Source organism: Ornithodoros turicata, chromosome 2, assembly GCF_037126465.1.
Source record: "Ornithodoros turicata isolate Travis chromosome 2, ASM3712646v1, whole genome shotgun sequence".
In the NCBI taxonomy this organism is placed as follows: Eukaryota; Metazoa; Arthropoda; class Arachnida; order Ixodida; family Argasidae; genus Ornithodoros; species Ornithodoros turicata.
The window spans coordinates 67,800,742-67,872,830 of record NC_088202.1 but is presented as its reverse complement, the minus strand read 5'-3'; the positions used below and the strand labels follow the sequence as shown (position 1 = coordinate 67,872,830).

The window sequence follows — 72,089 nt, the reverse complement described above, 5'->3', positions numbered from 1 at the left end:
TGGGAGCCTCATCCGATGGCAGGGAGCACCCGTGTAAGTACCAACTGGTCCAACTGGCAACTTCCTCATAAAGCTGTAGCGTGTATTACGCTTCGCAATGCATAATTTAGCTCAGAAAGAGCCTCTCCATTCGTTTTATGTTCATTGCAAACCATGTACTTTATCTTAGCTAACCCTGTATAGGGAGACAACAGCTAGCGTAAGCGCAGAAACTTGCCTGAGACAGAAGACATTAATCTAACTGCTTACTCAAGAGAGTACATATTGTATCTCTTTCCCCTGACATGTGCCAGGGCAAAGTTGGAAAAGAGAATGCAGTGCCTTCCTTCTCTGCGCCAGAGCCACGGCTCGTGTTTTCTATCTTTCATTGTCTTGCGTGCCTGTTACAGGAATGCGGAAGCTCTGAATGCCTTACAATCCGCCACCCATGCACACTTACGTCATTACCTCACATGCACGATTCTATCATATCGATCGACGTGTTACGTGTAAGGTGTCATAGCTCAAGATAGGTGGTTGCAATGTTGTACCCTACGGAAACCTTTTAGTATCAAAAACATTAATATGAAAACTAACAGCATACCCAACTCCACTCAAAGTATAGCGAACACCGAAAGTGTCGCGATGCCGCTACCAAATATAAGCCCACCCCCGTCCCGTCCCAATCCTGTCGCTCTTTTTGCGTTTGAGAAGTGCGTGGTCCTACTTTAAGTAAAAAAATATGTGAGGAATGAAAAAAACGGCCTGAAAAATAAAACTATACGTTGCGTCGAATAAGTTGCACTTGTGCAGCAAGGTGTTTTTGTAACAACTGTTGACCGGCCAGAAAGAAACCAAGCAGAGAATACCCTAGCAGCGGGGCACGAGAGATTCTTTCGCAACTCTTTAGCCGAAAACAAACGCCACCGATGGGGTAGCATTTCGATGTTATTTCAGGCTCCTGTACAATGGCTAGACCTGTTAAGAGAAACTTAGGCGGACGGGGGATGGGCCTGTTGTGGGTAAAGCCAATAGATATGGGAAAGTATAGTGCCATCCTCTCATCTCTGCCGCCTCGACTTTGGAGCAACAATGGCGGCCGTATCATCCCAACCAATGCTGTGTCTGCCATTGTTGTTCTAAGGCAACGCCTACTAGGGACAGAAGGCCTGCTGATTTCCTCCTCTTCCTCTTTTGCCTCGTGGACGTATAAAGCCGTTCAGGGAATTCAAGAACTCGCAAATAATCGCAGCTAACCTGGATCATGTAAACCAGGACCCGTTTGCATAAAATTTGAGTTCGAGTCTCAAACTCGAAGCGCCTAATTCCGGCTCGAACACGTCTAATTACGTCTAAAGACGTAATTACGTGTTACTGTACTTATTACAGTACAGTATGTATGAAGCTTGTACATACAGGCATAATTAACTTTTTAATTATAATACCTACGAAGTTGTCCCAATGAGAGCATCTGGTCCCTTCGGTCACCTGACACCATAACCGTTTTCAGAACAAAAATCCGTTCAGTAGATCGTGCGCAACAAATTCGTGAAGGAACAGCATTTGTTCCTTTATTTTGTTCATTGCGCATCTCCAGAGGCGCTCGTCTTCCCTTCACTCAAAATCTAATACCCTCCTAAGGAGTGCCCTTCAGCATATGCTATATTACAATTGATTTGATCTCGGAAAAAGTCATATATATATATATATATTTAAAAAATACGTTCACGCTTTGCTTGGACACCCTGTATATATGTACAGGGTGCATCACGTAAGACTGACCAGAATTTTTATAAAAAAACTATGAGAGCAGCATAGGTGTTGTTTTTGCAGTTGAGTTCTACGGCCAGGCGGACATCCTCTGGAAGAGAGTATGTAACTACCAGATGACTAACTACCAGATCCTTAATCGCATTTTCAAATTCGCGCGCATTTTCTACCTCGGGCCGGAAACTTATGGAACCACCCTGGTGGTTCCACCCTGGTGGTTCCATAAGTTTCTGATATATATATTAAGTATAAGTTCCATATAAATATTTGAATGTTTCAGTCTCTTTAAATACTGATCTTATTCACTTGCGAGTGCTAGACTTTTTCAAGTTTTACCTGTTAGTTTCCACTCTATGCTCTGCAACACGGCCGTGAGTTCTGATTATCCTACCTGTGTCGCGAGAAGGAGTCTGCAACGTTTCTGGTAGGTGTTGTCGGTGAGATCACTTTAATATTAATCGGCTCGAGTAACCAGAGAACCTGGTCAACAGCAAGTACTACAAGGTGTCGTTTGAATCTGTGCAAACATAAGAGGCTATGAATTCACACTTTGGCTCCACTCAAAAAGGATTGTGCCAGACAGCAAGATGTTCCCTGCAGCTATCTTATTCACCTCTGGCTGACGTTTCCAAGATAAATTGTGTTCACTTGGGCACTCAGCTTTTCCGGTGAGAAGCGTGACGCGAACATCTGTGCCCACTTTGTGCGACGCACAGTAAGTCCTGCATTACTCAAACGGTTCTAACAATGGAGTTCTCAATTTGATGTACTTCTTCTAGTCTGGTGAAGCAGAGCACACACTGCAAAGTAGGAGAGCTTTTAGTATCTGGAAACTTGTATCAGCAGGCTATGTACCATTCAAAACTGTTGTCTTCAGATTCCCAGAATGACTCAACAGCTGGCTCCACCAGTGGTGAAGATATTATCATATCATGCACCTGGCAAGGAATGCAGAAGTGAAAATGTTAAATAAAACAAAAGCTTGACCCACCTGTGAGCATGAGGGTGTATGGACAATAGGTGTTGAAATGATCACTGGATAAAGGGTGAGAGGTGTTGACGGTAAATCATCCGTTTACACGCTTTTACTTCCGAGTTTCACTTTCTTGTCAGTCACGATGGAAGCCTGTGTCGCTGATATAAATGAAGAATACGGTCAGTATCTATAGCGCACAATTTATCTGATACTTATATTCTCCTGCGAGAGCTCAGGGCTCCCCAGGGGAAGGGGGATGTTCCGTTTGGTGCATTGCGCATTACATGGGTTGAGCAAATACGGCGTGGATCACGAATGTCTTGACCAAGCGCTTGCAACCACTTTCGTTTCCGCGCATTATTCGTTGGAATCTTGTGGTACACAACGTTCCTTGTCGAGAGAGCACACTTGATGTATCCCCGAACATTACAGCAGATACCTGGCATTCTAGGTACCCCTTCTCCGCAGGGCGGTCGTGCATGCTCGCAAAAAAATTGTCAGATTTGTCATTGCACTATGGGTGGTAGGGTGTAGTGAGCATATGCTGAACGTCGTGCTGTTGTGTGGAATCCTCAAAAAGGGCTGGCTATCTGGGGCCCATTGTCACCTGCCAGCTGTTCGGGAAGCCCCTATCAACCGTATATACATATTGAAATAATTGAAAGCATGTCATGTAGCTGGTGAACGTTCATAGTTCTTAGTAGTTCATAATGAGAGAAACCTTGAGCTTGAGGAACACCGAGGAATGAGGGCTCAAAAGAGGCCTTCGTGTAGTCTCGTGAAGTAATACTGAAATAGTACATGAAGTACTTATGAAGTAAACTTGCGTCCCGACGGATATTCATGAAACGTCATGACGCCTTAAATTATGGTCAACGCATCCCGCTCAATCTGGGCATAGTTTTTTGGCGGTGGGCGTGAGGATTTTTTAGGCATATGTAACTGGCTCTCTTTCCCGTCGTTATTGTGAAAGATAACAGCTTCAAGTCCCTTTGAGGATGCGTCACCCGCGAGACAAAGTGGCTTCGTGAGATCTTAGCTGCAGGTGATTGTCACACACACAGGTGTGAGGTCTAGACCTCGATGAGGCGGAATGATCACGGAATGACGATGGGTTGGAACGCTAGCCACTCGATCAAAGAATAGGCCAGTCACACTCGTTCAGCTAACATCATTTATATATGGCACTGTGACACGTGATACTACTGATACAAAATTATGAGAACTCAATTAGCAACGCGGCGTTGAGAGACATAAACATAAATAGACATTGAACTTGCGGCTGACGGGGTGTCCAATCTTGAGGTGGTGGTGGTGGTGGTGGTGGTAGCTGGTAGGGAATCCCTTGTCGTGGTGAAGTGATGAACAGATGAACAAACAGATGACCGTGTAGGAGATTGTCTACACAACACAAACGATGGATCCGGAGTTGAAGATCAAATTGGACGCAGTCGCGCACAGGCTAGAAGAGACACTTCGTCAGCCCAATACTGATGCACAGTCCCGAGGCGCCCGATACGCCACTGAGGTGTGCGACTTGTCCTGGAGATGGTCCGATACCAACTGACTTGGTGTCGGCGTTCATGTTCCTAACCCTCGCACAGGTAATGTCATGTTGGCGACACCAAAAGGTCTTCACGTATTAACATGATTGCATGAGGAGGGGGTGGCTTTGTTAGGCGCACGGGACTGGCGACGACCAGAAGCAAGAGCGGCAAACCATCGTTTCGTGTTTCCGCCTGCAACCCTGTGCCGCTGCCCTCTCAAGGTTTTGCCTAATGGTACTGCCAATATTCTCGAATGACAAATGTCATCAACTGGAGACGGGCCGCGAAAGCAACAGCGCGGACAATGAATGGAATGTGACGCGATGGCTGCGCACGGCCCGTGACAGTGATGACGAATTATGTTTGAAGGTCGCAAAGGCCTCCGCACGTTTTGACATCCAGTCCCAACGACTGTCCTTTCGAAGTACACATTCGAAGTACATTTCGTTGCACAGATATCTGGGGGGGGGGGGGGATTTATTGGCAGAAAAAAGGAGAAAAGAAAGGGGATAAGGTCAGCCATGCAGCACGCCGGCTTGCTATTCCCTAAACAAAACAAAGAAAAAGAGAAAACAAACAAATATAAGCAAGAAAGAAAAAGAAATAACAAAAAGCGAATAAATAAATACAAGAAAAAAAAATGAAAGAGACACTCGGCTCACAGGGAGCATAGGAGGCCCGTATCACGCAGAAAGCGGAGCACCGCTTTTGTGACACTCCACTGGCTAGCTCGCTGCACGGGGCCAAGGAGTGTTGCTAATCCGGGTTGGTACCGACTGCCATGGTGATCCGTACCCAACAGTGCTCGTAGTTAGTTAACATTCTTCGGTTGAGGCATAATCAATGTATGCGAAATCCGTTCCTGCGACGATCGAAAACCCTGTTTGTGAAACAATCTGGTTCAAATACTCGACTTCCGAAACCAAAACTGAAGAGGCGGTGGAAAACTTTCTCGAGATTGGAAGATTGTGTGCGAACGCGGTGCCGGTGATGTCACCGAAGTAGCAAGCAGCGTAATCCAATCATGTGAAGACTTGCGCTATCACTGACATCAGGTAGTAACAGAGCACTGAAAGGCATCCCCCCCCCCCATCGTGTTCATCACCACCCAAGCAGCACAATGTACTGAAAGTCAAGTGCAATAGGGGTGGCGGTATGTGTCTTATCAATGTTCTTTACTTTCAGAATTCTGCTCAAGGCCTTCCACCTACCCGTCCACCCCTATTGCACTCGACTTTCAGTACATTGTGCTGCTTGGGCAGCACCTTCTTCGTATCTTATCGAGTTTCATCTAAAGGTATGCTTCACAGAGGTCCAGCTTAGAGAAGATAACGCCTTCATTGAATTTGGCGAGTGGACGATGAAGATGGTACTGAGTAATGTCTAGCTTCGGATTGACTGTCATGCTGAAACCACCATACTTTGGAAACTTCTGTAATGTCTCTTGGTTGTAGTATATGGTACAACTGCTTAAGCACAGTATCTTACAATGAAGCAATGAGTAATAGATAATTTGTCGCCTTCGAACGGGGTCCGTGAAACTTGCAAGGTAGCTCAGAGTCGAACGTGCAATAAAATTTCCGCTCATCCTTCTCTAGAACGAAGAATCCAGGCCTCTCAAGACGATGGACGGTAGGCCGGTAGAATCCTGCCGGTCGCAAGCAGCTGCGAAGATGCACGTTCCTCGACAGGTCCTCGACAGAAGATGATCGCTCGTCGTCAGTTCCAATTGTGAACCAAGACTGAATCAACAAAACATGTTTATTCGATTGGCGCCAATCGGGAACTAGTGGAATGACACAGCAGCTGATGCGCAGGCCTGGTCTTCATCCATCTCGGTACACCACAGTTGGGACTTGTAGAGTCAACGAACATGACATCTCCGTTACTCTTTAGCCACGTTATTTGGCTGAGTTGTCCTGTACACCTCCGATCACATAATATTTCGAACTGTTTGTATTGCATTCATGCGTCGCATATTTGATGTTTATATACAGGGTGTTCCACGAGAGGTAGTCACGAAATTCCTCAAAATAGGTTTTAGTACAAAAAGTTATAAAAGTACTCGGAATACATTCATACAGATTCTTGCCACAGATTAGATTAGATTACAAGTAGAAAAAAAGAAGGAAACGCAGGCCGCACTGGTGCGACCAGCTGTTCCATGGCACTACATGTGAGAAAGCATTCAGCGATTTAAAAGGTTAGTTCAGCGCGTATGTCCCTGGGTAGTTCGCCAAGGCACACAGCGCAGGTTAGTGGTGCTGCTTTGGTACCTACCCTACGAAGGAATGCTGCAGCGAACGGGACATTCAGTCGCAGATGATGGATGACGTGCTCTAACAGCCTTTGCATCTTCGAATGGAGGCAGTAGGTACAGTTGGGGTCGATTTGCGGAAGGAACAAGTGATTCATGATGTCGCCTGTCCACGTGGTCTTATAGAGAGGCGATTACATAGGGAGGCGAGCAAGTACTTTGCGTCACACTGCGTGAAATAGATTTTATGAGTAGATCTGTTATGGTGAGTAATTCGAATAGCCTGGTCCGCCTTCTCATTTCCACAGTTTGCAAGCGACTGATAGGAAATACCGCCAGCTCCAGGCAAGGACTTGGTTCTACAGCAGAGAAGTGCAGTACGTAATTCCGCCATAGTGAAGGCACAGGTCAGCGCGTCATCGGCGGCCGAATCATCCGTATCAATTGAAAACTCAAGAGAGCGCGCCGACATATTGTGCGGTCGAAGTTGCTACTGATGGCAGAGATAGAACCTTGCAGAAGTCATTCCCAATTGTGGTTTCGTCGACTCCTCGATGCGGCGCAAGCGCCCGGAAAGGATATTGCTGTGTAACGGACGAACCTAAACCCCATACCATGCCATATACGCCCTGTAGGAGTGTACGGTGACAGAGTGCCACAGAAGGACCGCCAGCGTCGTCTTGAAAGGCGCTGTTAATGTCGGTGCTGTTATGACTCAAGGTCAAGTTCCGAGAATTGGCAACGTCGGACGACCTAATTGAGAAGTCTTTTGGGAGCAGCTACGCCAGGGCAGAAAATGAACCACCCCGAAAACGGACCAGCGGTCTCCTTCGACAATAAAGCTTGGACGCAGTTAAGAGGTCGAACAAAGCAAGGGATGTATTCCTGAAATAGAGAAAGCGGGGGGGGGGGGGGGCATGTTTAATGCAAAGTAAGAAAAATGAAAAGGGAAAGGTTAGCCACGGTGTGGGCTTGCTATTCCCTAATGCTTTCAAGCAAACAAAGGAAGACACAAACAGCTGGGATACAGAAAATACGGGACACTCTCGCCTTCGATGGTTTTAAGAGCATCCGACTTCGGGTGCTCATCGCCTTTCTGTACTTTGGACGTATGTTCGTCACTAGTCTGTACAAATGATGTAATATATACTGTGTCGTCTTCCCCTGTATTCTGCCTACCACGTCTGTCTCCATTTCCCTGCATAGTTTGTTGGAGTTCGTCTTCACGCTACCCACACGGCGGAGTTACAACAGTGCACGATGCTGCGAATACGACAAGGCTCCACGTAGTCATCATGGTGACTTGGTCTTCGAAGCAGCAGCAGCATGCCGGGTGAAATTTGCGTTTGTGGAATTCTTTGCTCCGCCTTTATCGAGGAGAAGTGGAAAGGACCGACCCAAGCGGCAAAATGTACTGAAAGTCGGGTGCAATAGTGGTGGACGGGTAGGTGGAAGGCCTTGAACAGACTCGTGAAACTAAGGGTACATTTATGCTGCAGCATCGCTGCTGGCACATGGCACATCGCTGTTTGGCGATGACGAAACAAACACATGTATCTCTGTGGGCGCGTTCATGCTGCAGCATCGCTGCTTGCCAAAGATGCACGCCATGATCATCGCCACAACAATGCTGCCAAACATGTTTGAACATGCCCGGGGACTACCTGACTTCTGGCGATGACAGGTCAAACACAGAGCTTTCTGTTGGTGCATTTACCCTGCAGCCTGGCTGCTCGCTTATCCTCGCCGCTGCACCTAGGAATGTAAACATGTTTGTCTTCCTGGTATCATTGATGACTGGCGTCTTGAAATCCGACCTGCGATTGGTTGTGATGAAGTCGGTTTCCTCCTTCCCACTTTTCCTCGTTTCCATCCTTCCACAGTGAACGCTGCTAGGCGACTGATATAGCGAAAGCGAGCAGCATCTTGAGCAATCTGCAGGGTAAACGCACCCTAGCGGTTATGCGAGCAGCGATGTGCTTGAAGCTGCAGCGAGCAGCGATGCTGCAGCATAAATGTACCCTAAGGAACATCGATAAGACACATACCGTCCACCCCTATTGCACTCGACTTTCAGTACATTGTGCTGCTTGGGGACACAGTTTTATTCTGATCGAGTGCCTTATCGCGCACCCCGTCATTATCTGTAGCTTGCGGTTGATGACAGACAAGGCGCGATTGTGGCGTGGTTTCTCTTCTTGCACAGGAGGGAGGGTATTTGGACGGAGCCAATAGTTCCGACTTCTTCCGACAACTTAAATATTATCGAGTGGGCTTCGCGCAACAACTGATTTTCGGCTGTCACATTTTTGTCGAAACCTTGTGGAAAACCCCATGACTGGAATAGTGTATTATGGGCATACCCTTCCGAATTCAGGAAGAAAAATACTGCTTTTGCTTGGCAGTTTTCCGAGTACAATTTTGCAAATTAGCTTAAGTAATCGGTGACACGAATGGAAAGGGCCTCAATCTCTGGCAAAAGTCTGTATGAGCATATCACAAGTTCTTTTTTAATTTTTTCAAGTAAAACCTTTTTGCGGGGAATTTAGTGACATCCTCTTATGAAGTACCCTGTACATGGTGTTCTCCTACTGCACAGCTGCTAACTCAACTTTCTGTGTTTCTACACGGTTTTCATTTATATCCGTTACACATTTTTAATAAAAAAGCTATGAGAGATATACAGAAACCGTTTTGCAGGAAACCGATAGCGAGCTATGCTATCTGCGGCCTCACACGGTATCACCGTCAATAATCTAGCTGGCAAAGTACCTTTAGCATACCCTTCCCTTTCACATACCCGTTCGAAATTGACGAGGAAAAGTCCGATATCCTCGCCAATCTTGAATGGTTGCAAGAACTTTGACATGTGTAGGTTTTCCGCTCTCGGCACACTTTGGTGGTTCTGCGACTGACTCATAGCTTCCCTTTGGAGCTCTGATTCTAGCTTCAGCTTTTCCAATTCTAGGCTTCGAAACGCCCCCCCCCCCCTTATCTGTTCGAGTTTCAGTCTCTCTAACTCAAGAGCTTGTCTTTCTCGCTCTTTTTCTTCCTGTTGCCTCTGTTCTATTGCCTTGAGGGTTTCAGTTATGTCATCGTCCTCAAGTTCAGCCTCAACAATAGTGTCAATGATATGCGCGTTCCTTGCCGTACTGCCTATGGAAACCCCGAATTCTTTGCACACCTGAATCAGGTCAACCCTCAGGAAGCGTGTCAGGTCCATGATGCAACCCTTCGTTTGACGGACTTGTCCTAACCCATCTCTGATGTACTCAGTAAGACCCAACTAGCACTGTCAGAGGGACCCCCGGATAGTTATGATTGCCCATACATCTACTCCGGGCCAAATAAGAACAAAAGTCAAACCGCTCACCAGTTGCACACCGAAATCGTGGATCCCATTCCGTCGCTGATCACCTGTTGTTGCGAACCGCCGTATGGTAGTGAGGCCGATCCCAACATCCTGGGGCAGGAACGTAGGCAGAGGCAAGGAGAGAGTGGAACCGAACCCGAACCGAAAACCGTTATTAACCTTTATTTTTTGCCGAACCGGAACTGAACCGAACCGATACAGTCGACGTCATCTTGAAGCTGAACCGCAACTGAACTGTTAAAAAAATACCGGTAACCGCTTCAAATAACGGTTCATACTGAACTAAGGGCGGACCTTAGTTTTTCGTCGTTTTTCCTTCTTTTATTAGCTTTGTTGCCTTGCTGTTGCTTGCCGAAAAAGCCGTGCCCTGCAGGAATACTCTCCATGTATTTTTTGGAGTCGCGAAATAACAACATAGATGGTAACTGAAAACTGTTATGAGTACATATGATACACAGTCTAAGACATACACATGAATATATCTAAGAATTGGGGATCAACGACAGCTTTTGGTAGCATTCATGAAGTGACATATATTATAATAATATACTAATCACCCACAGTTATACAGGGTGTCCACCCTAACTGCAGAAATGATCGCTGACAGCTGAAAACTGACAGCTCTCCCATGACATTTGTCTTACAAATAGGTGCTGCATTGTAAGATCAGCCCGACTGTAACACAAACGTGATAGGAGAGCTGTCAGTTTTTCTTTGACAGCGCTATGTGTTAGAGATCATTCCTACACTTACCGCTGGCATCCTGTATACAAATGCGAGTACGCGGACCAACCGAATGGATATGTCGTCGGCTAGCTATGCGACTTTCGGTCTTTCAAATTTCCTCTTCTTTTGTTTATTGTTTTCCTTCTTGTGTTCTTCTTCGTGCGGTGCATTGCGAAAGCAAATTATCTGAGCTCAACTACAGCATGCGTCCGTGTGTTCGACGTTGCAGGTTAAACTCCCAACGTGCGTGTGTGAACTAACATAAGCCCCTTAGAAACTAAAGAACATACCAAGCTGGTTTTCTTTGTGCATTTGGAATAACAGCGGTGATGACGGCCATACTGACATCGTATTTAAAAATCGCGTATGGGTCGAAAATGACTCGAACCCTCTCATTGCATTTGCTCTCGCCCGTGCTCTATCTTTATTCCACAAACACTTCACTCTAACGGCATGGTAGCACTGCGGCGGTCAGTGATGACAACGATAACGCGCCTATTACATAGAGACCCCGGGATCCGAATCGCACCATTCCAATCCAACTACCATGAAGCGTCGTTTACTGATTAACATGTATTCGCGTCTCCTGACTGCTAATCAATAATTTTAATGACTTAAATGACTTAGGCCACGGTAGCAGGCTTGGTTGACTGTTATATTCCTGCCGAGATTCTGCGAACAACCCGGTGGGTTAGTTAAGCACCGCGACATGTGCAACGTGCGGGGTCAACCTAATCGGTAATTCATGGTTATGCTCCTGTCGTAACCACTACTATCTTGTCTTTCATACCACGCAAAATCTTTCAAAATATTGAACGACTGTTGACGTCTTCCTGCCCACTTCAAGCACTGTACCACACAAACGGAAGTGTGCTTTAATTTGCCAGTTGTGCTTCATTCGCACCCCTGGCCCCCGAACCGGTTCGTGAACCGAACCGTTTGTAAAAACCGGTTCGAACTATTATAGTTGCCTTCCGGGGTGAACCGGAACTGAACCCTTCTCGTCGAACATAAACCCGAACCGAACCGATAAATGTTTCGGTTCGACTCTCTGAAGGCAAGGAGCACGACGAAACAGAAAGTGTATTTACAGAAGTATACAAGAGTTCTGATTTCAGCGGGTCACAGCGTTCGCTTAAGTAGGCGACGTCCCTGGGAATCAGGTCGGAGTCGGCAGTGGTTCCAGGAAAGCCGATCTCGTTGTCTTCCCTTTGGTCCCTCATGAATGGGCTCACGGGCTGCGAGGAAGATGGCTTCCCGAGTTGTGCGAGGAAGGCGAAAATGGCGAATCTTAGCACATATATATATAACCGTACGTACATATAACCGTATAACACAACTGCAAAAACGACATCTAAGCTGCTCTCATAGCTTTTTTTTGTGTAAAAGATCCAAAAAGAAGAAAAAAGCTCGTACATAACATCTACTATATGTCTTATACAAGGTGTGTGTGTGTGTTTTTAGACTTTATAGAATTTTTAGAAAAAAGCTACGTGGGCAGCATAGATGTCGTTTTTGCAGTTGAGGTTTACGGCCGGCCGGACATCCTCTCGAAGAAAGTCTGCAACTACAAGATGACTAATTACCTAAATTCATTGATTAACTCTTTAATTAGGAACTTGGCTCAAAAGCGAGATAACAGATTGATCCTATTTGCAAGCCATTTCACTCTTTAAAAATCCTGAAACGCGCACGTGTGTTAAAATATCCGTCCCCGAATTTTGACATAAAAGTGAGCCCAAACCGAAACCGCGGTCACCGGGGACACAGGGAGTACAGCGGTCATTTCACGTCAAAGGGCCACGAGATTGGCAGCGATGGAGATCATTGAACTAGTGCGGCTCAGATAGCCAGATAAACAGCTTTCCGGCCAAGATAAGCCTCTGGCGGCGAGGGTGATGCCTCATGTTCGATTTCGGCTCACTTGCGTATCGAAATTCAGCCCAGGATGTTTCACCGCACGCGCTCTCGTCTTCTTTCTTTTTCTTTTTGTAGGACAGAGTGGATTTCAACGAGGATTGCCTCCCGTTCTGTTATCTCGCCTTTGCCCGAAAAAAGAGTTCATGAATGAATTTGCAGTAATTAGTCATCTTGTAGTTACGTGCTCTCTTCCAGATGGTGTCCGCCTAGCCGTAGAACTCAACTGCAAAAAACGACATCTATGCTGCTCTCATAGCTCTTTTATAAAAATAATGTAAAGGCTAAAAAAACGCCCTGTATATTTGCATTGAAAATATATACGGTATCCAATGTATACCGATATCCTCCACGACTGCACAACTACTCGCTTTGTTGCGTGGAGCGAGCGACTGTGATGCAGCTTAGAGGAATCAACAAGGCAGTTATTCTCCCTGGCTCCAGCAGCGCAATAAAAAAAAAAAAAATACAAATCGCACGAGTGATAGCACATGTTCACGCTGTATATCCATGCATGGCATACGTATACATGACATGACATATAGATATTTCTCATATGCATACATATATTTTATGTGTTCACATACCTTCATGTTATTTAAAATCGTGTACAAGAACGGTGACTCACGAAAACGGGTATTTAGCGCTAGCCTCAACGTCTCAAGCTTCCGACGGGTGACGGTGCCGCTTGAAGGATTCTACATATCCGCTCCTTGCAGTAGAGTTTCTCCAGCGGCTGGAGCGCCCTCTACGAGCAACGTGTTAACATTTGAGTAGCAACTTCGGGGCGGGTCTCCTGCTTTCCTTCGGTTAGATTTGTCTCGCTAAATGGTATCCACTAAAGCGAAGCTTATTAGCATCGCTCAGTACAGCGCACCTTTATTTAGTGGGTCTAGGTTAGACAAAGTTACACTGCGCGTTCGTAATTTTTTGTAATGAAACATGTATGAGACGCGACGAGCTTGCTAGGCATGACTCTAGCCAGGCAAACCTCGCAGAAATTAAAAAGAAGCCGAATACTCAAAATTTCTTCCGTGGGTTTGATATTTTTACGGTTGCTGTTTTTTTACGGTTTCCTTTCTCTCCTCCTTTTCTAATTTTTTGCGGTGGATTTTAGTTTTCCTGGTTTGTGACGGATGGGTTGGGGTTCTCTTTTGATACATTCCTTGTAGAATACGAGGGAGAGGTAAAATTGCGGTACTACATGATCATCCTTATAGGAAAGACCCGTAATAGATAATAGTGAGTTTTAGCATACCGTACGCTGTCGCTTTTGCGTATACGTAAGGGATAGCGTCTTGGTTTGGCGCAATACGCAAAGCCCTGCTTATGTCTTGCGCGTGCGAACCACCAACGCTGTCCCTTACGTGCGCAAAGGCGACAGGGTACGTTATACTGAAACTCACTATTAAGTGTGCAGCAAAATACGCAGAAATCCACACCTCTCATTACAGGGCTTTCTAAACGGCAACCTAAAGGGACCTCACGTTATTATTAAGCTAAAGGTGCATTCATGTCTACTGTTCAATGAAATAATGTCTAAAAATTGCTGTGTAGTTCTGCATTTTCGAAATTTAATTTTCGTTTCAAACGTTTCTGCAGGGTATACTATTAAAGTTGTGCAATGAACTCTCACAGGCATAATTTCGTTGATGCCAGAGAGCCACAAGGCAAAGGAAACGCCAGCTCAGTATCCATGGCAATTGTAATCTAAATTTATTAACACCTGTACCGTTTGTGAATACTTTATGCAAACTCAGTGACCAACGTAGCTGTAACCTACCTCTCCACGTGTTTAACTCTACATATCTACCCCCCCCCCCCCCTCCTAACCATAAAAATACCATAACCGTTCGACCACAACATAACAATTGGGGATACGACGACAACATAACAATTACGTGCGTGCTGAAATAGAATTTCGCAAAAGTCAGGGATTTTGGCATGATTCCAAGTCAGCACACGTTGCGACAATGCCCCGCGAAATCTTCAGCACTTGCCGAATTATGTTTATTTACAGATCCTTGACCCTTTGACAGCGCTACTTTGTCCAAAAATTTGTCCAGGAGGTTCATGGGCCAGAAACCGTGTCATAACAACAATCAGCAACTTTAGCTATTTCTAAGGTCAAGTAGAGCAGAAACAGCCGCAACGCAGTCAAATCGTGTAGTCAAAGCAAGCGAGGATATGCACCCTTCACTACCCAACATTTTGCACAGCGCCGGTAGGGTACATGCGACGCTGGCTCCACCTGCGTGGTGCAAGGAGCGGATAGGGCTGTCGCGCTAAAGTTTGAGGAGGGCGACTGGAGCGCGACTCTGACCCCTACCGTCGGAATGCTACGACACGCGGCCGCTCTCGTCCCGTATGCATAACTAAGCAACGGGTAGGACGCGTCAAAGAGTGCGCCGTTATTTTTTTATTTTCTTCGAAATCGAACTCTACTCGAATGGAATCGAACTCTACTAAAAATCGCAAACTGCTGTTGTGTCGTACACATAGCAGCAAGAAGATGGCTACGGCAAAAACTTGCCCGCCCAAGAAAAGTCCCCTTGAAAAGATGTCCCCGAAAGAAATGTCCCCGACTGGCATCGCTATTCCGGCTGCCGGCGATATGCAGGCGGCTGTATTATCTTTTGTACTCCAGAACTAGCTAACTCTTAAAATATGAAGCCCTGAAATAAGTATTCCTGACTGCTGCCGCCGTTTGCCGTTTTCAGTCATAGACTTACATTGCGGCTAAGTAATATCCAGGTATAATTATTGCAGTAGACAAATATCGGCATCCGTTCTAATGAAATAGGCTCATGATCTCAGTTGTCTCGCGACGTAAACACCCAATTATTATTATTATTATTATCTAATGAAATAGAACACAAAAACTTTGACCAGATATACTTTTCGTTGTCTTGTATTTTCTTTGCCAGTTTTCTGCTTTTTATATTAAAAGTCGACTATGCAGCCGATGCTTCGGATAATTGTCGCTGTGTGACAGTAAGATGAGTCTAGGGACGACGAAAACAGACACACACAGACAGACAGAGTTTGGAGACATTTGTATGTGTCTGTTTTCGTCGTCCCTAGTCTCCGGGTGTTACTGTCATGAATTACACTCACCAGCTCACTTGTTTTTATCAATTCTTTCACTGGGTCGTCGTCACCAGAAACTCCATATATACATATACAAGGAAAAAACATAGCCGGAGCTCTTACAAACATATACATATACAATATATAGCCTCGTGTATATGTGCACAACCTTTGTTTCCGTACGCATTAAGAAAAAGTTGGACGTCTGTTTGAACGAGGCGGACATATGATAGCTGATTCCAAATCTAAATAGTCAAGAAGTTCGCTCAGAGGTCCCAGGAAAGAGCAACTATTTGGGTGTTGAACCACAAAACAGTTTGTATTTCTTTTAGATGTCCCGTTAATATTGTTCAACTATCTTCAATTATAACGGCGAGCGTTTTGTTAGGTCCCCATTGTATTCGATGAGCACCCTGAGAATTAATCTTTGCCATGTTCTTGTTAAGTCTGATTTTTCTCAGAATGAAATTTACACTTTTACTGGTGCACCCCCAGTGCTCCAAAGAAGCACACTAAACACCCTAACACAGCGTTTCCCAAACTTTTGGCGGTGACGGACCCCCGGAAGCGATGAGAACCAGTTCACGCCCCCCCCCCCCCCACACACACACAAATATACCGGGATACGCGCTGTGTACACTGCATTGCAGACCGCGTTTAATACGCGTGACAGGGTATAACAAGGAACGAAATTACATTTGTGCAAGCATAAACATGGTCAAGTGACCGTACTTTCCATTCGGTACTTTTGCTTCGATGGTGCACTGCTTGTCAACTCTCAAGATAGATAATACCAGAGGTATCATCTGTAGTGCCACCATCGCTGCAACAGGTCCGCAGGCTGCCAAATATAAAATGCGCTAAACACAGGAACATTCTCAGTCAGTTCGAACTCTAAGCAAAACGATATGACGCACTGTATTTCCTATGCTAGCCAGTGCATAACCAGCAACCTCGTCAGCTGCTGCGTGCTTTTGATACAGCTTCAGAAACGATTCCGGACTGGTTTCTTCTTCTTGTTTGTATGTGTATGACGCGGACAAACGTGCACTGCAGGACTTTTCTATCAGAAATTAGAAGCTAGCCGTTGAAGCATGCTTGTAGCAATTTTGGAAGTTCTGGGTGTTTGGAAATCGGGCAGCATGTACGAGCGCGTGTTTGTGGGGACGAAAATCCTCACTGAAATGTGAGAGACGGTCGCGGACCCCCACAGATACTCTCGCGGACCCCCAGGGGTCCGCGGACCACACTTTGGGAAACACTGCCCTAACAAACAGCGTCATTCGCGACATACACGCGTTCTGCATATGTACATCGTGCCGCGCATTGTATACATGTTTCAGCGACTTTTTTAGAAATAATTTGTCGATCCTTTTGACTTTTTGTCTATACGGAAAACAGAGGATAAACGACAACGCCACACCAAGTTAGCCAGCGTAGACTCAGTGTCGTCTGCTAAGGAGCGGCCGTGTGTTGAAAAGGTCGCCACTAGCGGCGCTGACACACAAGGTTTGCTGCGCCACCTGGCCCAGCGCAACAGGCCTATACGGCGAAACGATGCAGGTCGAGTCATTCCAATCACCTTACACCACGCTTTCGCCCTCCCTCTAATACATTTAGTGGGAGTCCTTCTCTCCTTTTCGCCATGAGAGAGAGTGAGTGTGTGGTCCGTCTGCTCCACTGAGACGTAGCTGATGAACCGTCGCGAGCTGCAGCTGGCGTGATGTAATGGTTAACACATTTGACCGGTGATCAACCTTTTGCGTACAATCAACTCCTGCAGCTCTCGGGCTGTTTCGACAATTACCTCATGCCACATTCTCGAGCTGAGTTTTCGAAAATGATCAAAGCTAACCTGAAAGGATTTTTGAGATTTTCATATATTTGCCGGAAAGAGGAGAATCCAGCAATCCGGTGAAGATAGATAGAACATGAAATCTCGGGTCATAAGCCGCCGATATTTCGAACACAGACAGCCCAATTAGGAGAATAATCTCCGTTCGAAATATCGGCGCCTCCTGACTTGAGGCTTTTGCTTCGATTTTTGCGGTTCTTTACGTCGCGAAACCAGAATATCGAGAGAAAAAAAAAAAAAGAAATTGTACGTGTTGTGCTTGGCGAAATGTAAACCCTTGAACACCACGTACGCGTCAAGCTCTCATATCAGAGGAGTGAGTGGTACGGCCACTCCAAGGGGTAGTTGCGAGAATGTGACCTCCATCCATTTCCAGCGATGTCAGAGCAGCAGGTGAGCTCCGGTATTAGCGGAGACAATTTTCTACGCTTGCATTACACCTTTTATGTGAAAACTGGTTCACATCGATGCAAATAATTTTGCTTCACATTTATTTGGCATAGCTTGGGACGAAGTGTCGAAACCATTTTGAGGTGCACAAAAACAGTGCCATGGCAGAGCTACGCTTTTGTACCGGGACGGTTTGAAGAAACTTTCCTTTCTCACCCCTTCACAGCATATAAACAACATAGGGGACAATAACTGATTTTTTCTCTCTTTTTTGCGCAGTGTTTCCCGATTTCCATAGAAAGTTGCTCTTTGGGTAACTAAGACTGATTTTAAGACTCAGTTACTAAAACAGAAAACCAATGAAAATTGGTGAAAATTGAGTAGTGTCATTGGTATTCGAGTAGAAATTTCGGATTTGCGCATACACGTATATGTCTTCCACCGTGTCCTTACAGTTATTTCCGAGATTTTGTCTATTGTCCATCATTTCAGTTGAATCAACCACTGCTTTTTCCTCAAACAACGTCTTTGAGTGCCACCAGTGGTGTTGCTGTGGCTTCCTGAACTCTTTAAACTATTGGAACGAACACGCTGTGTTGCATAACAGACTTATCTGTTTCTGTTACAGTCGTGAAAATGACCATGCACGTTACGGAGGCATTTTTCTGTAGCTTTTGCTATGCTTATAGAAAAAAAGAAAAACGTGCTACATTCTCAGTATCATACGATATGGAAAGTCTTTCCGAACACCAGTGCGTTGTTCAGCGGATGTGGCACATAACGTGCTGTTCATTTGTTACCTCGTGCAGAAACATCTGACTCCATACTGATGCACAAATAAAGTTATACCATTTACATTATAGCTAAAATAAGTATAATACATCAAGTTAAAACAAATGTAAGTACCAAATACAGTTAAGAAAGTTTATAATCGTTTGCTTCCCATCTTCCAGGTAGTACGTGGAGCAGTAATCATGCAGGGCAGCAACAAATAGCTCGTCAACTACCTCAAACAATTCCGCCGTATGATGGTGGTCGAGCAACCTCGAATTCAACCAGTTTCAATGTGTATGGTTACTCTGCTGCCAGCTCCCGTCAGCGCACGTGTGAGGCACTTCGGGTTCCATCAATGAACCCACTGTGACATAACTTCGATGAATATCTCCCTCTCCTCAGCGTCCAAGTTTTCCATGGAGAGAGGCCCGCATTGTGCAATTACCTGGTGTCTCCTCTCTATTCTACCACCAAACGGCGCAGCAAGCACAAATTTCCCTAGGCCTGCCCCTCCGCCCGTCAAACTCTTCCCCAGTTGACGACGCAGGGAACTGGCGAGAGGGAAAACAGCGCGCCTGCCAGACGATGTCGAAACCAAATCATGGCCGAAGCTCCCCTAGGTTCGCCGATCGTACGATCTCGTCTGCGTTTTCCTTCCTGTGTCTGCCTCTCCGCGGCGCCACCGCCACGACCGGTCACGTGCCGGCCGCGCCGCGGCAGCGGAAGCCTCCAGTCAGTGCCGTGTGGCTGTGTCGGTCTGGTGTGTTGCCGTAATGTTGCGAGAGGAACGCAATGTCGCACACGAGGAGAGCGTGGCAAACAATAAAGCGGTGGCGACGGTGAACACTACGAACGGTGCTGTGAAGCCAACTGGGCGCAAACCGCACTGTGCTCGATGCAAGAATCACTTCAAAATTGCAGCAGTTCGAGGACATAAGAGGTTTTGTCCATACAGGGAATGTGTGTGTACTAAATGTAAACTCATCGCACAACGACAGGTAGTCATGGCCAAGCAGGTAAGAACGCGAGTCAACTCCGCGAGTATCATTGACATGTTTGAGCCGCTCGTAGGAAGTTCGAAATATTGGTGCATTTTGCTATGTCAACCTACGAAAACTGCACGTTTCTGTAGGTTGCACTTCGAAGAGCTCAAGCGCTAGACGAACTGATGGGAAGAACAGTGGTGGAGGAAGTCGACCCAGAAGAACTGAAGCAGGCCGTTGAAAACGGAACCATGCCAATCGGTAAAATGATCGTGATGTTATTAGCGTTGCTCTGTAAAGAGATATAGTTTGTGCAAATTGACACTCGGAAGTTATTGACTGGTTGCTGCTGCCGCCTGTCTTACGACGACGCTAGCGTTTCCTTGAATTTGAGGAGTTCCGGAAAAGGAGATGCTACCGTTGTTGTAATCGCACCAGCTGGCTTGCGTTCTGTTGCAATATTCTACATCTGTCGTGTTCAGCTAGAGGGGGCCCAGAAACCCTTTACACGTTGCAATTCCGCACAGTAAAATGACGTTATCTGACATTTTTTTGTTCTGCCCGAGCTGCTTTATATGTGTCAATCAGATGGTGTGGCTCTAAGGTTACACTGTGAAAGGGTGGGAGGAAAACTGTCTAGGTGTCTGTGCTCGTGTTTCACATATTTTACATTATGGTTCGTACATAATGCTAGCACATTGCTCTGTTAGTTTATTTTGTTGCTGGTGATCGACGTGGGAATGCGAGAAATGGATGCTATAGGCGCAGCAGTCTGTTGCACGAAATATTTTATGGTAGCTTGCCCGGGGGCGCAACACGTCATGCTCTTCGAATTTCCGCTGAAACCGTTTTAGCAATTCCGATTCTGTTGTCATACAAGATTTTCCCCTTAAAGTGGTTGAGACACTTTCATAGATTTGGTTCATTACATCATGGACGCATTGTACTGCACACTAGAATACATAGGAAAAAAGAATGATTCTTTTATGTGTCGTACTTAGCGCAATAGAAGCCCTCGAGCACTTCCAAGTAAAGCGCAGACGTCATAGACCTAAGAGGTGCGTCTATTCCCATTGGCAGCCATAAGCACATGACCTCTCTTGCGCTGCCTTATTGGCGGCGATGAGGTCTGTAATGTCAGAGCCACATGAATTTCGGTATCCACGGTGCCCATTTTCTCCGCTTCTATTACTCTCTTCTCTGTGAAACTTCCAATGTAGGTTCGCACCGAGTCAAAGAACCGTTTTTTATGTCTATCTGGGATAACCTGGGACGACCTGTCGCAACCCCTTTAAACTATACTTGACCGCCGCTGCAGCCACATAACACGCTGATGAAACACAGCAATGATGCAGGCATTAGGAAAATCCCTTGCACGATTCAACTGAGCGACGCTGTGAAACACATGCACTGTGAAAACGCTTGTCCTCTTCCAAATTGTGCCCTGATGATCAAAACAAAACACCCACTCACGTCCCGTTATACCTGAGAAAGACGGAGCTCTGCTGGGGTGATGGCTTGGTAGTATAGTTCTTGCAGAATCGTTTCACTACTTCATCTTTTCCAAAGAACACAGGCAGCATGGCGTCGCATATCACAAGTATATTGTGTAGGCGGCCATGAAAAAGCGAAGAAAGTTTGTGACAGTGTTGGGCGTTCCGGCACACAAGTTGACGGATGGAGCGTTTACAGCACCAGTGAATTTTATAGCAATCTGTGGAATGGACAAAGTGTATTAGTTAGATATGTGGAAACAAAGAGATTCTAGGGAACACGAAAAGGGCCGCATCACTAACAAGGTATTGCTTACTTTCTTTTTCTTTTCTTCTTATTTCTATTTTTGTTTATCAACCAAGTAGCTCGCTGCTCTCAAAGCATTCGAAAAAATTATAATGAATTCTTGTGTTCTCGAATTACTTGTTTTTGAGCTTGTCTTTCAGCTTCTCGGCTCGTAACGTTTCCAGAGTTCAACCATGCCAGGGGCTAGATTTTGAACCTTTCGCTGGTGTGGTGTGGTGTGGTGGTGAAAGGGCTCGCCGTTGTCGGCCTCACAGAGGTGGGCAACGTCACGACTGACGCCCTGGGAACTTTTCGCTATCCCGTAACGCTTGCTAAACGCTCGTGATTCAAAGTTGACGGCCAATGCGCGTGGCGGATTGAGCGCGCAAATTTTGAAAAATAGCTATAACGATCGCTATGTGCAGATGAAGATTGAGCCCAGGGCAGCGTGCTTTCAGCTTTCGCTTCCCTATCCTGACGCACTGTTTCTGTGCAGTAGGGCAGGGAATTGTCGCCCGGGCGTGACAAAGCTATTCCGATTACGTGGACAGTTTATGCCTATTACCTTTACACCATAGTGAAATGAAATCAATCGGGGAGGAACAGGCGCAAGTGGCGCCAAAGCATGTGCACGCGCCCGGTGCTTCAGTTGCATTAAACTGAATTGTGAGGAAAAATAAAGGAAGTTGAACGCGCGATGTACGTCCTAATTTTGCCGAATACTGTGCATGTCGTACTTTATGCTGTTTCTATGTCGGTGCTGTTCTGGTTTTCGTCTTTTTGCAGTCGCCGACACTGTTGTTACCAATTAGAGCTCTACATTAGTGTTGGGGTAATGACATTGCAGGCGCGGATGCACATTTATGGAACTACGTACTCATCTCCACGTTTTCTTCATATGTCCAACTCAGCCCACTGGAGGCGCAGTCACTGATGATAATGATGGTGATCAGGCATGGGGAAATTTTGCTAGAGCCACGGGCGTACGGAATGCAGGCCTACTCCCCTTCCTTTCTTCTTTGGGAACCTGATGGTTCTCCAGCTGCGTTGCGAAGCCATGTATCGGTATGGGTACCACATACGATATATGGGTATGTGTATGGTACCATTGTACCTTATATAGGTATAAACACCAAAGTACAGTAGACCCTCGTTACAACGAAATTGCCTTCTTCCGATTATCGCTTTATTCCAAGTCTCGCGCTGAATGCATGCATGCGTTTCCAACCTGATTATTCAAAGTGCCCTCACAGGCAACTCCGCTTTAGTGTGAAAGGCGTGTCAATGAAAACCCTTACCGCAAAATCAGCTTACGCCTTTTTTTGCTCTCTCATCTCTCTCTCACTTTTGTCCCTCTACATTAAGAGGCTGCCAACCTGTTTATTTACCAGCATTAGAAAGCTTGCACTAGTGTTTCGGAAGCTACTGTCACTGTTCTTGTAGAACTTCCGCATTTACCGAATATCGACCTCAGGCCCAATGCTGAATTGAACATACCGTTCGTTGCTGTTACTTTTTCTTTTGTTTTTTCTTTTTTTGTCAGATCGCTGCGAACGACTCGTGACGGCACGTGAAAACCGTTTCGGTAGGCAAGTAAGGTAACTGGAGGTAGACTGAAATTTCAAATAAACAACATGGCTGTTCATCACGCGGGGGCCGGTGACGAATCACAGCAACGTGATGTATTTATCCCGCGGTATGGAATAACGGAACGTTGATCATCGAGCCCCTGTTCACTTCGTTATAACGAGGGAATACTGTATAAAACATTTCTTCCACCAAACCAAACCAGCAATACATTATGAAGCCTTCAGTTTTCTTAGTGCTCAGATTACCTCTTATACCCTAGCCTCAAGGCAAACGTGATACATTAAACGGAATGGCAATAACTTCAGCTCCTCACCAACCATAATCTCGAATGACATTGTCCCCCCCCCCCCCCCCCCCGATTTGTTTAAAACAGGAGGCGTACGCCCTTTTTGTGCGACAATTGTGCGGGACATAATTGTAACAGAAAAGGCGTACGCCTCCTGTTTTCAACAAATTAGGGGAGATAACGATGTCATTCGAGATGATGGTTGGTTAGGAGGTGAAGTTACTGTCATTCCGTTTAATGCATTAAGTTTGCCTTGTGGCTATGGTATTAGCATCATTTGAGAACTGAAAACTTCTGTGAGGTATGTTCTTGAGAAGTTGTGGCCCAAGATCTCGAACTTGTCGTTATTCCGTAATCGCCCGTGATTCGCCACAAACTCCTGCCCGAAGGCCAACCGCGACGGTTGTTTGAAAGATCCTGGCCTACCAAAAACAATTCCCACGTGCCGTCGCGACATTTTGAACGCACCGAGTTAACAGAAAAAGTAACGATAACGCTTGTTATGGTGAGAGTTCAAGATTGGGGTCCTGATTGTAGGTCGGGCAACGGGGATTGAGTCTTGGTCACTTTGTTATTCAGGAAGCTGTACAGCTGAAGCGCGGCGTCCTACATGAACTCCCGATTCGACGGTTTGCATAACGGCCGCAATTCGCATTCCACTGCGGCTAGTATCGGTTTGACTTGATCTCTAAGCCAACACGAATCAATCCGTTTTTAATATTACTCGTTGTCTGCGTTCTTGCTCAAGCTGCTCCCGTTATAGAAACCCTGGTCCGCTCAGCACGTTATTTGTTCGGTGCGCATTTACTTTGATAAGTACAAGAAAATAACAGCACTGGTGGCGAAGAAGTCCTAATCCCGTCTCTCGAGCCGGAGGGGGAAAAAATACAAACGTGAAAACGAAAGCATAAGAATAGAAAGAACGCGAATTTCTTTCCAGAAAGGTTATTTACAGACTGTCAAAATCATGTATATGCGCTCCTTTTCAGAATAGTCTCCTTCGAATGCAATGCACTTATTCCACCATCTTGAATCTCCCTGATTCCAATCACAATAATTTTCCCCCTTGCGCGTCCAACCAGCTGTGTGCAGCATTGACGACAACGTCAGTATTGCTATTTATTTTTTATCTCCTAAAAATTATTTCAGGGTTCCAATAAGTGACACTTGGAAGGAGCCAAGTTTGGTTGGCTGGTTTCAAGAAGGAAAAATTATGGAAAGCAGTCAAGTATGACGCAAGAGCTGTACAGTGCTTGACGCAGAACGCCTCGCTCAAATTAACCTAATGTTCTCATCGTGAAAGCTGTATTGTAACGACGAGGAGTATCTTGAAGGAAAATAACTTAAACTTCCTTCTCGTTTACAACGTATTGCTAGCTTCACTTTTGCGTTTGATAGAGTTGGAGTATTAGGTATTTAGTTAGTTAGTTATTTATTTGTAGCTAAGAATGTCAAGGCAAACAGCGCCGTAGGAAGCGGAAGTCATTATCATGTCTGCTGAAGAAATAGGTTTTGCTATTCTGAGAGGAGGAGAGCCGCCATATTTCTTCTGCATACGAGCTCGTTTTGGGTTGGGCGTAAGGTGGTGGACCCAGGGCTGAGCGCGAGACGCAACAGGGTTTAAAAATTATCTTTCTTTGCCAAAAAGGAAAGAAAATGTGAGGAACTTGACTCACAGCTATTGAACATGTTGCCTTTTGCTCAGGATTAACAAACATAGATCGCCGTCTTTCACACACTGTTGTACCGTGTAGTATCGCACGGAATATATCATCGAGGCTCCCACGGCGGGCACTCTTAGAAAAGATAGTGCACATACCTACACTCTAAAAACAGAACTTCACCACATAGCACGCTCTTAGCCAATCACCATCCCGAATGACATCGTTCTGTCCCCCGATTGGTTCAAAACGGGAGGCGTACGCCTTTTTGGAACAGTTATGCAGTTCAAAAAAGAAAAAAAGAAACGTACGCCCCGTGCTTTCCACAAATCGGGAGTGATAAATGTATCATTCTATGCAATGGTTGGCCTTCACCGTGCTATGCGGTGAAGTTCTGTTTTTAGAGTGTAGCCAACCATTCACTCAGAATGACATCATTCGCTCCCCTAATTTGTTGAAAACGGGAGGTGTACGCCTTTTTGGAACACTTATGCAGTTCCAAAAAAGGCGTACGCCCCGTGCTTTCCACAAATCGGGAGTGACAAAGGTATCATTCTATGCAACGGTTGGTCTTCACCGTGCTATGTGGTGAAGTTCTGTTTTCAGAGTGTAGCCAACCATTCACTCAGAATGACATCATTCTCTCCCCTAATTTTTTTGAAAACGGGAGGCGTACGCCTTTTTGGAACACTTATGCAGTTCCAAAAAAAGGCGTACGTCCCGTGCTTTCCACAAATGGGGAGTGATAAAGGTATCATTCTATGCAATGGTTGGTCTTCACCGTGCTATGTGGTGAAGTTCTGTTTTCAGAGTGTAGTGAATCATTCACTCAGAATGACATCATTCTCTCCCCTAATTTTTTGAAAACGGGAGGCGTACGCCTTTTTGTGGCACTCACGCAGTTATGTTAATTGTCACAAAAATGGAGTGCGGCCCGCGATTTCCACAAATCAAGTACGATATGCTGGGCAATGGCTGACCTTCAACGTGCTACGCGGTAAAGTTCTGTGTCACAGTATACTTACGTTCCGTGACAGTTGAACGGCCCACCCTAAAAACAGAACTTCACCACATAACACGCTCGTCACGAATCCTAATTGCGAATGCGATTGTTCACACTTGCGCATAAGTGTCATAAAGAAGGCGTACGCCCCCCGTTTTCAACAAATCAGGGCAGAGAGCAATGTCATTCCGGATGGTGCTTGGCTACACTCTTAAAAATGAGGGATATACTGGCAGGATTGGCTCGCCGTTGTTGGCCACACAGAAGTGGGCGTCGTCACGACTACAGCAAAAAATAAAAAAAAATAAAAAAACGAAAGCCGGATGGAGGATAGAGGGTGAAGTGCGGGAAGGGCGGGATGAAGGGAAAAATGAACTTTACCACATAGCACGCTACTAGCCAACCACCATCCCGAGTGACATCGTTCTTTGCCCTGATTTGCTGAAAACAGCGGCATACGCCATTTTTCGTGGCATAATGTAGTTCATAATTGGCATAAAGATCGCGCACGCCACCCGTTTTCAGGAAATCAAAGAGGAGAATGTTGTCATTCGGGATGATGGTTGACTGCACTCTTAGAAATGAACTTCACCACATAGCACGCTCCTAGCCAACTATCACTTCAAATGATATCGTTATCTGCCCTGATTTGTTGAAAGCGGGAGGCGTACGCATTTTTTGTGACAATTATGAACAGCATAAGTGTCATAAAAATGGCGTACGCCTTCCGTTTTTAACAAATGAGGGCAGATAACGATATCATTCGAGATGAGGGTTGGCTATAGGAGTGTGCTATGCGGTGAATGCACTGGCCCGTTACAGTTGTTAAATTTTTCATTATGCTTAAAGTAGGTCGTCCTCCCGTTATCCAGGAAGTCTGGATGTTGGGGGTGGATGTGCCTAGGGTTGCCACCAGGCCGGTATTATACCGGCACGGCGGGTTATTTGCGCGGTCTGCCGGTTGCCGGTTGGAAGGTAATACCGGCAGCCTTTTGCCGGCATTTGTGGCTCAAGACCTTTCATAGGGGCTTTTACGGGGTTTTCCCTTCAACATTCCACTACAGCTTGAATAAATCTGGAGCACAGACCCAACTCCACAGTCACCAGTCGTTTTCTTAGTTATTCATTATTATGATTATTCATTGTTATTCATTACATCTTGTGTTCGGATGGGACAAGAGCAGTGGTTGTGCAAAGCTGTTATTGGTTGTGTCGAGCCAGCTAGAACGTCCCTCACCCACTTTCCCTTTCCCACGAGCCTTTCCTCCTTTCCATCTATTCCACCTCTTCTCCCCCAGCCGGTATTTTTCACTCCGAAAAGTGGCAACCCTAGATGTGCCTACAGGCCGAGGAGGGTGTCTGGCAGCGCCGCCGGCTGGGGACCGCAGATTTAGGCCTCGAGCCTTCCCCGAAACTCCCGAGTAGAGGAAGCATCGGAAGGGTCGCCTTGCGTTTATCGACTGTCCGGGCTGTGAATTTTCCCCAGTTATGTGTCTGTGACACATGGCCCTGTTGTAGTTTTTGGTCTTGTCCGGTCTGCTTCGCTCATTACTTATTTTACTTATTGTTTTACAACTCCTTCGGCTAGAGAAGTGTCTCATTTCCATGGATTTTTCCCCTCCCTTTCTACAGGTACATATACGTCCTGTTGTATGACTACTCAACCTGATGAAGTGCAGGCTCTCAACGAAAGTATTGCTCATGTTAATTGTAATGAAGTGATCCTACCAGTTTTACCTTCCCTCAGTGTAGTCACAGTTAATAGGACTTTGGCGTTGCTTCCTTTGTATTGTCTTGTTTCTAACCTTATCCATGCGCACGCATAACATTCCCCGTTTCCTCTAAGTGATGTTTTATGCATATTATGCAAACTCTCTCTCATTTAGATATTACGCTACTATTGGTATTTACAATTATTACACGAACGAATGCAACGAACTCGTAACGCTGCTTGCATTTTAAATCATTATCAAGTAGTATTCGAACTGATACGTACAAACTAGTACATTGTCTCTACATCATTCGAATCTTCGGATAACGGGAACAACTTGAAGGAAAACTAAGAACTAACCATCGCCGCGTATCTACTACGCCAGGGTCGAGCCTAATTATTATTCGCACTACTTCGCAAAGCTACGTTGAGGAAACCAGACGAGATCTCGAGAAGCGATAAGCATTCCTCCCGTGGATAGTGCGTGTACAATGTAACCAGGACGAAAGGATGGAAATATGCTTTGAGCGCGTATTCCGCTGCACACTGTGATACATTTGTAACAGTTCCTCTCGCAACCATTATGGGTCTCCCATTTTCCGCCGTAATCGACTCAGGGGCGGTGGAGCAGAGGAAATGAGTTTGAGAAGTTCTCCGTCGCCAACGAGAACGTCCCCCTTCCTTCCTGCTGTCTCGAAAAGACAGAAAGTACTTTTTGTGCTCATCGTTGTTGAGTGGTAATTTAAGGTGTCTTCGACTACTACCATAGCTAATTGTCAGTATCGTTAATTATCGGTTATCAATATATCAGTAATCAGGTATAACATAATGCATATCAGTGTATCAGTTATCGTTAATTATCGATATCGTTATCGTAGATATATTGTTACTAGGGAGTTTTAGTTGATCGGAAGGTGTTCACGTTAACGGTTCCGAAAATATGATAAACCAATCACAATGTTTCTTCGAAGCGGGTGACATCACATTGCTAAGCTTGGATTTTATATCTTCCTTTATCGTATCGTTTGCGATTAGCTGATCACGTTTTCGGAACCGTTACTATGAACACCATGTTTGCTGAACACTCCACCATCTGAACACCGGCTGTACTGTCTGGGAGGTTTCCCGGGGTTTTCCTCAGACGCTTTAAGACAAATGTCGGTACAGTTGCCTGTGAAGTTGGCCCAGGGCGCACGATCCCCCCCCCCCTGCTATAGTCGTGACGTTGCCCACCTGTGCGTGGTCGACTCCGGCAAGTAGTACTATCACCACCGCCACCACCATGAACACACTTCCTATCTACCAGAATTAATTGCCACCGTTAAGAATCCACCGTTTAGAATCCCATATGTTCAAAATCCTAAAACGGGCTAGCGTAACGTTACGTGCGTGCCCAACTGTGGGAAGCCCCCCAACGGTGTGGTGAACTGTCAAAAAACACCTAAGCTAACCTAACCTCTGAAAACTAACCTAACCTAAGCAAAATCTAATAATTTTTGCTGCTCTGATGTAACCGCCTTGCTAAGCCTAACGGTCGCCAAAAACCTGATTTTTATTCATGACACTAACTTCTACTGACGTCAAAATCACGAAATACTGCGAGGTTTGTCAGTAATATGTATTATTCAACACTATTGTTCCGCCATTCTTCATATTAAAGCTTTAATTTAGAAATCTGTGATTTTGAACATCTGGGATTTTAAACGATGGATTCTTAACGGTGGAATATCGTGGCATCCCCCTCGAGGGGCCCCTACACTCTTAAAACCGAGGTGGTTGTGGTGCTGATAGTAACAGCTTGCTGTTCTTTGCCTCACAGCTGTGGGCATGTTCACCTGAACATGATGATAAAATGATGAGAACGACAAGATGAGGGCGTGAACTAGGTAGGCTCGGTGGTTTTTAAACGGAGAATAGTACGGTGGTGGTGGTGCTGGCGGCGAGACCGGCTAGCCGTTGTTGGCCTCACTTATGTGGGCATCGTCACGACTGTAGCCAGATGAGATCAGATGATATGATTTCGGAGGTTGAAATGATGATGGTCGAAAGTTAAGATGTAGACCGGACAATGCTAGGATTGGTGACAAGTCCCGTGGGCAAATAACCCGGCTCTTTGCGTGAGTCCGGATTCCTGGAGGAAGCAGACTAGGCTGCGAGTAAGTGTTCAAAGTCCTGCAAGTTGGTCTGAGTCCATGTTGAAAACGAGCACGCGAAACGAAGACGGACAGCACACACAAGGTGCATAAAGAGGATGTAAAGTCCGATTTAATTCCAAATATGCGTTGATGTCCGCCAATTAGACTCCAGAGACATCGAAATATGCAGCGTCTCTAATAACTTGTGCAATTAGTTCCTCACGTGTTCGATACGTTGGTTGTAGTACGCAACACATCGAATTGTACCGTGATAAGGCTGGTGAAAGGTTTTCGTACAAGCCAGCGCCGTTTTGAATGGTCGCTTTCATCGCGCCCAGACGCTCTGAGCATGCGATGTTTCCTTCGTGTTCCTTACTCCGTAAATCACGGTAGATTCTCTCGAGCGCGGCTGACCTCATCCGCGACACTTCCCTGCAAGAGTAAAAGGGGTAGAATAGTAGAAGATTAAGCGCAATACTCGGGACGCTCCTCACTAAAAATAGGGCGAGTGCAAACAGAATGTCGTGTTCGTCGATTGGATTTCGTCTCCGATCACATTGCCTTTCTGCTTTAATTTTCGTACAACCCGGCTCTATGTGCTAGCTTTTCTTTATGTGTCTATGTGTGGACAAAATTTTGTTGTGACAATCAACCTGTCTCCATAACTATTTTTACATATTTCCCGACATAGATATAGGCCTGATTATGTTGAACTATTTTATGTGGTAACTATGGTGATGCCGTCGTCGACCTTCACGTACGCAGCTCTCTACACCTGATTTTTTTTTTTCTGTTATTGTCCTTTCTTGAAGCTTTAGCCTGCCTAACTCACCAGTAGAGCCCTGATACGAGGGGGCTCTATAAGTTTCCGGCCCGAGGTAGAAAATGCGCGCGAATTTGAAAATGCGATTAAAGATGCGTGGCGCCATCTGTTGGAGGGCCGGAGCACCGCCCTCAACCCTCTCCATGCTTTTGTCGGTTGGAGAGCGGCATTTCAAACAGCAAGGGTGCACTCTTCAGTTAAAATGAAAAAAAAAAATCGAGTACCGCGCTGTGATAAAATTCTTGACAAAAGAGGGACTTTCGCCTAAAGAAATTACAGCGCGACTGGACAACGTGTACGGGGAAGCCTCTCCGTCGTACACAACGGTAAAAGACTGGGCAAAGCAGTTTCGACTGGGGCGAGAGTCCATTGAAGATGATCCACGCGATGGTCGTCCAGTGGAAGTGGTGACACAAGGTGAAGGAAATCTCAGAAAGGCTGGGGCTTTCCAAAATAACCGTTTTTCGCATCATCGGCGAGGGCCTTCACATGAAAAAGGTCAGTGCGAGATGGGTGCCACGACTTCTCTCGTCAGTTCAAAAGCAACAGCGCGTCGTCTGTGCCAAAGAGTTTTTGGAGCTCTGTCAAGAGAACGAAGAAGAAATATTGAAGTCAATTGTCACAGGGGATGAGACTATGGTGCTCTACTATGATCCCCTTTCGAAAAAGAAGTCAATGGAATGGCGCAAACCAGGAGAAGCACCCCCAAGAAAAGCCAAAGTCACACAATTCACAAAGAAGATCATGGCAACAATATTTTGGGATTGTCATGGGATCCTCCTCACCGACTTCAAAGAGAGGAACACCACAGTGAATGAGAGTTATTATGCTTCACTCCTTCACCGACTGCCGGACACCATCAAGGAAAAGGGGCGCGGCAGGTTGAGTCGACGTGTCCGGTTGCTCCAGGACAATGCCCCTGTCCACACGGCTTCTGTTGCCAAGTCTGCACTGAAGGAGTGCGGCTTCGAAGAAATTCACCACCCACCCTACAGTCCAGACTTGGCACTGAGTGGCTACTTCCTGTTCTCAAACTACTAAGAGGGATCTCAGAGGACGGAGATTTCAAAACGATAATGAGGTGCAAGAGGCAGTTTTCCAGCATTTTGCGCACAAAACTTCGGACTATTTTTTCAAGGGTATAAGAATGCTGGTTGGAATGTGTCAAAAGTGCATCGAAGTTAAGGGGGACTATGTCGAAGAAGTGATACACTTGTTGCGTCTCTATGAATATTAAAAGTTGGTCTGGCCGGAAACTTATGGAACCACCCTCGTATTTACACTAAAAAGTACCGAAATAGAGAGGCATTTCAGCCCAAAAAGCACCACCAACAACAACTTTATTTTGACTTTGGAGAGTGGAGAGGTTCATCGCCAGAGGCGATACTCTACCCCATTGTTGGTAAAAAGCACCAAAATGGGCAGTAAAAAGAGAAAAGAGAGGAGAGGTTCTCCTGAGGAGATATGTCGACTTTCTTTTAAAACTCTTCATGATGTTTTGATAATGAGGTGACGCCGGGTTGCGGAATGGTGACGCCTACCAAACGGCAATGGATCAGTGGCCATCCCGAACGGTCATTTCGTTTCCGCGCTGAGCACGGGGTAGATGCAATGGGGTAGAGTATCGCCTCTGGCGATGAAACTCCCCATTCATCATCTTAAAATAAAGTTGTTGCTGTTTTTGCTGTTCGTTTCCACATCACGTTGTTAAACTGGCGAGTAAAAGCGTGACGACGTTAAAATTTCTTTGAGTTTGAGGGAAGGTACAGGACGAGAAGAACACACGACAGACTCGCAGTCTGTCATGTGTTCTTCTCATCCAGCTAGCCTGCCTACTCCTGTTATGGTCATCGAGTAAAAACACAACACACACATACACACGGGGTGATGATGAGATGGGCGATTCCGCGACCGCTATGACGAGTGAAGTTTCTGTCACCTCATTCCGATACATGCACATCGCAATTTTTCCATATGTTCTCTTTCACACTTTATTATAGCCTTCTGTTTCTTGTCTTTCCTTTCCCACATCGCTCGTTGGGACGCAAGTCCGTTCCTTGTCCATAGCACTCCCTGTAACAGAATACGGACTCAACGCGAACGGAGGAGCGGACAGTGACAGCAGTGGACATTTATGGCCGACCGTCTCGGGACGATCCCCCACGCTCGCTCCTCACTGTAAAGCCGTGTATTGTACATACGTGTATCGGGTTTCAGTTCTCTCCCTCTTTGTACAGTCTTTTGTCTTTTTAAATTAAGACAGTTCTAACCCAGACCCCAGCTGGTGAAGACGCTTCTTGCTTCTGTGCTTCGCGATTTAACGAGGCTGCGAGTTTGCAACACATTTCTTGTGCCGCAATCCCAGATATTTCTCCGAACCTCAACGAGCAAGCTTGCTGTCATGGAACGAGGAAAGGAGAAGCGTGCATCGAGAAGACGTCAGGTGGTGAAACTCATCGGCGAAGCATTTACGGTTATCGCTAGCGAGTCGCCGGATCGGATGTTACTTGAGAGTCTTTTAGAACGGCTACGGGTCAGCAACGAAGAGCTCAGACAACTAAATAACGAGTTCCAACAGTACCTAAAGGACGATGACATCGAATCCGAACTGGATACAGCATTAGAGTACGAAGACAACGCAGTGAGTGCCGTGGCTAATTTGCGAACCAAGATCTCCGCACTTGTTGTTACACCAGTCGCAACAACGTCTGCTCATGTGAGTGAGTCGTCGTCACAAGTCAGCGAGAAATCAAAATCCAATGGCATCCGACTTTCCAAGTTGCAACTGGAGAGGTTCCGCGGCGAGCTGTCAATGTGGGGAACCTTCTGGGAGCAGTTTACAGGAGCAATCCATGATAACACCTCACTCTCCAAAGCAAAAAAGTTCTATTACCTACGCTCCTTGCTTGATGGACCTGCAGCGACAGCAATTTCTGGTCTACAAGCAACGGAGGAGTGTACGCGCAGGCCATCGAAGTGCTGACCGAACGTTTTGGTGACAGGAAACGCATCGAAAGGGAACACCTGTCAAAGGTTTAGACACTCCCGTACTTCAAATCATCACGTGATGTGTACGGACTTCGTAAACACTACGACCACGTTCAAACGCACGTTCGAGGATTAAAGGCACTAGGTGTCGCAAGCGAAAGCTACGCATCATTGATGTGTGCAGTCCTACTCCTAAGTTTGCCCACAGATCTTGAACACTTGACTACCGACAAAAGAAGAGACTCATTTTGTACGACACAGTGAATAATCCAGGCAGCATGGAAACATCGTCAGAAGCTGAAGCAGACGGCTCCGGTGAGCTCAAAAGTATCCTTAACTTTGTCAGGATAGAAATCGAGAGCATGGAAGGTGTCAACATGACGGATAAAAGGCAGGACATTAATGACGGACGCAGCAAGGACGCATACAAAGCACTCGTCGCATGTACTCTACCGTGAAATTAGGAAAAGGACTGGAGCATGTGTCTTCTGCCGATCAGGAACTCACACCACAGTGAAGTGCAGCAGTTCAATACCGCTAGACGAACGCAAAAAGAAACTAGCAAAGGAACAGTGCTGCTTCAGACGCACTAAAATCGGACACGATCACGCGAACGTCGTTCCGGAATTGTTTGTGCCACTTGCAATGGGAGACACGCAACTTCCCTATGCGATCCAACTTGGACAAAATCAACTAACAGTAAGGAAGATTCTGCAAGTGACACAAAGAGTACCGCGGAAGCTAACGTGCTATCGGCAAACATGGCTACACCGCAAACGAAAATGAAGTCATGCTCCAAACATTTAGGGCATTTGGAGTCCACGAAGACTGGTGTTCGGAGTTATCGATGAAGGCAGCCAGAGAACCTTCATTCGTGAATATGTCGCTTAACTACCCAAGCTGGACGTAATTGATACGATAACGCTACGTCGGAACACGTTTTTCCAACTCCAAAGCTGCAAACAGCGAAAGGTACAACGTTGTCAAAGTGCGCGTGAAAAGCCAGCACACACTGACCGAAGTAACACTTGAAGCCATAGCAATACCGTTCATATGCAATGATCTGGTTCAAGCAACTGTGGGGAACGAATTTGTAAAAGAAGTTCACGGCGACGGAGCTTTCCTGGCCGACCAGATGCTACCATCAGCATGTCGAACAATCCACGGCATTAGTTTCCTGCTCGGCTCAGATCAAATGTGGAAACTACTTACCGGCCACGTGCTAATATCTGAAATGAAGGACAACCTAGCAGCCATCGAAACTACATTTGGATGGACATTCTAGAGCCCACTATCTATAAAAGCTACCGTGCGGCAAAACGCCAGCCAACGCAAAACGCCAACGTTTGTGTGCTGGGAGTAGACACAGCTGAAATGTGCCTAACGAGGTTTGAGGATCTTGAAGCTGTCGGCATCACAGACGACTCTAAATCTTAAACTGAAATTGGTGCTGAAGTAATGAGACATTTCACGGACAGCCTCAAACGCAACGAAGTCCGTTACATTGTGTCCCTGCCATGTAAAGAACAACACGAGAAACTTCAAGACAATCGGAGCTGGTCACATTGCTGGGATCCACAAACCCTCGCTGACTTGCTAACGCGCGGGACAATGATCGAGAACATATCTAACAGTGATCTGTGGCTCAGGGGACCGGAACGGCTTGCGTCAACGCAGCTCATATTTTCACATGAGACTTTGCAAACGGACGACGCAACATTCGAGGCGATTTACAAAACAGTTGAAGAGGAACGTCAGATCACAAAGCAGTGGCTGTCCACTCCGTCCCTGGGAAAACGTCTCTTCTAGGAAACGAACGAGCCAGCAAGCTACAAAACGTTCATCCGCGTCACCGCATGGGTTCGAAGATTCACGTCGAAGCACCGGAACGCAGCCGGCGACAGGAAAAGAGGCCCTTTGGACACGAGTTAAGCGAGGCTGGAGAGTATTGGCAAAAACGGGCTCAACATGATTTGAACGGGCATATTTTGATGTCATTAAGGTGGTTCGTGAAAATCCCAATGAACAAGTGCAAGACACCGTCACTTGGACTGCGACTCGATGGTAGGCGGCACATTTCATCATGCTGGAAGGGACGGTCATATTCGCTCGTGTACCCTGCGTTTGCCAAGTGGAACCCTGTTGCGCCGTGCAGTACAACATCAGTATCCATTGGAATGCAGGGTTTCTTAACTCCCACACCCCATTTTGCCGGCCGGGAGGATGTAACAGAATACGGACTGAACGCGAACGAAAGAGCGGACAGTGACAGCAGTGAACAATTTATGGCCGACCGTTTCGGGACGATCCCCCACGCTCGCTCCTCACTGTAACGCCGTGTATTGTACATAAGTTTATCGAGTTTCAGTTCTCTGCCTCTTTGTACAGTCTTCGCAACACTCCCAAAGTATTTGGCAAAATGCCCGACGCGAACGGGTATTTAACGAAATGCCTGTGCCGCTTCTCTAGGCATTTAACGAAATTCCTCATCGTTTTTTTTTTTTACATTTTGCTAAATGCCTGACCGAAACGGGCATTTCATGAAATGCCTGGAACCGTTAAGTCATTTAATAAAAGGCTCGGTTTTGCTTTTTGCCTGTAGCATATACATACAAATTATTTCGCTTAGAAATAAATTATCAGTTAAAAATTAATTAAATAGAATTAATTATTAATTAAATAAAAAATTCAGTATTAATCAACGTTTTCGTCTGCGTTTATTCATTCAGGTGAAGCCCCGTTGATCGTCAGAACAAAAACAACCGCAATGCATGAGTTTGAAGCTTGCGCTACGCCAAAGAGAAAGCGCACATTGCCGACCTGAAGTTCGCCTAGCCATCCCACAAAAGAAAGTTAAATGCTGTTGCATGCCCTTGGCAACACGGACGGGAAAACGCGTGAATATTGACGTGGAAATTTTCACCTCAATCTGCAATACAATAGTCGAAGATTATACACGTACGTAGTAATATTGAATATGCAAATGAAAAGTGGGTTGCGCTTCGTTTCCACACTTCTCCGTATTTTTCTTTGTCACCGTGATGCCCTTCTACCCTCCATGCGGAACTCTGCGTCCAAATATATATATATATATATACTACTCGCAAATTTTAAACATCACGTGGACGGCCTCGCAACGTTAGGTATGCGTCTATGTTAAGACCAGGGCGTTGTGGAAGTGGTCACGGCGATACATTCGTCATGTCCCGGTTTTAAGACAGTCCATTGTCTCTATATCCGAGCTACAAAGTGCCACGAACACTTCGCTACACTCGGGACACTGATGGAACGCATTCTTTTGCTCCGCTCACCTCCTTTTTTTCTTCAAACTCCAATTCCCTCGCTGGAGCTCCAAACCGGGTTTCTCTTCCTCCTTTTTGAGCTGGCAGGAAAAACACCTGACCGATTTACGAGAACGTAGCGAGTCGTACGTCCGTAACATGAGGTCTGCAAACTATTAATTTTCGCGAGAAGTGGACGAGGAAAATTGTCTACTCGTATACTGAACATAAGAGCGAAAACAAGAAAACAACACATTCAAGACAACGTCTGTCATTCTTCTTTCAAGAACGACATCACCACCGCCTGTTGCTTTTTTTGTTTCCTTCAACACGGTGCAATTACACGGGAGAGAGCACTGATGCGATTTTATACGTTGTGGAGAGAATGGAATCGCATTACAATGTCATATTCATGAGTATGTATATAAGAATGAGAAAAGTAGTATCTTTTTTTCTTTTTCTACAACGAAAATGACAAAACGGAAAATAGAACCGCTAGTGGTATTGGGATAGATTCACGAAATGTTTCGAAACATTGCGCGTAATTTCTATGATGTTCAATCTGCATAAACGAGATCTCTTGCCGCTCTTAGGCGCAGTATATATATACACAAAAAATATGCGCCATGGAAAGCCGCTGCACCGTACGTGTGTAACTAAGTTATGCAGCGCAACTCGCCTCCGCGTTACAAAGTTTACCCAACCAATAGACTCAGCGAGGGAGTTGATGTGCGATGCAAAGCACGTCATCACTTTTTCGTCCCTCGGTGCTTCCCGAAAAAAAAAAAAAAAAAAACCTCGACGGTACGATCGGGGAAATCGCGTCTGATGTCGGAGTTCAGTTGGGAAGCCTTTGCTTTGTGCATTGACAATCACAGCGGAGTAACACTGGGTAAAAATGCGGTCGGTAAAAAATGGAACCGGGTGAAGCCGGTAAATGCACTTAACATACCGGCAGCTACATGGATAGGCGAAAGGGAGGTGGTGGAGCATTCACAGTTCCGTCGAGTATGAAAAGATAGAGGGCATTTGAATTCGAAGAAGATGCAATTCTTCGGAATGACAAGTGAGAATATGCAATGAAACGCGAGGGGTCCCTATAACGGGTTGTGTCTTCCTTAGAGACTCCTGGAGATTCCGCGAGGCTTTGGGGCGCTGAATTTAGTTTCGTGCCGTTCGTTATGTGAACTGCTTTAATGGGTCGATGACTTCGACTGGGAAGTCGCTGCAGTTCTTGACATTTCTGGAACAGCTGAAGAATCTCTCGCAGATGACGTTGACTGTCGTTGTTTCGTGATGGAGCATGTTTGAGAGCGTTGGGACGAATTTGGTGGAGGTGCCGTAGACGTCGAATGCTGATCGGCGGATTTTCTTGCTTCGGAGGTAAACTCTCTTTGGAATAATTTGAGGTTGGGGAATAGTGGTAGTTTTGTTTTTGTGTCCAAAGGTCCGTGGGACACGGGAAAATTACTGATGAAGCGCACCGGCGACATTCCGCAAGTCGGGCTGACGACCTCTCGTACGCCTTCGAGAGTACTAGAATATACAGGGTGTTTCATCTAAAGTGATAAAACATTCTAAGTGGCGACGTACTCGCCGGAAGATTGTGGGACCTGCGGCAATTACCTTCTGGGAACTTTTGCCGCCATTTAGGAAGGTTTCGGACAATTTTTTTAATTGAGGGAAATTTATTTTTTCAAGTGAACTTGCCAAGTTCACCAAAATTGCCAAGCTCCAAATTGCCAAAAATTGCCAAGTGAAAATTGCCAAGCGAAACTCACTTTTTTTTTCTTTTGACAAATATGAAGTCCTCCACGCATAACCACAGACCCAACAAAAATAATCTAAACAGAAAATCAGAAAAACAGAAATAGTTAAAAAAAAAAAATAGTAGAAATTCGGCTTTAACCCCGCCTGCTTGATTGTGGCAAAGAAGAGCGCACGGAAATTGCGGGAAGACGTGGAAGTGTTCCCGCCTCTTGTTTTACTTTTCTTTCCATTGCTTTGACCTTGATGCTAGTGACAACCGTCTTATCATAAAGAAAACAAAACAAATGAAGGTGGGGACACTTCCTCGTATCTAGATGCACATTTGGCGCTCGCTCCTTTGCGAAAATCAAGCAGGCGGAGCTAAAGCGTAATCCTTACTAATTTTTTTCGACTATTTCGGTTGCGATACTGCGCATAGTTTTTGTTGGGTTTGCGGTTATCCGTGGATGACTTCATATTTCTGTAACCTACAGGGCCACGGCGCATCCCCTACACAAACACCATGCATCCACACACCTGCGGGTATAATGCCTAATAACGGCACGCACATTTAGAAACTATACTAAATTTTACCCGTACTAGACTGTTTAGTGTCTCACATACAGTCATTTTTATTTAGTTTGATGTATGCTGCTGTACTTACTGCACTGCCACGTTTGAATTTCGCCTGGTTCGTGTTTCGTTGAAATCAATACATCAGTGCTGGTATGAGCTGAACAGCAGAAAGTATTTTGTATTTTTTATCTGCTATACGAAGCCACCTCCACTCTCTGTATTGTTTTAAGTTCAGTAAGGTACCCCACACTTAATCAAGTTCGCTGTGTTTTTGGATTTGAAAAATTTGTGCGTGTCTTACATTTAGATGTTTTTCCACCGAGAAATGTAGGAAAAGTACAAAAAAGCAAAATGAAAAAAGACTGTCTTCCTTGCTTTTGGCTAAAGCAATGCTATTTTGTTGCTGTTGTTTAACGTCGAGACGCTGTTTTACGGCGCATTGGAGCATCGGACTTGCTGTAGCTTTTACAGAGATTTAGAGAATCGTAAACGCGCCCCGACTGTGCGAAGCGTGTGATGCGCGCCTAGCGAAGTGTTTTAGTAAAATGGACGCCTACCCATGGTACGATTCCGGTCACACCGACGTGGCCATGGCACACATGAGCGATGGGAGGAAGGAAAGTTTCTTCTACTCCAATAGTCCGAAAGTGCACGAGCAGGCTTCGTATGGAACTTGGACCACCAAACAGCTTAACAGCAATAAGTTCAATGCACACTATATGCACGAGGCAAAAACACTTACACTTGGACCATGAACATCAGGGGGTTTGCAAGGTCCCGGACCTGCCAGTAAACGGTGAGCCCCGCTCAAGGACAGCTTAAAATCATCGGAGTCCGCCTATATAGAACAAAATTGGCCGCTGTCCACAGCAGACATGTTCCAACAGCCACGCTTAACGAAACAGGAAGCTAACCATTTAACTGGACCATTAACTGGGTTGGTCACCTGCAAAACTCCGCCCTGGCTTTAACTCAATCCCGTAATGTCGTCCGCGATTTCGAACTTGTAGTTTCCGTAGTGCTTCGGTTCAAGGGATTACCACGAGCTGACCACAGGGGCATGAGCATGAACAGGTCGCAGGTATCGGGGTCTAGAATGGCCAGTGGGACACGTGGCGGCACATACGCTATTGACATTTGCTTCAACTGGGAAAGACGGAGGTACAGTAATGGTGGTCGATGTTAGCGAACCTTACAGAGGAATTGATTGGAGAAACGTGACATTGCCGTCCGCTGAGCAGTTTTGCTTAATTGTCGTCTCTCTGTCCCCTTCTTTTTTCTCTGTCAAGTACTTCACAAATGAGGGATGAATCATCGACCACCCTAAACGCGATCGCTTGGAATTCGTCAGGTTCCCGAGGCAGTCACCGAGTCTCGTCAGGTGGCCCCTGTCAGGGAGCCGTATGTCCGTAATCCGTATTAGACTGCAACTCAACGCCCTGAGTAGCTGTTTGCGATACAGAGTTGGAATCGGAGGGGTGGGGGGGGGGGGGGGTATATGTTTATTAAGAAGAAAGAAAAGAAAGGAAAGGTTAGCCGGGCAAAGAGCCGGCTTGCAAAGAGGGCTTCTCTATCTCGAATCGGATTCTCTAAAACTGCCTATGAATTCCGCGCTTCCTGTGCGCTGCCGTTGCAACGCTCAAGCGGTTCATTTTATGTTCTAGCGTAAGTTGCACCTACACTGTTACAGAGCTTCCATCAGAAAACGCGGCTCTGAGGTACGAGTTCAGGGGGAAAATTGCTGGCATGTGGTAGCTATATACGCTCGTGTTGTTGAAAGTCATCGTTGCTGACGTTGGAGCCAGAAATTTTCCGTTGCCATGATAAACTGAAATTCCGGAAATTTTGAGCTCACGCTTTTACTGCGCTGCTCATGGGCGGCCGATATCTCGATTGCGCCTGGGTATAAGCAAGACAACTAGCAGCCCGTTTACCCGAAAAGTTCTCCTGGGGCCGCGGGCCAATCGATCACCCCAGCGGTTGGCCATCCAAGCGGTAATACATTTTCCCAAGGATACGGGATGTTATTCTCGACTCCTACTGTGTTTCTGTGATGATGTCGTGACTGAAGTGCAGTTCTGTGGATCGCGCGTTCGTATTCTGCATGTTTGCTTCTGACTGCAGCAGAGGGATCTGCGGAGCAGCATGTCCTCATAGCTGCCACCAACCTGTCCGCGTATTCCCCGTTTCATAACCCCCACCCCGAATTTTTTTGTGGCGCTCTCAACGGTAGACGCCGATATGTAGTCTGACATGCTTCTTCGTTATACATGCAATTCACATTAGACAGCAACAATAACAGATACGTGATGATGATGATGATTTAGTATTAGAGGGTACTGCAGAAAATATGTACACAAAGCAAAACAGTACATCAGAAACACATCGAGACATGAGAAGAAAAAATATGTTTCTCATTTCAATCAAGCGTATGAGAAGCGTGCAATGGACGAAGGTTCCTATAACATGGAGTATTTGCATATCGATCTGTATTCATCTAACAACACAGACAGGTTCGTGCAGGTCCCGCACTTCATGAACTAACACGCCCTCGATCGTTCGAAGAAGGTGCATTTGCTTATTCATGATTCTACACATCCGTTTATGCGAATAACAGCTGCTCGATGTATCAGCGAGGGCACCTTGTGGCTAATCACGCTAATGTATTGTTAAGGACCAGAAAGTCATTTAATAAAACTACCTACGCTAGATCTTGCAGCACCAGATAAAGGAGCAACGGTCAATACCGCTTTACAGTGCTTGTGGCTGACGGAGTCGCTGCCACTGAATACCTCTGCTACGTCTGCATAGCAACGCAGACGCCTGTACTCTCTGCTGTTACATCTTCACAAGTAGTGATGTGTAGGGATCGAAACCGGAACTGAACCGTAACCGAAAACTGCTACAAAAACGTTATTTTTTGCCCAACCGCACCGAACCGAACCGTAAACATTTTTTCTCTCCCCTTGAACGAAACGCAACTGAACCGAAAAAATATGATGCGGTAACCGGTTCGCCAGACGATAAACGCCTATACCTTCCCACTCGACTGCCGCGCACCAGCTCCCTACATCGTTCGGAATCTCGCCGAATTCATAGAGCGGACAAATTGATAAACCAAGAAGTGGTCAGTCCATGCACCTCCAAAAGGTTCACGATTCCCTGTACATAGGGTGAAAGAAGGAAGTCACTGAAAAGGTTAGCCAGCTGTAGGACTCGAACACACCTCTTCTGGATTTCTGGTCCAGGGCTCTTACCAATACCAATCCAGAAGATGTGGGTTCGAGTCCAACAGCTGGCCAACACGACGCAGACGCCTGGTAACTCTGTGAGACTCCCTGTGGGCGTGGCATCCCTTTTCTCAAGGGCGCATCCTCATTGGTTCTGAGGGCGTGACGTTTTCTTGTTTCTTCTCTTTTTTTTTTTTTTTTTCATATAAGGAATTCCCAGTATACCCTGAACATCCGACCTCTCCTCTTGTCGTGTATTCCATGCAAAACACAAAACTACGCCACTATTTCGCGTGGGATTCTCCATACTGTGGTGAGTAGTCCACGAGGAATAAAATAACACTATAGTTTCGAAATCGAGGAACGGATGAGACCGTTCTTTTTAAGGAAAAACCTGCGGGCATAAATATACGCCAACAAGTTTGGAAGGAGGAATGAGGGAAAACGTTCCCGCAGTTATTGAGCACTCACCTTCAAGTTCGTATCCTGGATGAATAATACAAATTAAGTAATTTCCGGTGTGCTCGTGACTAGTTCGTCATTCTGCAATATCATTTCAAACATGATCTGCTGCACGCACAATCCTATGGCGCACTTCGTTAGTCAACAACCGCCTCGTAAACCGGGGTAACTGGGAGGATGGTCGATTCTGAAATGAGTAGATTGAAATGATGAGATTCTCAAATCTGTGAGCTCTGTATGAGTGGTTATTAAGGAGCCCTTTCTTCTTTGCAGCCCCAGACTGTGTCACAAAAGACGAAGACCTGCCCACTGCTTCCGTCCCTTCTTCCCCATATTCCCGACCGCCCTCCTCTTCCTCATCCTCCTCTTCCCCTCCCACTTACACAGCACCTCACCCTGCGGCCTCCTTAGACCTCTTTCGGTCCCCTCCCTCATCCCCGCTCTACCTAGGTTCAGACGCACCACCACCCCTCTTCTCTTTCCCTTACGCTATGCATCACGGCCTCCATTACGATTCTTCGGGAGCTACGAGCCATCTTCGGGAGCCATCTTCGAGCTATTACGCAACTGCGCCACCGCCGCCGCCGGCTTCGTTTTCGTTGCCACCATTTCCACGCCCTATTCCCACCAGTGGAATACACGCCATCGCTGGTGGGGGAACATCGCCGTACGACTCTGTGACACTGGCAGAGAATTCGGTCCCGATGGGGACAGCGGGAAGCCTGCTCTACTCGTGCGACCGAAGGACCCAGCACCATCAGTTCGTTCATCCTGGCATTCAATTGGCCAGCTACGGTCCCGCTTTCGTGTGGAGAGACTAGTGTGTGAAATGAGAACGTGTGGAGAGACTAGTGTGTGACGTTGTCGTTCTAAATAGAAGGAAATAAGACTATTTTTTCGTTAGGCTATGACGACCTTGCTACTGTGCATACTGCGTGGGATCTAGTACTGTTACACATCAAAACTGCCGTGGAATGCATGTGTATTTAACGTTAGCTCGACAAAGCTTTCTGTCAAAGAGGGCTATAACCATACCAGAAGACTGTGGCGAGTTTATATTCATTATGCAAAACTTATTTGACTTGGTTAAGGAAGACCCTCCATCGCAGATCTTTACATGAAGAGGCGCTGACCTCTATGAAGACAACGGTTTAGACAATTAATTACCCCAACGAGGGAAGAACCCACTGTTGCTAGTTGATACGGCGTTAAACATGCATAAAGTGATCTAAGAAATCGTATCTTGCTCAGCAGCAAGCCCTCACATAGGTGCTAATTTACTCCACGTCTGCGGAGATGTGTTGAGATACCTTTGAGACCGTCTGTCTCTGTGCGTGTTTTGTGGAAGGTACGACCCACAACTGGCATCGAATTCCTTTTATGCCATTTTTGATGATATTACGCGGCCCGTTCGTTCATTCTGTACCTAGATCAGTGTACCAGGCGAGAGTGCACCTTAATAGCATGCTTGTACCATTCCGTACCAGCCTTCAATTCCACTATTCCGCATCATTTCCTAAGAAATGCTGATTCGAGAACTCAAAAAGACTGTTGAAGTCGCATTACCGCGCGGGCTGCGCTCAGTATTCTGGGCTCGGAAATTCTCCTTTCAAGCCCAGAAAGGACAGTTTAACCTCATCACAACCTCTGGACTCTTCCCGTCGGAAAATAACGACAATCCGAGCCATATGTAGCGTATGTAGGGAACTGCACTTATCCGATCCATTCTTGTTCAGTGAAATCTCGTTGATCTGATACACACAGCGTGTGATGCTGCACAACGGTAAAGTTGTCGAATGATCACAGCAAGTGTGGATTTACAACAATGTCAAGAGCACAATCATACTGTGTGACAACGCGACATAGAAAGAAAGAGTTTAATGGGACAGAGAGTGTGAAGATCCGGAATACTTCCGCTATTGACACTATAGAGCGGATTTTCGTTTGTGAGTGTGAGTTCTGACGCGATCATCTCGCCTGGGCTAGTTGTGTTTACGTTCGCAGGTGAACAGTAGTAGTTGTTGGAGAGTCAAAATGATGACCCAGTCAACCTTGTTAGGTCGACTCATAGCTGAACAGGTATCAAGTCTAGGCTGACACCTCTTTTAGACGCCCAACAAACTAAACGAAACCAAGTACCAAAACACAATGATCAAACGCATACTTCCCGTTTACGAAACAGACAGCAGCCACTGTACGTGTTACACACTCTAGCCTACACACATGTACGCGTTATTTGAACGAACATAAAACGTATCTAGATGTCACACGTAATCGGCATGCGAAGAAGGCATGTGCAGAAAGAACAGCTACGAAAAAGTAATCTCGTTATGAACACCGCTTATGTAGTAACTTCAGAATGTGCGAGTGTTTGCCGATATACGTCCCGTTGACTGCGGTTATGGTATTATAATATGTAGTGCGTGTGGCGTGTGACGTAACCCGACGTAAAACGCATAGTTCCAGTGTCCTGTCTGTGTCGAGACACGCGTCCGTAGCAGTAGCGCAGTCGAAAAGAAATTCAATTGTTTAAGCCGTGTATGTGCCCATGTTAGTATGTTAAACATACAAAGCAGTGAGAGTGATTTTATGGATTGTGAACTCGTGCTCCCACAGGGTATATTGTTGTAGTAGATTGTGAATTATGCTTTCAATCACGTTGCGTGGCGTACAGTTAGGCGGGGCTGCAGAACACCCTTGGTAGAACGCCCGTATGCTGGACCACATCGATCTGTGTTGAGTAACGTGAATCTGCGCTGAGGAGGTCGTGTTTGTCACTGCTGCCCAAATGTCAAATGAGGGCTTGTACCGAAAGGTGTAGGTCAGTTTGTCTCTCACGTGTGAACTTAACTTAATCATGGTAAAATAGAATTATGGTGATACGATAGATCAACACGGGAGAAAGAAACCGTACGATGACCTCAGCACGCGATGTTCCATAAAGGGGCTATCGCATCCGAAAACGTGTGTATGAGACCGATAAGGTAATGTTTGGCATGACTTCTCGAGCTGCGTTTACATGAATGCGACAAAAGCGTATTGTATCGACTTATCGCAACAAATCCACTACGACAGAGTCGCGTCAACCAATCCTCCGGTCGGTATAGGTGCGAGGAAGGGCGATAACTCGATACCATACGCTTCTGTCGCATTCATAGAAACTCAGCTTCAGCCTACTTGGCCAAATTTCTCTTCCGAATACAGCTTACATGTTTCGTACGAGTTTCAAAGATTCCCGCCTCTGCACCCGAGGAAGCCTCAGCGATAGTAGCATCATGATAGACCAATGGGAGCGCAGCGTAGACGATTGTCTCCGATGTCGTCTGCTTAGCGTTCGCACCGCGATATACCAAGTGAAAAGTTAGCTGTAAGTACGCCGATTTTCGTTTGTGAGTGTGAGTTCTGACGCGATCATCTCGCCTGGTACAGGGTGTTACCATCCTGGCTGTATGAACACGGCTTGCGCTAACCCAGAAACGACATTCCGACATTTCACAAGCCTATGACAGATTTGACGCAACCTAGAGATGCCCTCCCGCCCGCTGTCGCCGAAGGGTGCTCCCTGACAGGACTCGTCCGTGGGACGCTTTTCTCCGATTTCCGGAGAGAGAATTCCTCCATACCCTCAGCATCCGCCATGTGCTCTTGCCGTACGTTCCATGAAATTGCACAGACTCCGCTCCACTAACTCGTGTCGGACAGTCGACGTTATTGTCGGTGATGAACGAGGAGTAAAACAGCGCTGTAGTATTGGAATCGATCGGGAGTTATGGGATAGTCCCTTCAAAGGGATGGCCGCCTTCGTACCCATCGGTTCTGAAACTATAGCGGGATTTTACTGTCGCTGATCACTGACGCTGTTGCAGAACTCTCACGCGAATTACTGCCGTAGTTTATGTGCATTTTGGAGAAATACGCCGTAAGAGCAGACGCCGTATGAGCAGACGCCGGATGTTCAGAGCATGGCGGAAGTCCCTCTCTGGGAATATGAGAAAACGTCAGAATGACACCGACCAGTAAGGTAAGGTCTTTGACGACCCCGAGCCGCTCACTTGAGCTGTGCGCCTCATCCCAAGCCTCGAGAGAGCCCAGCTGGCGAACTCGAGAACAATGTCAATCGTCTGCGCGCTGCCCTGTGATTCGTCCTTGAAGCCTACGTCACAATAGTGTTTCTTCCTTAGCTGCAGATGTAATGCTAATTAATGAAGGTCGTTTCTTTAATGCCGAAGCTCTTTTCGGCAGACAAGACTGGCCAAATAGAGTGTCGAGCGATGTCATACTTTGTGGTATTCGTTTCATACACACATTTACACTATTGAAACAGGGTGAATTCAGGGTCATGCCAAATTTCGAAAATGTAGCATAATGTCATGTATTAGATTGACTCATTACGCCTAGTACTATCTTCTCAATATTATAGCGCGTCCTTTAAGACAGCATCCGCGGTTCTTTGTGATGCTAATAGCTGCAGGCGGCAGATTGATTTGGTTCTCCGAGCGATGTGCGAGACACAACATTGTATCCCCAGTGACAGCCCAGTTGTATATTAGCTCTGTTTGTATCTTTGGAACTGCACACAATTACTGTCTGTTAACGTGTTGATGTGTAATACGCTAGTAGTGAGTGATCGAAGACCTTTTGTTGATTTACATTGCTGTGATACACGTGATATTACGGAGCTGACGTTTTACCTATCTCCGCACTGTGTGAAGTGGCCTGTTGCGCTTGGAGATGCCGTTGGCGACAGTCGATGGAAACGCATATATTGTGATATGTACAGGACAGTCTTTTACGCATGGATATATATGACGGCGTGTTCGCTGTCATTTTGGCTTTGGCGCTCAGCTCCAGTTACAAAGGAATAGGTCTGTACTCTACTGTAGGGAAATGTGTGATATGCAGAGCTTGTATTTTGTCTAATGATTCCGATGAGTAATAAAGGGTGCGAGAGCAACGATGAAGCTGTTGTGCTGTTCGATTCGTGTACCAACAACCAAATCTGAATTTTCCTCAGACACTTTAAGACAAAATGTCGGTGCAGTTCCCTATGAAGTCGGCCCAGGACGCACGATTCCCCCTCCCCGAGCAACATGCCGCCACACCGGCAGGCAGACCGCTCGGGAATTGCACGCCATCACCACCAACAACCCCCGCTGGAATCGTTTTTGGAAGTGTAGAATTTATCCGCATGACGTCACTTCTGTGAGACTGCCGCAGTCGTTATAGTATATAACGTATATATTATATATATTATATATATTATATATATTATATATTATATATATAGTATATAGTATATAGCAGTCAACTTAAGAAGGAAAAGAGATCTAGTCCGTGAACAACATACGCCGTTGGATACAAGGAGAAGCAATAGCGCGCCAGGAGGAATACTGCAGCACCACAGTGCTCCATCGCTTTTCGTCGCAGCGTAGTGTCATGCGCCCAATCTTAACAGCAAATACGGAAGTAAAGTGAGTATGATGGGTTACATTCTCTGGCGCAAGCTGGGAGGATGGCCTCTCTGTGTCCAGCAACGGCGTAGTAATAGTTTGGGAGCTGCCGGACTAGATTTATTCTCCATCTTAAGTTGAACACGACTATAGTAGATTTCCTGCCACAGTGTAAAGGTACTCCGGTCCTCACCGTCCTAACGGTCAGCCTCCCGCCATTCACAGTTCATTTGGTGCGTCCAAGTTCTCGTAGTATGGGAATATCACTTGTCCATTGCCTCTGTAATTTTCACATTGTCGAAGTTAGTAGTCGACTGAATGGCATGTAGCAGCCACCGAAGAAGAAGAAGAAAAAGCAAGGCTATTCAGGACCTAGTTCACGGCGACGCCATCGCCTTTCGGCGCTAGTGCCGATTAGATGAGTGACGTCAACGAATAAATCTGAATCAGAGACGCGATAGGTTGATGCTAAAATGAAAGCTACATGCGAAGGGTGAGCTATACTTTAAGAAGATATACAGTGTGATCTTTTTTAATAGAAATAGAAGTTTATATAAAAAGGGGGCTCTCAATGCTACATGGATGGCCTCATCGCCATATGTTTCTTCAGCTTGGCGTCTCAAGTAACACGCCAATATTGGTCCAATATATGCTGCCCATATTGGCAAGCCCATTTTGCGCCAATATTGCCAATATTTCTGTGATAACGCCAACGGGGAGTCCGTGTAATAATAAAGCATTATCCGGTTTAATACCCACTACTGATCCCATAGGGCCCTGCGTCTTCAGACGGCGCCATGATTGAGACTGTCAGCGCCATCTATCCGTTGCACGGACTACTACTGTTGTAAATAAATGACGTCACATACGACGTCAGCAGCATGAATAATAAGCACAGCATAATTAGCCATGGCACGTTTGCATCCGCGTACTTCGTTTCCATTGTATACCCTTCCCCTTTTCCTTACCGAACCGTACCAGTCACCCAGGACAGCTATACCAGACGAGAACAGATAAGAATAAATCACATCAGGTTTAATAACATATATCAGTTCGAAATACATAGAACTATCACAGGTTTTGACGAAGGGTACGTGATAACCACAAATAAACGGGAAGTTTCACTTAATGTCCATTCCTAACCTAGACCGTACGAACACGTTGTACACCTAGAACGTACACGTAGTGATCAGCTGTTTGTATTTCTTCAACGAGTGGTCGTAATGGGTCCGTTGCAAAAAACACTCACGCTATCATGACCGGTATTGCCATGACGTAACCTTTTTTCTCTCGGGGCCAGCAACACGGGATGCATAGCATTCATCTGTTCACACGTGTTAATCTTTGCCTACAGCTTCGAAATGTGAACGTCGTTTCCTGCTTCATCCAAAAGGTGTACAAACTCCGCATTACAATGCACGGGCACACGGCACGGATAAAAGAATGCACGGACAAACGAGCGTACCGCTACACATGCGCAGTGGAGCAGGATACAGAAACGTACTCAGGTGGTAGATGATTTCGTATATGTGTACTAGTGGGGCAACAGATAGGTTTTCCTATTCACACCAATGGTGTGCATAGTTCACTTTGGTTAATTTGCATGGTTAACTTTGGACCCAGATCAAGGGTTAATAATAATTTAAGTCAGCCCTGAAGTCCTTCTTTACAAATGTTAGTTGGTGACGTGATAATGAATCAGTTACAAGTACTCCGTTTAGCAAAACAGAGTTAATTAAGTGCTAAATCCCAATCTTGGTTCAAATATTAATTGACATTTGGAAACGTGGTCACTAAGAAGTATACTAAAAGGTTATGAACACAGTTCAGCTGAATGACACTGATGAAAATTATCTTACTTACTCCTTACATATACGATTGAGACATGAGTATAACCTACAAATACATCTATGCCCACAGGTTACTTAACCCTCCAGGAACAAACTAGGAATTATAATATGGTGTGACAGCAGAGAAAAAGCAATGAGAAAAACTTGCAGCAAGCACGAAATGAAAATATGCTGACATCAACATTTCTACAAGTCTGCGCACTGATGGGAAAGCATCCCTAATTGCATGCATGACGCAGATCGAGATCCAGTGGAGTACTTTCTATTGTATTTTCTCGGAGCACCCCATATTCTTCTCGTGAATGGAAGACAGGTGGTATAACGGAATTTCCTGCAGAAATAAGGGTTTTCCGTCCAGTTTGCCGTTCAAGTAGCGCGCAAAGACCACACGGCGCTGCCGTGTATGTTGCCATGCTCTTCGGTTTCTCGGTTGTATGTAAAAGACACTTGCAGTACTTCGTTGTCCAGGCACAGTATTTCGAGATGTTCGTTAGTTCTGATGCAATTGTCTGTCTGCCTTCCACGCGCATTCTCTACCCCTCGGCAGCAGAAACCGTAGTATCCATCCGTAGTATCTGTCGGTTTGCATTTCACACATGAACACCTGCACGACGAAAGAACAGCGCTTGTTTCGGCATACACAAGTGCTTGTCCCTGATGCATGGAAATTTCACAAAGCAGTCCATGTTCACGGCACGGTGAGCTACTGCTGAGGACTGCCCACTGCCATTTTCGTTTTCGCCGGAATAGCGCCCGGAAGTGCGCGTATTACATGCGTCCTCGACAGATGGCGCGGGGTCATGCAATTGTTGACAGACTGCTCGGTTTTCTACTAGGTTCCTGGACATGCAATTATGGAAAATTCGATTACAGAAAAACTACAACGATTTCAGCGGAGTTCTTTGATACTTGAACTTTTGAAGGTTCAAGCTTTTCGCTGAACATAAAGTTTCGATTGGTTGATATTCACTTTTTGGGCCCTTTAAACCTAGGACTGCGACGAAACTTCCCATGGTTATTTTTGGTGGCCGCCGTCGACAGAGTCATTTTGGGAGCAGATTTTCTCCATCACTTCCGCCGTACGGTCGAAGTCGCTCGCAAGAGACTCGTGGACACGTCCACCTCCCTCTCCGTTCCAGCAGCCTCGGCTAACGACCTTCCCCCTCCGGCCGGCTCAACCATCTCTGCACTTATGTCACCTTAAGCGGCCATCCTGTACGACTTTCCTAGCCTCACTCGTGCACTGGCCCGTGACGCATGATGTCGTGCACTATATCAACACCACTGGTGCACCCGTCTTCGCGCGCCCGTGTCGCTTGGCGCCCGAAAAGCTCAAGATAGCTCGCGCTGAGTTCGACCACATGTTCTCCATTGGTGTCGCCCGTCCCTCTTCTAGCAACTGGTCATCCGCACTTCACATGGCGCCTAAGAAGACAGGGGACTGGCGCCCATGTGGCGACTTTCGTGCATTGAACCTGGTCACAACACCCGACAGGTATCCCCTTCCCAGGCTTCAAGATATCACCAGCAACCTGCACGGCGCCAAAATCTTCAGCAAAATAGATCTAATGAAAGAGTACCACCAGATTCCCGTCGCTCCAGAGGACATCAACAAGACAGCTATTACGACACCGTTTGGACTGTTTGAGTTTCCGCGCATGACCTTCGGCTTACGAAATGCGGCTCAAACGTTCCAACGTTTCATCGATTGCATCGTCCGAGGGCTTCCTTTTGTTTTCGCTTATATAGATGATATTTTGGTCGCAAGCTCCTCACCTGAACAACACGAACGCCACCTTCGCCTGCTTTTCCAGCGCCTGGCTGACCACGGCATCGTCGTGAACGTGGCAAAGTGTGAATTCGGTGTCCCCTCCTCTGAGTTCTTAGGCCACCGAGACACTTCTGTAGGCATTGCCCCCTGGAAGGCAATGTCGAGGTCATAACCAACTTCCCCCGTCAGGAGTTTCTCCGACAACTGCGCTGCTTTATAAATTTTTACCGGCGTTTTATCCCGCACTGCGCGGAGACCCTACGTCCGCTTGAAGAACTGCACGTCGGCGGGAAATCTAACACGTCTCTTTCACCGTGGAGCCCGACAACCGAAGCCGCGTTCAGCAAGATCAAAGGCGACCTCGCCCAGTCGACGCTACAGTATCACCCGCAGCATAACGCCCAACAATACTCATGGTCGGCGCGTCTAATGTTGCCGCCAGGGCAGTCCTCCAACAGCAGATCGACGGCGATTGGCGGCTCACGGCTTTCTTCTCCAACGCCCTCCAACCTCCAGAGAGAAACTACAGCACTTTTGGCCGTGAACTGCTGTCTGCCTACCTTGCCGTCCGGCATTTCCGGCATTTCTTGTAAGGCCGTCGCTTTACCATCCTTTCTGACCACAAGCCCTTGACTCATGCCTTCCGTTCCGCCAGCAGTCGGTACTCTCCCCGAAATCCGCCATCTCTCCTACATCGCGGAGTTTTCCACAGACATCCAGCACGTCCGTGAGGCGGAGAACTCTACGGCCGACGCATTGAGCAGGATTGCGCACCTGAACGCCATCGACCCCCAGCTCTCCCCTGAGCGCATCGCCCTGGCCCAGACCTCCGATGCCGAGCTCACTTCCGCTTCCAACATCACCTCTCTGAAGCTTACCGACGTCGCCATTCCCGACTCTGCGCTGACGTTGTGTTGCGATACGTCCGGGGCCCAGCCCAGGCCTGTCGTTCCAGCCGGTTTTCGCCGAGCGGTTTTCAATTCCCTGCACGACCTTGCGCATCCCGGCGCTCGCGCGTCCCAGCATATGATCAGCGCGCGTTATGTCTGGCCCTCGATACGTGCCGACGTTCGGGCTTGGGTCCGCGCCTGCCTGCCCTGTCAACGATCAAAGCTGTACCGCCACACGATAGCCCCCCGCCCCCCATGGCCAGTTTGTCCTTCCCGACACTCGCTTCGACGTGGTGCATCTGGACATAGTGGGCGTCTTGCCTCCGTCATCCGGTTTTCGGTACATACTGACAGCAATCGACCGGTTCACCCGTTGGCCCGAGGCGGTGCCCATGCCCGACATGACTGCCGAAACTGTCGCCGCTACCTTCCTGTCGGCATGGATCTCCCGATTCGGCGTTCCGTCTCAGGTCACTACTGACCGCGGCACACAGTTTGAAAGTGCCCTCTTCTCCGCCTTCACCAACTTGCTCGGAAGTGCCCGAGTGCGGACGACATCATACCATCCTGCATCCAACGGCATTGTCGAGCGCATGTACCGTCATTTAAAAGCTGCACTCATTGCTCACGAAGACCGAACGCACAGGTCGGCCCACCTGCCCATCGTCCATCTTGGACTCCGTGGCGCCCTCAAGCCTGACTTTGGCGACCCCGCAGAGCTGGTCTACGGCAGAGCCCTGCGCCTGGCCGGATAATTTTTCGCCTCCTCTTCACCCCAGTGTAACGCACGAGACTTTGTGCGGCACCTTCACGACTTTTTCATCTCCGTTCGCCCCGTCCGGCCTCGCCCATCCTCGTCATACAGGCCCTACGTTCCACAAGACCTCCACAGCGCCACCCACGTTTTCGTTCGCACTGACGCTATACGGAAATCCCTGACACCGCCTTATTCCGGTCCTCATCCTGTACTTGGTCGCGCCGGCAAGAACTACCGCGTCAACCTCAACGGGACTCACGACACTGTGAGTGTCGACCGTCTGAAGCCGGCCTACGTTGAAGCTTGCCCGCCAGTCGTCGCGGGTCTCCCCGACATTACTCCTCCGTCCCACCAGCCTGCAGCCAAGACCGTTACATGGTCGCACAGTTTAGCACTGTCTCCAGCGGGGGGGCCATGTAGCAAACGACGCGCCGCTCCGCGACGCAGACGAAGCCAGCACCTGCGTCAAGCCCCTCTCGCGCCCGGGTGCCTGCGATTCCCATTCCTTCCTTCCTGGTAGTTGGTGGCAAACGGCCACAATATTAAAGCGGTCTTGTTCTTCGCGCCTGGTCTGTCCATCAACTACACATTCATGACGAACTCCAGGACGCGTCACACAGTATAATACAAATATATACATATACGTGTGGATGGGCCGGAACACGTGCTGTACGTTTCCCCATATACGTCACGAGGATCGTAAATAAGGAAAGACGATACGGCTTTCAGGGAACACTGTCCCATACTCACCACGGTCGTTATTTCGAGTTAACCAGTGCCTCGTCTCGTTTTCGTGTGCGATAAAACGAGGGCTGAATCCGCGGAGGATTCCCGGAATCCGGAGCTCGTCGCTGATGACTGACATAAGGGTGGCCGAGGGGACCAGCCACGCAAGCCAGTGGAATGACACCTGTCGGTTTGTTTGACCGCCGCAGCTGCAGTCTACGCGGTAGGGCATCAGAAACTAACACCTCCCCCACAAAATGTGTTGCATTGGCCTCTGGAAACTACAACACACAACACCAAAAGTTTCTGCAAATGATGCACTTTGCACTTGTAAATTATGCACTTGACAAGTTATACACAATAGTACCAATGCTGTACAAATCTCAGCCACATATCAACATTTTTTGCACAGTCTGTTACATACAGGAAAGGCCCTTTATACGACACTCATTAGGAACCCACGAAGTCTGTATGTGGCCAAACTGACACAACTAAAAAATCCAAGCGCGACAGGCGTCCGTTGCCAAACTCATGCCTTAGTCGTGGGTCAGGTGACGCCAGTTCCGAGATGCTGGCCGCCTTCTTCTGTCAGTGCTATCAGCCCATTGTATTGGTGGCCCTTATCTAAGTTCGCTCCCGGCGTGAAGCGTACATGACGCCGTACCGTCCTTTTGCGGTCATGCCTTCCGACATTATGTGATCTTGTGTGGTCAATAAACACATCTTGGCATTCCGACATTAATTTGTCGGTCTCTCTGTTCTGCTCCTCATTAAGTTGCTGTCCAGCATATTCTACTATCCTAGAGTGGTCTTGCAGACTTGGAACTGGAGTGATACGTATTTTCCCGAATTCGGCGTCTTCATCGAAGACAATGCAGGCTGTTTCAATGCGGTCTGCACAACTTCCAAGCTCTGCCTTTAGTTCTGCCAAGATGCCTTTAGTTGCTTATCATCTCTGTTTTCCGTCACGCATTTACTTGACTCCACAGCCCTCATTTCGGGATTGAGATCGACATCGCTGGTCACTACATCAGTCCATGCAGTTCAGCTTTGATGTACTCCTCCATCTTCCTTATATACACCTAAGATGTCCTCTTATCCTAGCTCTGGAGTCACTAGTTGCCTCACGTCTTCTAGTTCCCTCGCTTCTGTATCGAGCTTTCGGCATTCCATTTCTAGAGCTTCATGATCATAAGGCGTCAGTAGCACGTCTATTCCTTCGGCTAGCTCATCAGTTACGGCACACTGAGTTAGTACCTGTTGTCTCCAGCCATCCCTTGTTTCTATCTCTAGCGGAACTTCCATCAGCTGTGCACGGATAATGTGTCCAAAGGCACTTCTCAGCCTTATCTCGCCACTTGCTCTTTCATCTTTGGGGCACGAAACAATGCTCCTCATTAGCACTGTTATATCTGTTCCTGAGTCAAGTCAGGCCGCCGTAAGATTGTCTCCTACTCTAACACGCATTAAGTCTGCGATCACTTCTTTGCCTCTTTCTATCACCGGACTCATCGCGGCTCCTGGCAATACTGCAACTCTAGCAATTAGCTTAGACATTTCCCTTTCCCGATTTCGTGATTCATCAAATTTCTTCTCTGTTTCACTTGTAGATGTCTGAAGGAAGCCCCTCGCATAGTGACCTTCTTCTCTGCATCGGAAACAACGGACCACACGACCTGACATTTCGCGTGTCGGCGTTGATACCCGGCTGCCAGCATTGTTTTTCCCTGGGACAATCTTCTCGCTTGGTTCAGGCGGCCGCCATTGAATCGCCGGTGCTACCGTTCTACGCTGCTTCGCTCCTCTTTTAGGTTCTTCGAAGTTTTCAGCCATTTTGACGACTGTATTGGGTCTGTGCCATTTTCCCGTTTCTGCGAGCGTTACGTGCGACCGCGTTTCATCCGGTATTACACACGCAAATCTGTCGACCAGAACTAGATCTCTCAAGTCATCCAGTGTCTTTACATTACGACTCGCTGTGTAATAGTCAAAGAGAGCTGTCATTCTCGTCAGAAACTGGCCGCACAACTCCGAGTCACCTTTTCTCGCTTGATAGAAGTGTCTCTTATATTCGGCCGGCGTTAAACGCAGTTCGGCTACCACTTTCTCTTTTACTTCGGGGTACGAAAAGATCATCTCATTGCCATGCCGCGCAATCACCGCCCTAATTTTTTCATTGAGGTACGCCAACAATGCCGTGCCGTGTATATCTTCCGGCACACCAAAGTTTTTGAACACTGTTTCGAGGCTAACGAACCACTCAGATACTAGAGCTTCTGATTCGGGCATCGCTGTCAAAACCCCACGTAGATCTCTGGCATATTCGCACACTCTACTCCTATGTTCCGTGTTAGGCCTATGGGCCTGTTGCTCTGGGCCAGGTGGCGCGAGTGAGCAGCAACATCAGCGTCCCAAATCATGCAACACTCCCCAGTTTAGTAGACGACGCGGCACTTTCAAGTACACGGTTTCGAGTTGTTCGCGCTTTTCAAGAAGCACCGCTTTTTCTGTTGATTTCCTACAGGTTCTGTAGCTTCTTTGGCACCATACCGTTTGACACACCATGCAAAACCCGCTGATGGAACTCCTTACTGTTGTGATCCGCGGCCGTTTGGGCCCGAAATGGCGCTGTGCAAACTTCACTGCAACAGCCCTATAGACGCTGCCGCCTCCCGCATGAACCTGCGCGAGCTTTATGCGTGGTTCACACTACAACTTCTCTCCGTTGCGGTTACGGTGCGGATCCAGTGCGGAGGCGACTGTCGTACGACACGCTGTTCAGACATATGCGTTCTTGATACGTCAAACGCTTGTGGTTGACCAATCACGTCTCCACTCCACCACGTCTCCATTCCACAGGCAGCCATGAACGGGCAACGTGATGTGGTCGGCGAAACTTTGAATCTCTGAATGAATCTCTGTACTCGGCTCGGCGTGGGTCGTAGAGCCACGGGTATTTCTCGACCTCTGAAATTAGAGCTTCTTGTTTTGCCAACGTGCTTTCACCGGAGGCAGCCATGTTGGAAAAGCACGCGACAGCACAGCAGTGATGCGCTTGCGCGGAGCGCGTTCGCTCATTGGTCAGCTGCATCTCCGCAGGTAGCCCGTACCGCATGGACTTCGGTCGAGCTCAACTCTTGCGGTGCGTGTGCTTTTCGGAGTGTCGTGCTTCGTTGTCATGACAATCGTGTCGCGCCGCATCCGTAACGCATGAAAATGCAACAGTGTGAACCAGGCATTATCCTTTCAATTTCTAGCTGAAGTCGTAGCTTTTCGATTTCTCTGTCGCTACTTCCTCCGGAGCTATCCTCATTCGTTACACGCTCGACATTTTGAGCATCGCCAACATGGTCGCCCTCATCTGTATCTGAATTACTTTCTTTGCACCTAGCCTCGTCACTACCGACATGGTGAATTTCTAATAAGGATATCGCAAAGGGACACAGACACAGTTTCCCCCGTTGACTTCAGCAGCGCAACGTTGATCCCTTTTCACTTCAAGGATGGGCACTGTATAATTGTCCCTTGGCTACTTGTTAGTAAATCAGGGTCATCCTCTTCAGCGTCGCTCCGTCGCGTCTTTCCATAGACGATGGTGGGCCTCTCCTTCCGCTACCGTGCAGCGCTGCTATATGTTGCTCTATCTCTGCTTCAGGGACCCCACGATGAGCTGAGACACCTCCGACACTTTGCGCCTATAGGCCTGCAAAGTCTCTCCTTCCGATGCCACTTCACCGTGATATTCGATGGTGGACCTCTCCCGAAGATGCCGTCCCACCTGCTGGCTATCGCGATGTCCGAAGATATTTCTTCTCCAGCCGCTCCTATGTGATGGCTGTTTCTGAACTTTGGCGCTTCCCAGTCCTGGCCAACTTCTGCTGTCCTTGCTGTCGACGCTGCTCCTATCCTGTCGACTGTGCCAGTTAAAATTCCCACAACGAGTTGTGGTAGTGGTGATGGAATGGTGGTCAGGTGCAGCCGCAAGTCCGTCGCGGAGTGGCAAGAAAGCAGGCCTGGCCCAGGCGTGGAGACTACGATCTTTATTCCATAGCACTCCCAATCCAAAGACTCCTCAACCAATATGGCGGTTCCCTATATACATCTTCCTCTTCCCACTCTCCCATAGGACACCCAGTCACGTGCAAAGGGGAATTCCACGAACTGTACACTCATGACGAACTCCAGGACGCGTCACACACTATAATACAAATATATACATATGCGTGTGGATAGGCCAGAACACGTGCTGTATGATCCCCCACATACGTAACGAGGGCCGTAAGTAAGGAAAGACGATACGGCTCTCAGGGAACAGCGTCCCATACTCACCACGGTCGTTATTTCGAGTTAGCCAGTGCCTCGTCTCGTTTTCGTGTGTGATCAAACTAAGGCTGCGTCCGCGGAGGATTCCCGGAATCCGGAGCCCGTCGCCGATGACAGACCTAGGGGTGGCCGAGGGGACCAGCCGCCGAAGCCAGTGGAATGACCCCTGCCGGTTTGTTTGACCGCTGCAGCTGCAGTCTACCTGGTAGGGCGTCAGAAACTAACACAGTCATTATTCAAAGGCACTTTTTTTTTCTTCAAGAAATCGCGAACCGCGCACGTACTGTGATGCGTCCATCGCAAAAATTTGCTACGCAGCCGGAACTTAAACGAAGCGCATCAGGAGAGCAGGAAGAGATACGTCCCTCGCGTCGGGTAGCGTGTCTGGGCCGCAAACAGGTGGCCTGCAGATCAGTGCCTACTCCAGTCAGCACCAGTGCTCCAAAGCACGTGGCCCTCCGACGTGAAATGTGCGTTGCCCCACAAAGCGCCCGTGGTGTCGGCTTATTTGCGTATACTATATGGCAAAATTTGGTGACGGGTATTTGGTTCGTACGTTCTCGTTCCAGGAATTAAAAAAATATTGTTGCATTGAATAAACTCCAAATCTGCACATTACCACGAAAACATGTAATTGAAAGTTAATTAACTGATTTAATTAATTACCCAACAGACCACAACAGTTACACGTCCTGTAATGTCCGCCGAGGTGTAACGTACAGCGAGGAACCATCCGTAACATTTAGCCCCTCCTTTTCTTTTTTTTTTTTTTTTTGTTATAGCATTATGTTTCGATTTAAAAATATTACCCTGTATTTTGTTCAGGATGCTTGTTTTCAAAATGACCAGTTTTAATTAAGGTACGGATTCCTTCGGATGTCAGATGCATGGTGCTGTATTCTGTTGTAGGTATGTATTTTTGTGCCTACGCATAAGGGAAACGGATTCCGAGGGAGGCCCAAGACAGAACGCTACACGTGCAACTGGATCGACGGAAAAACAGAGATATTCGAATAGTATATAAAAGGGACTAAGCAGAAACGGAAACGGAAACATGCGAAAATTGCTGTTTAAAATCACCAACACAACGACTTTCTAGCGTTAGATTACATAACTGGATGAAAAAAAAAAATTGCTGTGGAGAATATCAGAGACTCTTTGCCAGCTGTTTCACATCGAGGAAGGACCTTTAGAACACGGCAGAGTGACCAGCGGCAGAAGACCAGAGGAAACGTACAATGCGGCGGGATAGCTATGAAACTTTCTAAATTTGGGAATTACATTTGGTATACGTATCGAATAATAAGGTACTTCATCCTTATGAAAAAGTGTATTGTTACTATATAAAATGTCTATCGACATTCGTCAATACTTGTACGAAGGAATTCGATGAAGAGTTTATAAACGCTGCATGAGCTTCCTGTAGAAAGTGTGTTGGGAATTGGCCACTGATTTCTTACTGAGCCCGTATCGTAGAAAAGCTATAAGTAAATGGTTGTTCAACCTCTATAAACCATCAACACGAAGCTTTCATAAAATTAATAAGAAATTTATAGCCCCCGTATGAATTTCCTGTAGAAGGTCTGTTGGGTGGCCACAATTCGCGTTTTTCGCCAAATCGACGCCGCACAGCGGTGAAACTCGGGACTAGCCAATCCACGTACACACGGGCGACCCCGCGTTCACTTGCGGAGAACTTGCTGCTTTTCGCATTGGTCGCTCAGCTGCACCTGTATTTTGCTGTTGAAATCATGGATGAAGGAAACAGTGCAGACAACGACCAGCAAACAAAACCAAACGACTTTTGTTCTGTGCCACAATGCGACTATGCGCGCCGAGAGGACAGCAGTTTGTCTTTCCACGTTCTCTTCTTTTCACACATTGAATACCGCCTACTTTGGCGCATCCTCGGAAGAGGTGGATTGAGCGACGCAAAATCAGGAAACATGTTACATCAGCAATGCTTATGTGTGTATGGCAGAGCTCTTGGAGCGGTACTGCCTACATATCTGATGAACGTTCTTTTTACTATTTTTTTTTCTGAAGCACACTTCTGTGCAACTCACGTCAGGAAGGGAAGCAAAACATACTCTAGGAAAAACAGAACAATATTTTTCAAACTTGAGTAGACATTATGTGCAATAAAGCGCGAGGAATAGCGCGAAAACGTATACCAAGTCAGTTTTGTAACTGTGCATTTGAACCAGCGCGTCAAATAACTTGGGAAAGAATGCAGAAAGAATGCGACGTTTCGTTAAGGTTTCCCAAAAGCATGCGCACCAGTGACACACGGATATGGCAACATTACCCTGTAAATTCTAAACTACATTCGTACACGCGCTACACACTTAGAAGATCTTATCTGTAAGAGAGCATCAGCACAGATATCCTGTGCTTGCATGTATCTGACATTCCTGCAGCACAGGACACTCGCTGATTGCTATTTCGGCCTCGCAACCGGTAAACGTGAAATTCACCTTTACGAAGTATAGTTGATCAAACACGCCGGAACTTCGTAAATAATACGCGACAACTATAGCCTTCTCTTTGGACAACTCGGTGACGCCTGCCAGAAGTATATGAGGAGCGTTTAATACTCGTTCGCCTTCAACGCATCGAGAATCAACATTGCAGTTCAGAAATGTCAAAATCGAAACTAAGTGACAACCTGGATACGTCCGGCATGTTGGAGTTAAGATGCGCCACCTACAGGTCGCGCAAAACGCGAACTCTGACGGTGCGGGGATTCGAACCCGCTTCAACTCTCAGTCGCGGCTTGGAAAGCGACCATCCTAACCACTATGCCACGGAAGCTGGTTTGCAAAACGGGTTTGCACGTTGGTTTGCACGCTGGTTTGCACGGAACGCTTTTTTGTAATAACAGCATCAAGAAACACGGTAGGTGGTCTACAGAAATTTTATTGAACCCCTATTCCAAATTGGCCATGGTGTATGTATTGAGAAGTGTCATTAGACATTATGCAATAGAGGCTCAATAGAAAGACGTTAAAAAGCCGGTTTCTGCAGCTGCCATTCGCTAGCCACTGTGTCTTCATTTAACTTGCATTGAGAAAAGTCAGTAGAACGGTTGAAGTTTACAAATATTGAGACAGGTTTCAGGTCACAGTTATATCTTTGCCTTCCCTTACAAGTAAACTTTCCAAACTGTTCTTTAACTCTTTAAGTCTCATCCTTCAGCTCGAAGGCTGACACCGTGTAAGCGGGATAACAGAAATACCGGCACGCATATAACATTCTGCAGGACAAGTAAATCCCAAAGCACAAGACGTCAATGGCACACCAGAAAGTATTTGGTAACAAACGCAAACAGTACGGAGGAACTTCCAAACTCGCCCTGTCGCTTCTTAACGCAATGTCAAGCTTCACTATGTAGTAGATGTAGCTTTTGTATCCTTCTTGTTATCGTTTTTCCTTTTCCAACATATTTTTATATGCTCCTGAAAATACTGTGAGAATGTCTTCCTTCATGGGTCTATATGCTGTCGTGGTTTGAGTCATGGGCTGTATGCCGTAAGGGATACCACTCTGGAAGGAAGTTCGAAGACACTCACTTTGAAGCTCTGTATATAGCATATGAAGCTATGTATAGTACGCGTGTTCTGAAAAATTATTTACTGTCCTGTGTGTGCATTCTATTCAGGATTATTCTGGCAACGTGTTCATGTAAGCAGTGCACACATCTTGAATGCTCCCATCATTCATGTGCCAGTTTATCTTCCTCCCAAAAATACGCTTCAATCATATCAGCACGTACACTTCGCTAGCATATATTATATGGTATATATTCCTTTATTTTACACCACGTTTCAATAACTTAGAGGGTACCTGGTTTGATATATATTTTACTTGTTAATCATTTCTGAACACACACAAAAATTAGTATCCGGGCACCTCATTTTTATGGAACTTTTGGGACATATCATGCTTTCTTTTTCATTGCTTTAGTTTAGAATATGAAACAATTATATGTGTAATATAGTAACATGTGCCTGTGTCAAATATTTGTGTGAAACAATGTCATGAAATAGCTATTAATGACATATCTTTAATCCTTCACTATGATTCAACAAATTTGGAAATTGAGCGTTTAATATATGTTGTCAATAGACACCCCGTGCACAATTCAAACACAACAGTCAACACATAAGTAAAACAATACGTAGCCTATAGGCATCGTATGCAAAACACACAATAGATAGAACATGCATAAGAAACCAATATATAGCTTATAAGCAGGCTATGCACAGCATACAATAGAAGTAACATAAATAAGTAACCAATATGTAGCCCATAGGGAGCCTATGCACAACACACAGTAGACAGAACATAAATAAGAAAGCAATATGTAGTTTAAAGGCAGCCTATGCACAACACACTATTGTCAGAACATAAATATGACACCAATGTGCAGCCTATAAGCAGCCTATGCACATCAAACAATAGACAGAACGTAAATAGAAACCAATATGTAGCCTATAAGTAGCCTATGTAAATTACACATTAGAAGTAACATAAATAGGAAAGCTACATGTAGCTTATAGGCAGCCTATGCACAACACACAATGCTCAGAGGGGGGGAGGGGGGGTAATGGCAGGATCGGCTCGCTCAATGCTCAGAACATAAGTAAGACACCAATGTGTAGCCTATAAGCAGCCTATGCACATCACACAATAGACAGAACATAAATAAGAAATCAATATGTATCCCCTATGGCTATAAGTATCCCCTAAGTACATCACACAAAAGTACATAAATAAGAGACCCATATGTAGCCCATACGCAGCCTATGCACAACACACAACAGAGAGAACATAACTAAAAAGTTTATACATAATCTTCGGAGTTTGTATTGACAAGGCAATAAAATATTTTATTGGGCAATAAAAAGTAAATATCAACAAGGAGGTGATACAGATTATAGAAAATACATACGCTGCTAAAATAAAAAACAAGTCATTTTTCTAAGGGATGGCAGTTTGCAGCTACGAAGGTGATGATGATGGCGCCATTGCCTCCATTCTCGTTGTACGGGGTCGTTGTGTGTGGGTCGTTGTGCCTATCACCTCCCTTCCGAAAGACAGTCGTCACACATTCACATCACCCTACCGCGATAATAATTAGAATACTTGTAAAGTAATTCTGCCCAATACAACTCTTCTATGACTGTGGACATCCATCAGCTGCAATTTCAAGAGTATGTACGATCAGCAGTACATGCATATCAATGTGTGTGCTTTGTGTGCTCCCCAAGTGATTCCTCTTCTTGTTTGACATTTTACACTCACTCGTTTGGAAGTTTTGCAGTACATGTTGCACTCCATCACTTTAAACAGTTCACTGTGTAACCCCTGTTTGTATTCACCGTGCGTATAAGCGTACTGCGGATGTAAGTCGCGACAACGTATAAAAAATGGGGATCTGAGTCGCGACAGCATTTTTTTAATGCAGTTTTGGGGTCTCGGCGTCCGCATGGCGTCTCACGTGATGCTTAGAAATCTTAAGGAGTATGCTAGAAGGAAACCTACGAAACTGGGACGTAGGGGCGAGGGGAGCCCCATATTGACTCAGCCATCGTTGTCGCAGCAGCATTCTGCTCCGCCGCTAACCTTAGCGGATAGCATAACGCGATTAACAGCAACATTAATTATTAGAAAACAAGGACTGTGCTCAAATATGAAACGCATAAACGGCATACGCACCAAACATCCATGTACATTACGCATCACAGTTGTATCGGGAGTTGAGAAAGCATACGTACCGCATGCAAAAAAAAGAATAAATAAAAATAAAATAAAAGAAAAATAAAGAAACTGGTAAGCATACACGAAACATAACGCAAAAAAGGTTCTTGGAACAGTAACACACAGCCGTAATCCATTACTGAAACGCTGAGGTTGGGGAAAAACACAGACATGAGAAACGCAGACAGGACGGACGGCACGTGGAGACGTCGTCACCACGTTCGTCCGCATAGTAATAATTATGGGCTTTACCTCGCGAGACAACTGCGATCATTCGTCCACAGGATGCCCACGCCATCCTACACTGCCACCGCCGCTGCCTCGATCAGCCTTGGGTACGAGCCTGGACAAGAGCGGACAGTGACAAAATCCGTAGCCAACGGAAGCAGCGGAGCAAGCGTTGTCAACATTTTTCGGTATTGCGCCTGTTTTCACGAGCTAAAAATACGCGACGTTCCGTCGGCTGATTCAATATGGCTGTCTTGGACGTCTACATTGAGAGAGGGAAGAGCCCAAGTCCTTTGCTGTCCTCCGATATTCCTCCCCGCCTTTCCATCTAGCGTTTTTTGATGATGATGATGATGATGATTTGGGGTTTTGTGGCGCAGCGACAACACAGGTCATAATGCGCCAACACTGTGATTAAAATGTGACTAGTTAAAAATAGGTGCGATGTTTAAAAAAGGGAGAAAAACAACTGATAAAAAGCAAGCCTAAAACTACAAAAGATTCACAATTCCAATGTCTTTCAAAAAACTGAAAACTCGACTAAAAGGGATGATAGCCTCATCACCGAGCAATAGTGCTGGGTGAAGAGGTAAGAAATATGTATAAAACAATTTAAAATGACGCTGACGATGAGTTTCGTGATGTGGACATGTGATGAGTATGTGCATAACAGAAAGAAGCTCACCACAATACGTGCATTGAGGCGGCTCCTCTCTGTGAAGTAAAAACTTGTGTGTAACGTATGTATGACCTATCCGTAATCTTGATTGTAACAGACTACACAGACGATTTTCCAGGTACTCTACATGACTTTGAATGTGAGGTTTGATCAAGTGGAGTTTGTTGCATGTCTGTGTATCCCAGAAGCTCTGCCACTTAGCGTGAATTGATTTCTTGAGTGTTGACCTCATATCTTGGATGGGGATTTCAAATGGGCTAATGTCACTGGAAGTTGCAGCTGCAGCAGCCTGGTCTGCTAATTCATTACCCAATATGCCAGTGTGGCTCGGCACCCAGCACAGCATAACAGAATAACCCCTCTTCTGTGCAGAGCTGGCCAAGGATTGTGCGCGTTGCACAAGGAAATTCTTTTGTTTCTGTCTGCTACAAATGGCATTAATGGAGCTCAAGGAATCACTGTATATGATGGCTGATTTTATGGAACCTTGAAGAATGTAGCTCAGTGCGAGGATAATGGCATACACCTCTGCAGTAAAAATGGAAGCTATATTTTTTATACGATGTGACCTTGTGCATGTTCCAGAAATCATGGCACAAGTCACTCCTGCGCTAGACTTTGACCCATCAGTATAAATTTCAACATGGTTTCCAAAACTTTCTTTCAGGTGTTCGAATACCTATTGTAGTGTTGATGTAGCAGTTTCCTGTTTCCTGTACTTTGTCAATGTAGTATTGGACCTTGGAGGTGGTTCCCAAGGTGGGAGCCTTTTACCACACTCCAAAACAGGGGTGTTATAGCAAGAAAATTCGTGATCCAGAACATCCCCCTCAATGCGCATAGAAAAAGGAGGGACTACCGAGGGTCTGTTTATAAAGAGTTGCTTAAACCGTGTACTTGTGACAGAAGTGAATGCTGGATGTCGCGGAAAAGTTCTTATTCTTAGTGCATATGATGCTGCGAGGTAAAATCGCCGTCTTTTTAAGGAATATTCATGAGATGCGACATACAGGCTTTCGACCGGTGAGGTTCGAAAAGCACCGAGAACGAGCCTGAGTCCTTGGTGATGAATAGTATCTAAGGGTTTCAACACAGACTGACGGGCAGAGCCATAGACGACGGACCCGTAATCTATCTTCGAGCGAATGCAAGATGTATACACACGACGGAGTGTTTCCTGGTGAACACCCCAGGATCTGTGAGAGAGGATTTTCACTAAATTCATTGACTTGAGGCACTTCACCTTCAAGTTTTGAATATGAGACTTGAAGGAGAGCTTAGAGTCGAATATGACACCAAGAAATTTGCTCTCCGATTTTACAGGTATATCTTGCCCATTAAGTTTGAGCGTGGGTGGTGGAAATGCTCCTCTCATTCTCACAAAGTGGACACACACTGTTTTCTCTGTGGAGAATTTAAACCCGTTCAGTGAAGACCATTTGGCCATCTTATTTATACACAGCTGCATCTGTCGTTCACATCTTGACAAGCTTCCCGAACAACATGATATTTGGACGTCATCCACATACAAAGAGTACGATATGGAAGGTGGAATGACACTTGCTATAGAGTTAATTTTAACCAAGAATAATGTCACACTAAGAACGGATCCCTGCCGGACACCATTCTCTTGCACAAATGAACGGGATAAAGTAGTTCCAAGCTGTACTCTAAATGTTCTGTGCTGAAGGAAATCAGCAATGCATTTAAAAAGGCGACCTCTTACACCAATGGAACAGAGGTCCTGCAGGATACCGTATCGCCATGCGGTGTCATACGCTTTTTCCATATCAAAGAAAACTGACAAACAGTGTTGCCTTCGGACAAAAGCTTCACGAATAGTTGTTTCTAGACGAATGAGGTGATCCACTCTGGAACACCCCATTCGGAAACCGCACTGGAATTCAGATAAACAATTATTTGTTTCTAGGAGGTGAATCAGTCGGTTGTTTACCATTCGCTCGAAGGTTTTACCTATGCAGCTCGTGAGAGCAATAGGACGGTAACTGGCTGGATCTGAAGCTTCCTTCCCTGGTTTTAGGAGGGGTATTACAGTGGCAATTTTCCATGCAGATGGTAATGTGCCCTGTATCCAAACATGGTTGAAGAAGTTGAGTCTAGCGTTTTTTTGCGTTAGATTTTTATGCACGTGATGGGTCCACGTCGTCTGGCAACACGTATGCTGTAGAGTTATAGGCGGTGTTCTGCGGAGCATTCGCGCAATTGTAGGGTTCACAAATGTGCCGCCATTGCTGCGGGAGATGCAGACGCGGTGGCCGAAAATTAGAAACGCAAGCCGCGTGCGACATAGCGTGCCGAAGTTACACTCGGCCAGATGTTGAGATGATGATGATGATTTGGGTTTTAATGTCGCAAGGAACATTTTCTTAAATGCGCGTCAAACAGTACAATGGCTTCAACAAGAAGTGAACGCGTTTGCAAGGGGAAACCCTTGTTTCTGGACGAGGGTCATGGCAACCTCTGGTCGGGTCTGCCGCTGGGCCGCACGCAAATCATGTACGGTCCCAGCGCAGGGACCGCGCTTTATCTGCTACAATGCTATGTATTTCGTACGCCTTTGGCAGTGCGCCAAAGAGTACAGTAAATTTTTCTTCATCGTATCACCATCATCGCATTAATCAGTAATACTTGAACAAATTGGAACAACCTAAACTACAACTAGCTCTACTAATTAACAACATGAATAACCGTGTGCCGGACAAATCGATCGTCCAAAGAACGCATGTTTGTCCCACCAATTAGCCAGTAGGCTGTTATTGAGGCGCAACATTTCTATTCGAACCACGCCATGCTTTCTTGCAACTTCCATACCGTATTTTTCTGAACTTATGACACTATCAATCACGAATATTCTAAAATACGGCAATAACACATTGCACTCATTCATTTCAAAGTTGTGTTTTGTTGCAGACACTGTCGAGGCGGTATGACAGGGCACGGAGTATTATTACAAGCTATCCATCACCATCAGAGCTCCTTTTGTGGATCCAATGTTTCTCTTGTGCTGCGCTACGTTACATCTACAAAGAAAGTATAACAAGGGGATCCTCACAATGGACGTAATAGATACGTGACAGCAGAGCGCGCATCCTCCTGTCGGACGTGATGAGAACAAAAGCTCTTAATGTGTAACCGTTCGCTAAAAACAATAACCGTTGCGAACGTTACAGCGGACACGTGAGCTCATACATCCTTTGACGAACCGCCGTGTCGTACTTATTGATATCAGTGTACTACGCTTTCATTACATTAAAAACAATTAATGGCAGAACGAAATATTATAAGAATAACTTTTTGCTGTACCTGTGCGCGGGGTTGTGCACTGTGGTTGAGCTTTTTGCGTAGCACAACTGTTCTGCGAAGTCTGGGGTGAAGTGTTGCGAAGTTGGAGTGAAAGGACGACAAAAGTTGTAAAGAGAAGTATCATGTATGACGAGATGAAGACGTTACATTGCGAGGGAACAACTGTATGCCCATGCCCAAACGTTTACACCCACCTGGAACTTGCCGCGTGAGCTCGATGTGCCGATATAGCTCGACTTCCTGGGCGAAAGAGTTTCTTTAATTTCAGAATCGCGTCGTCCATCCAGCAAATGTCTGCCTTTCTCCCTGTAAGAACAATGAAACAGAAGAAACGAGTGGGCATATATTTCGAAAGGGGCGGGTGTATGAAAAGGGGGATACGGAGAGAGGTTGGTCGTAGCTACGAGGACCAGATACTCCGCATTCGTGCATTACTAGAGCCAAAGGCTACAGACCAGACGTGCCACTGTATAAGGAGAGCGCGATCCACCGAAGTGCACCTGAGTAACGACATCCCTGAAAAACAGTGACAGACGAGAGGCCACTCCCGCACACATGAGCGAACGCACTAATGCCTCCATGACCAAGAGCTGGGATGATGGATAGGCCCACGACTGCAGAAGCGCTTTCAGGCTGTGGCGATGTCTTGATGACACGCACGCCGGAAACTATGTAGGGAACGACATTGTTTGCCCCGATTTTAGCTTCCACATAGCGATCGTTATCGTTATACTATTTAAAGTTCGCGTGCTCCAAAGCCGCTTGAGTGGGCTCGCGCAGGTGCTCGTGGCGAATCAAGGGCCGACGCGACGCATTTAACGCGCGTTATGGGATACCGACAGGGCCTAATTTTGAGCTAGTCGTTATCCCGTAACGCTCGTTAAATGCAACATTTCGGCTCGTGATTCGCCACGTGCTCTCCCGCGAGCCTATCAAAGCGGTCTTGGAACGCGCGAACTTGAAATATAACGGCAACGATCACCATGTGAAAGTTGAAGATCGGGGCAAAGATCGTGCCCGAAGATATCTTGTTGCAATCTGCCTCGCGGACATCGATAGATATGAATGCGATATCGAGACTTGTGTCCCCGATATCGATATGTATCCATACCCAAGCAGCACAATGTACTGAAAGTCGAGTGCAATAGGGGTGGACGGTATATGTCTTATCAATGTTCTTTAGTTTCACCAGTGTGTTCAAGGCCTTCCACCTACCGGTCCACCCCTATTGTACTCGACTTTCAGTACATTGTGCTGCCTGGGTAACCACAATTTTGATACAATGCCACTTGTCTAAAGAATAACGCTGTGACCTATTAAGGAATTCGCTCCCATAACCTCTGCTTTTTCCTCTCTTTTTTTTTTTTTTTTGCATGAGCTGAGGAAAATACAAACGTATTAACTGCTACTTCCAACACAAATACAGCAATCCATTAATGTTTAACTTCTATAACTCTTATACTGGTGGGAAAAATGCGAAAGTGTAGTCATAGGTTGTAGGAGACCACATCTCCATACTTTTTGTACTCTCCATATTTATAATCTATTCTACACTTATCAGATATTGTGCTTTTACGGTGCGTTTACTAGATTGTTTTCGTGCTGGAGTATATATACTACCATAGACTAGGAGTCAACCTTTCCCATTCTATTCTCCGCTCTGTGAGTGCCCTACTCTCCTCCAATTATTTCACAGACTCCTCCACGCCAAACCTGTGCCGCGACTGGCGACGAGCAGCCAGCGGGGCAGATTAAAAAATGCGTGACGGATGGACGACCCGGGCCGTAATCCTGTACTACTCACTGCCCAAAATCACATCACACCTTTCACCGGATCAGTGGTATTGCCGCCTTCAATTTGAATACTTTAACGACAATTTAAACCATCTCGTTCACGCAGGGTGCACAGTACATACACACTTCTTACTTCAAAACAATCTCATCCACGATACTGCTCTGTCGGATCGTCTATTATAATGTACTTATTCCCCTTCCGTGTCTTAAAAAAACTTTCATCTACCCTTCGCTCTGAGAAGCACCCACTGAGAAGCACCCACTTTGTCCAAAAATCCCTCTAATCTGTTGCACGGAGGCGCATCCCTCCGAGCAAAGTTTTGCATCTTTGCCAAACCAGCCAAGCATTTCACGTTCCTTTCCGACGGAGAAAAATCGCCGTCTGCAACGAATGAGAGATTAAAGCACGCAACCCTCGTTTACCTGCAGAGTAAAATGCACACACACACAATCTCTGTCTGTTCAGTTCAGCTATCGGCCGTACGAAGAAAAACGGCAGAAACGTCTGGGCCGATAAATCATTGTGTTAACCATTTCATCTGGTTGAAGCTACCATCTGCCAAAGTGACTAAATTCCGTCTCGACGTGTTTCTGCCCTTTCACGGCCATTGTTCGCAGTGGCAGTATGCGCACCGCGCAGTCTGCTGCAAAGACACATGTGCTTGATTCAGTACAGCTGGTGAAACGTCCTGTATCTTTCGCAACGGCTGGAAGGTGGATTCCCGAGATTTCCGGTCGGCTGTGTACACGATTCAACGTTCGATTCACCTTCTTTCTGTGCTGTTGTCCATGCGGTGCCTCTCTAGAGAAAAAACGAACTATACACATGACGCTGTGAAGGACCGTATGGATCGACAGCATGGAAGCTGTAGAAAGGCGTTCGAAGCGTTGATAAATTTAGAGAAAAACAAACGACAGTGTGGGGGCACGACCGCAGACCGCGGATATTCACCTCAGTCTGACCACGCGTCTGAAGTTTCTGTCAATGGGACAACCTCGTACAGATTCTTGGGGGGTTGTGTAACTTAACTGAAACTATATGTTTACGAGTACTATTGAGGCACAACCGTAAACGTTTCATGCAGAATAAAGTAGTAACTTCCGAGAAATTTGCAAAAATTAGTGGCCCGTTTGTGCCCATCAGAATGGTGCGAGTGTGTAAAATGACGTGTCGCGCTCCCTTTGCCGAGGCTCCAACGGCTACTGGTGCGAATGGCACAAAGGTCAACAGTGGGGAGTATGTGAAACCTCCTGTGTTTTGGTTCACTTTGGTGACGTTTGCACAATCCCTGACGAAGTACAGTACGTTACCGGTTTCCGCAATGAATTCTTCCGCATGAATAATTGTAACATGGTACAGTCGCTGAAAAAGCCAGACAGCAGCGGGAATAGAACCATATTACAATTAGTCATGTTCTTAGGTACAGCTTGGGACAAATGTTTACGGAACACCGGGGTGGCGCGTTTCTCCATTGCAGCGACACCCTAGCAGCGAATAGGAGCGGACAGCCATACTGAGATTTGGATAGAATAGCTGGTCACCCGTTTCTTATTCTATATCGTCCTGATATCTAGCAGGACGCCGCTCCGATGAAGAAATACGCCAATGCCGTGTTCCGTAAA

General features: G+C 46.4%; 1 protein-coding gene and 1 long non-coding RNA gene across 2 annotated transcripts; one reads left to right on the top strand and one right to left on the bottom strand.

Annotated features, from left to right (window-relative positions):
- Nucleotides 1-2,504: 2,504 nt before the first annotated feature.
- LOC135383668 (uncharacterized) lies at nucleotides 2,505-4,031 on the bottom strand. The gene is made up of 3 exons (XR_010419993.1): nucleotides 3,995-4,031; nucleotides 2,605-2,687; nucleotides 2,505-2,549 (listed from the first exon to the last, which is right to left on the bottom strand). It is a non-coding gene; the product is annotated as an uncharacterized LOC135383668 (long non-coding RNA).
- Nucleotides 4,032-19,270: 15,239 nt separating this feature from the next.
- On the top strand, nucleotides 19,271-47,872 carry LOC135385523 (doublesex- and mab-3-related transcription factor 1-like). Its single transcript, XM_064614877.1, has 3 exons — nucleotides 19,271-19,670; nucleotides 19,787-19,898; nucleotides 43,185-47,872. The coding sequence occupies exons 1-3, from the start codon at nucleotides 19,428-19,430 to the stop codon at nucleotides 43,730-43,732; spliced, it is 903 nt and encodes a 300-aa protein (XP_064470947.1). The 5' UTR covers nucleotides 19,271-19,427; the 3' UTR covers nucleotides 43,733-47,872.
- Nucleotides 47,873-72,089: the final 24,217 nt, after the last annotated feature.

Bases quoted from the DNA above. Each gene is read 5' to 3' on its own strand.
- LOC135385523 (XM_064614877.1), top strand. From the start codon at position 19,428: ATGTTGCGAGAGGAACGCAATGTCGCACACGAGGAGAGCGTGGCAAAC. The intron at 19,671-19,786 runs GTAAGAACGCGA...ACGTTTCTGTAG, and splicing joins AGGTAGTCATGGCCAAGCAG to GTTGCACTTCGAAGAGCTCA. The intron at 19,899-43,184 runs GTAAAATGATCG...TCTTCTTTGCAG, and splicing joins AAACGGAACCATGCCAATCG to CCCCAGACTGTGTCACAAAA.